This window comes from Sander vitreus, chromosome 11 (genome assembly GCF_031162955.1).
Source record: "Sander vitreus isolate 19-12246 chromosome 11, sanVit1, whole genome shotgun sequence".
NCBI lineage: Eukaryota > Metazoa > Chordata > Actinopteri > Perciformes > Percidae > Sander > Sander vitreus.
In genome coordinates this window covers 13,274,683-13,346,771 of record NC_135865.1, presented here as the reverse complement: position 1 = coordinate 13,346,771, position 72,089 = coordinate 13,274,683, and the positions used below count along the sequence as shown (strand labels likewise).

General features: G+C 40.5%; 2 protein-coding genes across 5 annotated transcripts; one reads left to right on the top strand and one right to left on the bottom strand.

Moving 5' to 3' along the window:
- The first annotated feature begins 14,256 nt into the window (after positions 1 to 14,256).
- LOC144525147 (matrix-remodeling-associated protein 5-like) lies at positions 14,257 to 35,437 on the top strand. 2 transcript variants are annotated; one of them, XM_078261692.1, is made up of 12 exons: positions 14,257 to 14,635; positions 15,265 to 15,491; positions 15,626 to 15,755; positions 20,052 to 20,293; positions 20,495 to 20,646; positions 21,477 to 25,024; positions 26,232 to 26,373; positions 28,185 to 28,320; positions 28,743 to 29,963; positions 30,064 to 30,271; positions 31,395 to 31,616; positions 31,835 to 35,437. In XM_078261692.1, the coding sequence occupies exons 2-12, from the start codon at positions 15,304 to 15,306 to the stop codon at positions 33,992 to 33,994; spliced, it is 8,349 nt and encodes a 2,782-aa protein (XP_078117818.1). In that variant the 5' UTR covers positions 14,257 to 14,635; positions 15,265 to 15,303; the 3' UTR covers positions 33,995 to 35,437. The 2 variants fall into 2 exon arrangements, with proteins under 2 accessions (XP_078117818.1, XP_078117819.1); XM_078261693.1 differs by lacking the exons at positions 14,257 to 14,635; positions 15,265 to 15,491; positions 15,626 to 15,755; positions 20,052 to 20,293; positions 20,495 to 20,646 and adding an exon at positions 21,101 to 21,203.
- A 24,665-nt stretch (positions 35,438 to 60,102) lies between these two features.
- On the bottom strand, positions 60,103 to 71,446 carry arsh (arylsulfatase H). Of its 3 annotated transcripts, none has more exons than XM_078261689.1 (11): positions 71,339 to 71,446; positions 68,466 to 68,618; positions 68,084 to 68,205; positions 67,835 to 67,957; positions 65,758 to 65,960; positions 64,332 to 64,552; positions 63,850 to 63,986; positions 63,389 to 63,526; positions 62,957 to 63,116; positions 62,248 to 62,369; positions 60,103 to 61,888 (listed from the first exon to the last, which is right to left on the bottom strand). In XM_078261689.1, the coding sequence occupies exons 1-11, from the start codon at positions 71,341 to 71,343 to the stop codon at positions 61,479 to 61,481; spliced, it is 1,794 nt and encodes a 597-aa protein (XP_078117815.1). In that variant the 5' UTR covers positions 71,344 to 71,446; the 3' UTR covers positions 60,103 to 61,478. The 3 variants fall into 3 exon arrangements, with proteins under 3 accessions (XP_078117815.1, XP_078117816.1, XP_078117817.1); XM_078261690.1 differs by having other exon boundaries at positions 71,346 to 71,440; XM_078261691.1 differs by having other exon boundaries at positions 68,482 to 68,618; positions 71,346 to 71,440.
- Between the last annotated feature and the right edge of the window lie 643 nt (positions 71,447 to 72,089).

The window sequence follows — 72,089 nt, the reverse complement described above, 5'->3', positions numbered from 1 at the left end:
ATCGCAATTTTTTACAAAAGCTCCCGCAAAATCAGGCATTTTGGGCAGCAACAGGTATTCAACACAGTGTTGCACTCTGTATACACAGAAAAGTGATAGTTGCAGAAAGAATTAAAAAAATAAGGGCTTGAGAGAGACGTTTAAACTCTGCTTACTTTCTCATTACCACATAGCTGGCCAATCGTGGCATGAAGTATGGCCGTTTTTTAAAGTTACAGAAACCATCTGACATGTACTTGATACTGGTCCTATTAGAGCCTACAGCTATGCTAGCAGCTCTGTTAGGCGGTACTTAGTCACAGCGGTGCTTTGAGCAAGATGGTAACATCAGCATGCTAACAGTGACAATGCTAACATTCTGAATTACCACCACTGAGGTGCCCTTGAGCAAGACCCTTGACCTCCAACCGCTCCAGTGGAGCTGCTCAGTGGCCAGCAGATCAGACTGTGGTTATACTGGGCAGCTTCCAGGTATGAATGTGTAACTGTGTGAATGTGATCAGGGCGTTCCTGCAAAAGAGAGGCTGCCTCTCAGTGAACCTTCCCTGAATAAATAAAGGTTAAATAAAAAAGAAAATAAAAAAAAAATGTTTAGCAGGTATGTTTTTCTTACCATATTCAAGTACAGCTGAGGCTGATGGGAATGTCATAAGTACATGCATCAGATTTTTTTTAAATGCAACAAAGGAATGAAACACAAGGAAATAAAAAAAAACACATGCACCAATTTGATACCTCATATGCAGCATAAAGAAACATGCTGCAAATACAGAAACACAACACCATTCAGAACAGTAGAAAAACACTTGAAATCCACCACCTTCACATCATTTGTCTTCATTTCCAGCCAGTGGCATCTTTTTGTCCACTTTGAGAACAGTGTTTTCAAATGTATCCCCTCAGGAGGCTATTTTCAAAAATATAATGTTACAGTTAAAATAGATTGTTCTCAATCAAAACCAAACACCCCACTGGGTCCTAGTGCGGTAAATAACTGCAGTAAGCCAAACCAACAGCACTTTGAAATATAACCTCTTCTTTATTTGTGAAGTTTCATCCAGGCAGTAGGCTTTGGGAAGTGCACGAATGCTTTCTATGCCATTGCTTTGTCATGTCTTGTTTGTATGCTGGTTCTCATTTCACAATTTTGTCTTGCTACTCTGTTGTGAGTATTGAAGTGTGTTAACAATACAGCCTGCCTGTGTTGTTGGCCTGTTGATAAGCTAAGCTATAGGTTAACAGCTTTTCCTGTGGTTTTACCATGGTTTTTAAGGTGTGTGTGTGTGTGTGTGTGTGTGTGTGTGTGTGTGTGTGTGTGTGTGTGTGTGTGTGTGTGTGTGTGTGTGTGTGTGTGTGTGCACATTTGTATGTATGTCTGGAGCCAAGGAAAGTTTCCCCAGGGCGTCAGACTCCTCATTAACCTTCTATTCATCTTTCCATTCCTCTCTTTCCTCTTTCTGCCCAGTCCAATATTCCTCAGTGCCTCCTCCTCTCCAAATGGCAACATTCACATCAAAGACGGTAATTTACTTATTCATTAAAGCTTTCTGTGTGTCTGTGCTGAAGGACATTTCTCCCATTTGAAAAAAAAGCATATGCACATATTCATGTTCATCCCTTACACCTACCTGTAGATAGCATGAGCATTTACAGAAAGATAGATAGATACATACATACATACATATTTTTATGTGCAAATATCATTGTCCTTGGGAAAAAAATCAACATTACCCTGATCTAATCTTTTAAATACTTTATAGGTCATACAGGGTTAAGAATCAGATTTTCTGTTTCTGAATCCAGCTTAAGAATCCCTTTTGATGGCCTGCCATCTTTAGAATGAAAAGCCAAATACCACATACTCACTGTGTGAAAACAATTCACATCTGTCGAATACTTTTACTTTGCATCTAGGCTTACCAATTATTTTTTCCAAAGGTATCATCTTGAAAAGTGCAAAATAAGTGCAAATGATAAAAATAATTAACATATGACTTCAGTAGAAATAAGAATGTAAGTTCTCCTCATGAGAAACGCAGCATTAAAAGTGTAAAGAACAACTTTCTGATGTTTTCACTCCATCAGTTTCCTTGTACAGAACTTCCCCTCAAGCAGAGTGGAATGTTTGCAATAGTGCCACTGTTGGGACAAGAGAGCCTATTTACTGTCTTTTCTTTCTCTCTCTCTCTCTATCTCTTTCTCTCTCTCTCTCTCTCTCTCTCTCTCTCTCTCTCTTTCTCTCTCTCTCTCGCTCTCTCTCTCTCTCTCTCTCTCTCTCTCTTTCTCTCGCTCTCTCTCTTTATCGCTCTCTCTATCTCTCTCCTTCTGTTCCTCACATGCTCCATTTATCTTTTCTTATTTGTTCTCTCTCTCTCTCTCTCTCTCTCTCTCTCTCTCTCTCTCTCTCTCTTTCTGACTCGCTGTCAGAGGGGAATGACGACCATCTGCAGCCCTTCTGCCCCCTAACATCTGGAGGCGGGCTGAGACACAACGACAAGAGCACACACACACACACACACACACACACACACACACACACACACACACACACACACACACACACACACACACACACACAGTATTTACTGTAGTAAAAGATGTGCAGCAGAAAGGAGAAAAGACAAGGAACAAGGTATTGGGTAAAGTAAAAGGGACTCAGGGATATAGGCGAGGTCTAATGGCAGTAACACATCATGCTAGTGTTGGACTGTCATCATTCAGAATACATAATATTCTCCCCAGGACAGAGAATAATGTGAGCTATTACTGTAAGGCAGAGGTAGCTGTTTTACAGTAATGAGGACTCTATGGTGCTCAGGATCTTATTTGCAGAGCTACCTGTACATCTGTCAAAGAAGCTGAACAATTATACATTTGTTTTCAATAATTACATTTTGTACTGTATATTAAATAATCTCTCCTTATTTATTTACAGTATTGGCTAATGAAACAGGGAGCATAGTAGTTAAATGTGCCAAATGGCTATTTTCCATATGGACAGATGTTACACAGTCACCCTATGATCTAAAATTAAAATGGTTGTTGTCAAAAGCAATGAGGATGCGGAGCAAAGGAGGTTTTAGGTCTTAGTTGAACACTGTGTTCTGAAGCCAAATTGTATGTTGTAGTCTTATCCGAATCATGTTCTCTGCTGCTGCAGAGATGTTAGATATTTTATTTTGCTACTGGGGTCATTACAGTTGCATCTATTTAAAATTTTGACATGTTAACCTTTAACTTTAAAGGTGATTTTCAGAAGTGTGCGTGAACTCTTTTCTGTAACAAGTTGAACCTTTGTTTCTTTTTCAGGGATGACGTCATGTTTAAAACCTTATTCACATAATCACGTGTGTCACTGAATCCTTCCAGGATACTCCAACAGTGTATATCTATTTACCAGAGCAGTTGGCTCTGCTGTTAAAGGGATACTTCACCGATTTAGCATTAAGCTCTGTATCAGCAGAAACATGGTAGTATTTTTGAATGACCGTGCTTCCCTCCCTCATGTCCCCCTGAGACGAGAGATCTCTGTATTGTGAGTCGGGAAAAATTTTTTTGCCCAGAGGCAATTGACTACAGCCAGTAGTAGGAGCTACTTCCGCATGTTTTCAACCAGCCCACAAGGGGTTGGACTGTCGTCTTTCTCCGAAGATTGCCGAGGCAAAACCAGCGTCAGCCATCTTGAATCCTCGCTTACTGGCTTCTCACCAGAAAACTTTTAGATAGATAAATAGATAGATGTATTCATCCCGAAGGAAATTTTAGAACAACAATTATGTGCATTCAAACTACCGCACACGTGTACCACCGGGATACATTGGTACAGATCGGAGAATATGCAGGACTCTTTATTACAGATGGAATACTCGACACACTACGCGAGTTTCCCCCGCCAGCTATGGAGACCAGCGGTGTTGCTCGATGCATCTGGCCGGTAAAGGGACATCATCAGCGGGGAACGTTGAATGAGTGTGCCGGTGGAAAGCTAACGCTAGCCGGCCACCTGTTCCATCAATCCTGCTTGCAAGTGTCCGCTCATTAGACAACAAACTGGACTACATCCAACTTCAACGAAACTCCCAACGCAAGTTCAGAGACTGCTGTGTTTTTGTTGTTGTGGAAACATAGCTGTATCGGAATTTCCAGCTACCAGGCCGGCTGCTCTGTTGCCGGGTAAGACTAGCTAGTCGAGGTGGGCTGTGTTAACACGGACTGCCTGGTGCAGAAACGGGGTGCTTGTATCCAGCTGCTGGTGGAATTTGTGACTGTAAAATGCTGACCAATCTACATTCCACGCAAATTTACAGCTGTGTTTATACTCAGTGTTTACAGGGTTTACAGCCCACAAGCACTAATGCTAGTATACGTGTTAGCTGAACTTTACAGAGCATATAATGTGTGTGCGGTGCACTAAATGTAGCCTGTTTTGTATGTCGTTTTTATATAATGTCGTTTTTATATATTTTAATTGTGTAACCACTTGAGCCACGGTGAAACGTTGTTTCGTGTATATGGTTGAAATGACAATAAAACACACTTAAGTTGAGTTGACTGTCTCACTGTCTGTCTGTCTGTCTGTAAACGGTAGGCGTGGCTTGGGACGCTAAAGCAGTGAAGCAAGTGCATTCTGGGATTTGGTGTCTTTCATCCACATGAGCCAAAAACACATTTTCTGGCTTTTCTCGGCCAAGAAGCCACCAATTTCTAAAGAAATTTCACATTTCTGCTACATAAGTGACCCAATTTAAAGATACATTCATCTTTCCGACGGTGAAATATCCCTTTAACTGTGTGGCTGCAAAGAAGTGTGCATAGTAACTATTCTTGTGGACAGCTACAGACTGCGTTTATTGTGTTGCCTGAGACAGCTGTTATTTTATGGATTACTAGTGTCTTACATATACAGGCTCAAATGGTGTATTTTGTATTTGAGGAACATACAGGTAATTTTATTTGATCAATCAAGTTACCAGGCTCAACTCATTGCTCCATTGCCTCTGACACAGACTGTACTATCAATCAAGCTGTCCGATGAGAAGTTTAAGAGTGAAACACAAACCACCTGCCTTTTCTATCCAGGATCTGTGTGTGAAATATAAGCTCTTGTTTTGCAAAACCAAGACTCCAGAAAGCGTTTTCTACCTTTTCATGCATGAAACCACCACCAGAACACTACCACTTTAATTCACTGTAGCTCCTTGTCTGCAAACCTGCATTAACTGATTTTTTTTGGCACCTTTCGGGGCAGCAGCAACAATGTGAACACAACAGTGACACATAATCACCTTTTAAAAAGTACTTATTTACACATCCTACAAATACAGATGAACATCATAATCTCTTTCTAGCCACTTGTTATTCACTCTATTAGCTCTGTTTTTGGTCCCCAACTATTGAGGAGAATATCTGGCTCATAAGCTGTGAACTGCTTCACTATGTTAATCAGCTTGTTAACTATGTCTGTCTGACCTTTGGTGCTGAGCGGCAGGTAGCGTACCGCTGCCTGCTGGAAACAACACTGATGACAGCGTTGAGATTGAACCAAACAGTAAAGAAAAATGCTCTGTAGAGCTCAGGGGAAAGCAGAGTCAGGCGATAACTTTCTGTGGGTTCATCAGAACGAGGGACACGTTTCACATATGGTAGTATGTTTGATCCATTGTTAGTATAAAAAATATTGGTTATAGCAGCTTTAATCCCCCACAATTGGGTCTAAACTAACTAACAAGAAGAGCATTAGACAAACCTATAATCTTTTTTATATTTGTTTGTGTATTTAGAAACAACCTCATAGAGTAGTTTACAGGCTTCAATCGTGCTAATTAAGTTACTGGTTGTAACTTACTCAAAGCATGAGTCACTTTCCTGCCTTGAACTTAGCCCAAGTGCAGCGCCCGCCAGAATGATAGATGACAAACTTATCGTCTGAACTAATTAGAAATACAAGTTCTTGAAGTGTATGAAGGATAGTATTTCCACCAGAGTGGTTTTAATCAGCTTCCTTCATCTCAGTCACACGTATAGCTAATTCAAAGGACAAGCTCTTGTAGGAGATGAAGGATCATATTTTAACCAGAACAGAATTAAGTCGACTTTGTCAGCTCCCTAATGGCAGAAACGCCCTAGCAGAATTTCAAACAAATGATTTGTTTACAAACCCTCAATGTGCAAGAGAAGAACAAAGTCAAACCACCTTGATGTGTCTCCTAAAAACTTAGTTAGATGATCTGATGATTTAGATGATCAATGGAGAAATGAAAAACATGATATTTTTAGCCATGCTAGTGCGTGGCTTGTGTCGGTTGACCGGTTCACCACTTTGGTTCACCAGTTTGGTTCACCAGTTTGGTTCACCAGTTTGGTCCACACTGAAATACTGTATCGCAACGTTACTCGATTTCCAAAAAATGTGTGCAGACACAACACTGTGCCCAGAGGATGGATCCTACTGACGTTTCCCTTAGCGCCACCATGAGGTCAACATTTGTGGTTTTGAATGAAATGTCTCAGCAACTATTTGATGGGTTGCCATGGAATTTGGTACACATATTGCCCCCCTCAGGATTGTTATATTGTAATAGCTTTGGGGACCCACTTCATGAGAGGCCAGAGACCGGCAACTACTTGTATCTGTATGTGTTATTCTTGTTATGATTCAAAGTCTGTGAATGAACTGAGCAGTTCCTAATCCTGGTTATAGTAGTTACAGTACAACAAGTGCAAATATCAACAAGTCATCAAAACCATCCAACCATATAGGTAGTTTTGAAAAAGATCCTGGTTTGAGTTAAAATCATCACATTTGTTACATTATTTCACTTACAGTTACGCACGTGACGCAATTCCGTTTGTTCCGTAAAGTTGTAAAAACCGCTTCGTTTACTTTTATTTCGAAACACAAACCCTGGTCTCCTGGGTGAAAGTAGCCATTTACATAGCATATAATTGTCTTGATGTTTGAAAAAATATGAGCACTACATGATGCAGATGGTGAGTTGTAACATTTTCAAAAGATGACAGAATGAAGACCAACCCACGGAGCAGAATACATGTTGTAACACAGCGTGGCATCACATTTGCCTCTTTACAAGTGCAGGATAAATACTGTAGTGTGATTGAAATACCAGCCGTGTATTATAGAGCAATAAACCTCGTCAGGAGACTTAGAAGTGAGCTATACATCTGTCTGACACTCAGATATTAGTTTAATTAGCGTTTCTAGCACATTTCTGAGCAAGGCTAGCCATTATATAAGATGGTCTAGAATCTTGTATGAAGGTTCAATGTAAAAGTCACAGTATTCCACTGAGATAATTACAGATTCTCTGTCTGTCTGACCTGCAGGTCAACAACTGTGTGTGCTCCGGTGCCTTTGTACATGTGAGTCCATTTCTAGGAAAAAACTGTGTCCCAAAAGGAAAAGTGTGTGTCTCAGTTCTAACTGGTGTTGTGTGTATTTGTGTGTAAATGTGAACTTATGGCAACCAGTTACTTTCATAAAACCATTTGTGACACTGAGAAACCACTCCTTTGGTAGGTGGTCTGCCTATGGTCTGGGTCCAAATTAGAGTCCCTGTCATTCTCCAGAGGACATGTTTTGTCATCCTGCAGTCCTTAGTCCTACAGTATACTTTTCCTGATTAATCTAGTATTCAATTATTATGCTATTTGTGATGTTATCTTTCTATTCCAACTGTATGTGTCTGGGATAATGGGACAGCTCTGAGATACTGTACTCATATGTAACCTAGCTGAGCCTATCCAAATCCTTTCTGTGAGCTGGTCGGCTGGCTGCCACTTTTAGCACTCTTAAGTAAACCAGCTAAATTACTGTGGCAAGCTGTGAAATGCCATTTATTTTCTGTTTAAGAGAGGTGGCAGCTCAGCCTTAAATTGTGTTTGTGTTTCAAGGCAGAATCAGTTTATTGGACAAGCTGTGACCTATAACTTATATTCTCATATTCTTACAAATATATAAGAATTTAGAGTCTGGTTAGAGAACTGTTTAAGAAGACTGCACTGAAACCAGATGACGTGGGTTTATTCCCCATGTTAGCAAACACCCACCCTGGTGTTAATATTCAGCAATGCACTGAACACTCCACTGGCTGCATTTGAAAGATTGCAGTACAGAAAACATTTCCTCCGAGCATCAATAAAGTAGAACATTTCTCCTTTTTTAGCAATTAAAAATGAGATGTTTTACTTTTATGGAGCAAAAATAATTGGACAGCGAAACAGACAACACACGTCTGCATGTTTTTATTATTATTTTAACCAGATTAGGGCCAATAATGCCATGCCAGTGCCAATCACAGTCAAAGTAACATTTCTGCATTATAGTTTTTCCCCAGATGTTTTTCCTGAATCTTAAATGTAAACTTTGTTGCTAAATAGTTCAGAGAATTTTACATTTCCAGTTTAGCTTCAGGCTATGAGTACTGTGGGAGACAAGACCAGAGAGAATCGAGGGAGCCGAGAAAGCCTCTTAAATGCCTCAAGTGTTTGAGCTAGTTAGCCCGACAGCTTACTCACACCTCCATGTGAATGGACTTTATGGACCCGAACGCTGAACTGCACCAGTTGGAGTAATTGACTGTCTAAATAGCTGCAGCTATAGAGTCACTACAAAGTATTAGATAATTAAAAATACTTACTTTTCTTGTTTAGACTGGGGGTTCCTCAACTGTTTCAAGGCAAACTGGGACAATTTGTAGTCTTACCCTGGCATCCAGATTCAATAAAAGACTAAACTATTTTAAAAATTGGCAAATACATTAAAAATGTATTGCGTATTTAAAAGACTGCTGGGGGTAATGGAGTAATCTTTGTCATTTAAGAGATGGGCAACATAATTGGTTGATGCTTTTTGTATGTCATATCATATGACATACATAAATACAAAGACAATTCTGCTCTCTATGTATGGAAATACAGCGTGGAATTAAATCCTCTTTCATAAGTAATTCATGGGCCTAATTAGAGCAAGTTAACAGAGTATTGAGTCATTTATATTGTTTGTGTCACACACAGTAAAATGGAATCATGTGTAACCCTGCTAATAAGCTGTCGTTGCAGAAACAGTAATGGAGAACAAGCAAGAGGAGCAGAGCAACAGAAAACCGGAGAAAGGGGTGAAAGAGAGGTGTGATGGAAAAGAGAAAAGGAATGTCCTACCTGAGCCTTTGGTTATTGACATTTGCTATGTGACACTTTGTGTGTGTTGGTGTTTCATGCTGATTTAAAGCCCCTGTTATGAGGCGCATATGTAAAGGACCACAGGCCACCAGATGTCATGCCTCCAGGATCACCACACATCAGCCCCCACCTCTCTTGACCACACTTCCTTATTAACTTCTTTAGACCTTGTCAACCCCCTCTGACCCCCTCTGTCTCTGCTCTTCATCAGCTCTCTCCTTCCTTTACTCGAACCCAGGGGGGAACCGACCCTCCAGGCCTGGATCCCCTTTTTAACCCGCTTGCCATTTCCATTATTCTACCAATGTCCATATCTCTCTCTTTACCCCATTTACTCTCTCCTCTTCTTAATTTTCTCTCAATCAATGAGCCCTCTATTCTCCCTGAAGTCAGAGCCTATCTCCAAGGGCATGAAGACATGACCACAAACCATAAAGACCGTAAAGAGTCTCAATTTATAACATTTGAAGGACATTCTTTGCTTATCTGCATCATAAGTGCTGTGATTGATTTTTTTTTTCCAGTATGGGTGGTCTATTGGGAAATCAAACCCTTTTATTTATACTTACACAAATTGCGAGGGCAAGTGTAACAAAAACCTGAAAACAACTGGTTGCCAGTTCTGTCCTCATGTTAAATGTCAATATAATGGCTACATGTGTAGATAATAGACCCCCAACTGAATGATGGACCATTCTTAACCTTCTACCCTCCATTTTCTCAAACCGCTCAATCTTTTTTCCTCCTCTCTCTCCTCTGGCCCGGGGGTCAAAAGCTCAGGGGCTTTCTCTGCTGTGCATGTGTGAGATTTACTCTTACATGCTCTGCACAGTATATCATTCAAGAAAACACAAGGGGGGCTTGTTGGCTGTCCGTACATCTCTTGAGGGAAAACTTTCTCTTTCAAGCTCTCAGATCAAATTCTCACTGCTGCTTCCTTTCTTAGTGATGACATGAATAACTGCCCTGTATACCATAGTAATGATTCCTGCTTCCAGTCTTACATATACTAAATCTCTGGCAGAGATTCATGCAAACTGTAGGCAATTCTGTAGGATGTATTTTTGCACTCTTTAATCTTCTAGATTGTCTCTGTAACTGCTAAGCCACCCTGCCAGCTAGCATGTACACAGCAGCTCAGGATGGTTCATTGCATTAGTTATGGGTAATAACACTATCATTTTTAATTAAGTGTTTTATGTTTCTCCAGAAAATAAATCACCTGCTGTTGTTTGTGAATGCCCTCTACACGCTTAGCTTCTACTGGAGTCAGCACTGCAAGCTATATCTTAAGTCATTTAGTCTCATATATTTAATTCTTCTTTTCTTCTAAAATAGATTATCTTAATATTGTTATCTTAATAAAATTTGTATTCAATGAAAGCATATCTTGCTACATATACTGTACACAAGATGAATGTTTGGCAATCTACATACTGCATGACTATACAGTACAGTGAGGATCAAACCTCTCGCTGTTTACTCATTACAAAATGACTTCAACTATTCCGTCTCAAAAAAATTTACTCAATATAGGGCCAGTACCCTGTATGCAACACAACATAACATAACAGATCATAACATATAGTACACATTTTTCCATATGTATCTATCCAAATCTCATCTTTTTTCCCCCTGAGAATTGTTCACCACAGATTCCCCCAAGTGACCCCCAGACCATGACCAGTGACCACAGATGTATCTCCTTGTATGGCTGCAGTGCAGTATGAAGACTGCACACTGCTTGCAAGTGTACAGACACCACTGAGAACCCAACACTCAAATGAAAACTGAATTCTCTGTGTAGTGAATTTTGACCTACTGACAGTTGTTTTACCCTCATATATGTTCTGTTTATGATCTTGCATTTTAATCATGTTTTCTTATTTTTTTATAGCCACAAAAAATATCTTAGAACTTACTAATCTAGCATAAATAACTTTATTATTTTATTTACAATTTTATCATTTTATCATCACAGAGCTGGGCAGAGGTAAGGCCAAAAGTGAGGTTCTGTTTGCTTAGCATAATTGCTACAATGACGCTTTGACCACATAACGCTCCTCTAGATAGTCATCTCAAATAACTAGTTTCCAACTGAGAGTAAAGCTAACACATTGTTAAAAAAATGTCCTTGTGACCATCCAACCATCAGCCCAGTGGATCCCTGCAGTGGTCGCCTACTCAGCTGCTAAGCTCCAGGCTCTCACTCTGCCAGAAAAGCGTTGACCTCATGGAGTGCTGGAGCCTAAAATCAATAATAGCCCAAAAGGTCCTGGGCCTGGTGCCCTCAGAAGACTTCAAGAAGATTAGCAGTCATGAAAACCATGAATCGAGCAGACCATGAACAGAGTTAGCCCGATTTCAATTATGCAATATAATCAACATTTAAAACCATTCATTGGAGCATAAGTATTGCCTGGTAATATACAATGTGTAGAGAAAGACTGTGGTAAAAGCTAATAAAGTAAACATGCTGCCAGTCACTGTTGACTTTTTAAATATTTGAATGCCATGAGCTTTCCCTAACCTGCCCAAGAGCCTAAACATGACAATAAACTTACTTCAGTTACCATCAGCTATTGCAAGAGTGGACATTTGAAAATTTTTTTCAAAATGATACACAATAATCTATTTCTTGTTATCTCTCCACTACTTTGTATTGCTCTTAGCTTTTCTGACACAATGAGAACAAATACAAAATGTTCAATAAGTTCAATAAAGCAAATATCAGAACTTGTAGACGACCATAACTTAATAGAATGCAATGATTTTTTTTTTAGCCAGGACTTTAGGGAAAGAGTTTATTCACACATCAAAGCCAGATCAAAAAGAATACATAATGCGCATGATTTGAAATTACATATCATCAAGCTGGTCTCATCTCGGCACTGAGTTGTTTACGTCCTGAAATCATGTCTCAGCACTTCATTGGTTGACCTAGATAGCTCCAAACCCCAGGGACATGTCACGATTGTTAGTTTCTGTTTGTGTTTCCTGTTTTATTTTTGTAGTCTCTGTGTCCTCCCTAGTCTTCTCTTGTTTTACTTCCTGTCTTTTGTTTTCCCGCCTGTTTGATTGTTCTGCCCCGCCCTGATTTGTTTCACCTGTTGTGTCACCGGTTTCTTGTTAGTCCTTGTTAACCTGTGTATTTAGTCTCTGTGTTGTCTTTGTCTTGTGTGGGAGCATTTTGTTTCTGTTGCTGTTCGGAGTTTTCAAGCTCTGTCGTTTTCTTTGCTGTTGTGTCTTTATATTATTTGTCTCGTTTTCCCTGTTGTTTTGTTTCCTGTCCGGATAACTTTTGTTGTAGATTTTGCCTGCTGCTTCCAGGACACACTTTGTTTTTGTTTAATAAATTATCAAGCTCTATTCACTTTGCCTGCTCTCTGCATTTGGGTCCAAGCCTCGCAGCCCCATCGTGACAGGACAAAAAGATAGAGAGCACTGATGATCAGTGTACTTTTTAAAGTCTCAGTGGGAGAGGCTGGCTGGTGGGCTTAAAGAGCCAGACTGGTACTTTACTTGTTGTGGACTATAGGTTGTACAGTAAGTCACAAGTGTAAGTGAGACCAAGTGGCAGTAAGCCATCCACCCAACTTATTGATTCATAGATTGACTGATTCATTCAGTGTTCATTTAGCTAGTCTGTCCATAAGTCAACAACATGAAGTAATGTCTTTATTCACTTTCCTTTCTCCCTTCATTCATTTGTTCACCTCCCCCAAAGTGCCATTGATATTACATTATGTCTTGATTTGTTCCTTCCTTCCAGTCAGACAGACAGACATAGATTAATTTATTATGGTCCAACACATTCCAATACAGTGATGAGTATTTGAATAAAGTGAGTTGGGATTGAGCCTAATGCTTTTCACAGCCATATCACAGCTACAGGGAATCAGTACAGCATGAGAACTCTTAAGCCCTCATACACCAACATTGCCTGCAGTGACAAGGTTTATAGGGTGCTGGAGATTGGGTCATCTGTTGAAAATCATCAGAGAGGAATTTGCTGGTGAATGTGAAGCATCAAATCACATTTTCAAATAAAGTCACGGATGTTCGCTTGTCAACTGTCAAACTGGGGGGATAAACAGTCATTCAAGATTAATTTAACAATCCATTATTCAGGCAGCTGATGTGAGAATTCAGTGGTGACCCTGACACACACACACACACACACACACACACACACACACACACACACACACACAAAGGATGGTGGTGGGGGGTTACTGTGCTTACAGGAGACAACAGCTGAGGAGCATCAGTCTATTTTTGTTCTTCCTTCATTTAAGTCTCTCAGAAGGTGTGATCATTATGGGGTGCCTGAGAACCTGAGACAATCCCTTATTTAGTTCCTCTTACCCACATTTCTGGAGACCTGACTAGAACTATATTTTATCCCAAACATTCTGCAACCTGGGATATAGCTACCATTGATGACACAGAGGGGATTTAAGGATTTAAACAATCTGGGGAAGATAATATAAAGCTATTTCTGATATTTTTTAAACTAAACATCAAGGACGTATTTTAACCTGACAGTGTGCAATATTCACTGAAATGTTAATGACATTACAGTAATGTAGGGACATACACTTTACAGAAAATATATAATGGAACAGTTACATTAATTAATACATGAGAAAAACTTAGGCCACATCATTACAAAGTTTCATTAGCTTTTTCTTTCGAAGCTAGTCAAAAGAAATTCTGTTTTTGAAAAGAAAATGTTTATTTATCTACAGTTAGTGCACTAATGAGGTGAATCTAGCTAGAAGCCATAACAATTCCCCCAATTAAATCACAAAATATATAAAGATAGAGTGAGCACATTATAATGATATGTAATGATATAATGGTGATGTAAAATGAGCTGCAGCTCTTCGGGAAGATGTCCTCTTCTATGGCCTACATGCAGAGTGTAAAGATTTGAGAAAAGCAGCTGAAGCGCAGTTACTTGTTACCTCTGTGTTCCCAGAAAGCCCCTCCTTGGACAAACCCCTCTGCCTGAGCGTCACTCAAAGTTCACTTCAGTCCTTTCCTACACTCAAATACACACTCACACACATTCACTGTCATCTATACAAACGCAGCGCCAGACGTCTTTGTGTAGTCCGCCTACCGCTTCCAGCGCTACTTTGCTTTTCAGGAGGCGCGCAAGAAGACCTGTTGGATGTTATTAAAAACATTTGGTTGACGTGCGGAGTTGACAAAAGTGTGGCTACTTTTCACGTTTTTCCTCGCTTTCTTCAGTGACATTTTACGTGACAAGGTTTTTTGGGACCTTCTTCTCAGTTCAACAATCTCGGAGTTTATTAGTGAATAAACCGGTTAATTGCATATCAAATTTCAGAACCGTGCAGCTGGATAAAAGTCAGTATTTGATGGACAAAATGAATAATTCTGTGAAATAACTCCAAAGGATTTCAAGGTATGCTCTTATCAACCATGACTATTACAGTAATCTATTAATCTTGGATGCTTCTTGCTACAGCGCGTAATTTACTTTAATTGCAGCGTCAAGTTGAAAAAGCCTCTCGCAGCTCTTGCACTACAGTTGGTTGTGCGCCTGTGTGAGATTAGAGAGAGAGAGAGAGAGAGAGAGAGAGAGAGAGAGAGAGAGAGAGAGAGAGAGAGAGTTTAATAATTCGAAGTTTATCCTTCCTTCTTCCTTTTAAATTCCTCCAGTGTTTTTATTCATTTATATGGTGATATGTCATTCAATTAACCTACTGGGCATGCACATTTGTAGAAAGCCAAAAGGTCTGTTTTGTTTCAGACAGGTGCAATGTGTCAGAGTGGATATGGGTCTGAGGATAGAGTGTGTCATGTGTTGTACAGATTGCAAATCCTCTTGAGTCAAATTTGTGTTTTTGGGCTGCATGAATAAAATTGACTTGTGTATGTGTGTGTGTGTGTGTGTGTGTGTGTGTGTGTGTGTGTGTGTGTGTGTGTGTGTGTGCGCAAGAGAGAGAGGCTCCCATCTGGATTTTGAGACACGTCACAGTGGTGCACTTTGCTGCTCTCCATAAGTCTTGACTTCCGTTTTCTCTTTGGCAGTGATAATCCCAGTGTGGCTTGTCCTCTTGCGGAGCGAAGATGTACCGGAGTGTGTGTGTGCTGGTGGCACTGCTGACTCTCCTGGTGCTGACACTTGTAGTGCCCATGGGTCTGGGCTGTCCAAGGAGCTGTAACTGCTACCAGGCCAGCGAAGTGCACTGTACTTTTCGTTCCCTGCTCACTGTACCTTCTGGCCTGCCTCTACATACACGCCGCATAAACTTAGGGTAAGGGAATAAATGGAAGCACATACACAAATAACATAACATATAGTGCTTTTATTTACCTAATATGGAACTTTAATAATTTGTTGATTTATTGACATCTCAGGTTGATGATGCTGTTTCTGTGCCACCTTTAGGTTCAACAGCATCAGCAGTATATATGACAGTTCTCTGGCTGGGCTAAAGAAGGTGGAGCTTCTGATGCTCCACAGCAATGACCTCCACCATCTCCCAGATACAGCGTTCAGAGATATGAAATCACTACAGGTAAACAATAGAAGAGCAACAACAACATGTATTGGACACATCAATATAGGACTGAAAAGAGAAGGAATTCCATTCAAAACCAAACTAGCGGACGATTATTGGGTAGGATAGTTAAAGGTGCAATATGTAATACTGACAGCTAGCGTTTAAAATAGTTACTGCAGTACAAATTCAAAATACTGGAGAGAGTCGTCTCCCCTGCCCCCTCCTCCCCAGACTTGAAGTTCACGTAGGTTGCCAGGCTGAGACTGCATCCAACAATGTTGCTAGACGGTTGTCTCACATAGCCAGACATTCCTCCATAGCACAGTGGAGTAGCTAACGTTAGTTGCAGGCTATGTTGACAGTCATCAAAGCCCGTGCTCACACGGAGCTCTGCACCCAACTGACAGACACGTTTTGGCTTAGAATTACAGTAGGACCCGCTGAAAACCCCACAACCTCACTGTTCTCTCCACACGCCAGACACACTTCCTCGGTTTAGAATTACGATAGGAACTGCTAAAAATACCACTACCTTGCCGTCCTTTTCCACCCGACTGAAATACATGCTTTATTGGCTTAGAATTATGGCAACAATCGCTAAACACACTGCAAACTCAAGGTCCTCTCTTTCCGATTAACAGTCCCCCCTCTTGGCTTCAAATAACTCACCGTTGTCGGCTACGGCCGGTGAACAGGCTACACGTTGTAAACAGCCGTGGGCCGCTTGCCTGGTCCTCTGGTAACGTTAGCAGTTAGCAGGGTTAGCATGGCGGCGTTAGCCAGGACCAGTCAGGATCACCTTACTGGCTGTGTCTCAATTGTTTTTGCGAGTAACCAACTCGGGTACTCTAGCTATATAATTCAATGTGAGTAGCTACACAAATGTTGAAATGACATCAAATGCCCGTCCCTAGTAGCTGTGATAAATTAGCCTGAAGCTAATGCTTACCTTTTCAGGAGGAAATTAGCCAACTCTGCGTCCTTTTGGGCTCTAAGCTGTCTCCATCTTTCAAATACATCTCCAATATTTACCCCGGATTTGTTTCGTCTCTGGTCACACAGCTGTTAGAAACATGCCGTTTTTTTTAGGTTGGGTAGAATCTATCTCCGTTGATCCTGTTAGTTAGTTTGCTGCTTTCATGGCTGTACTAACGTTACAGCTGTAGCGTGCTGGGTTTAAGTTTTTACAGGTATATCTGGCAACCCGGCCTGGCTGTCAAACTGGGCAGTTGATAACAACACACAGGCCAGAAATTCCGTCACGGAACGGAAATTTCAAAAGGAGAAAATACTGGCATTAGCATTGTTGTCAGAAAAGATCAACTTAGCATGTTTCCTTAATATCTGATGACGCATTGGGGTCATTTTTGGATTTATTACAGTAAATATATTACATATTGGAACATATTGAACAAAACGATTTGAGGCAACCAACATTTTGAGGCAGTGGAGATGATTCTACAGAGGCCTCTTCTCCCACTTCTTCATGGAACAACAGTAGACCTGTATCACACGCAGCTAACAGCAGCCAACATTGAGAGTGTCCTGAACTGTCCTCTGCCAAACCAAACTATTGATGGTGGATTATAAAATATTACAGCTTTTAATGGGGAAAATAAAACATTGTCTCGTCACATATTTAACCTTTGACTCTTAGGAGATAAATGTTTTTGCAGGACACAGTCGTGAAAATCAAACTTGGACCAAGTCTCCACAAAATACTTTAATCCCTCTCCAGCCTTAGGCAGGGAGGACCATACAGGAGCTTTGATGCAAAAAGCTCAGCTCTTAAACCTTCTACACTTACAGTTTACAGTCTGTATAGCTCCCTATGACAAATTAATATACTTAAACTGTGACAGAGCTGATTTCAGAACTGATTTTTAAGTAAAGCAGGGAATATCAAGGTAGCATTTGTCAAGAGTTTGGTACGATTTAGAGAGGGTGCTACATTGATAAATATTCCTAATTTTTTTAATTTATTTGATTTATGTTACATTTCTTCTGTAAAGCCACGATGCAAATTAATACAACGGTTTACATGATTCTGTTCACAATTTTTAGCACATTTGTACGGTGGCCGACAGGGGCAAACGCCCTGCAATTTAAGAAAACACATGCAAATAAACGAAACACAAGCAAATTAAGAAAACATCTTCATTAATTTGACAACACATGTGCAGCATTCAGCAAACGCTCTGCAAATGCACACAACACAACCAAATACATAAACGTGCTGCAAATAAAAAACGATGCAAAAAGAAACGCACACAAACCCCGAAAACAAATGCAACAAAAAAACACTGCATCCAGATTACATGGAAGTTCTCCAGGCTTCAAGAGGGAGCAGCTAGTGGAACAGCTTGATTTTCGACCCCATGGGGAGAGAGAGAGAGAGAGAGAGAGAGAGAGAGCTGGCGGGACACGTTCAATCTCAGAACGGTGTGCACCGTTGTGAAACGGTGTGCAACTGCTTTGAGATCATACACTGTAAATATTAAGTCTATGTTTGAGATATGTTTTCTCTTGTTAGGTGGGTGTGTCTCGGCTCAGGTCACAGATGATACTCAATCAGCAGAGACGTCTGTAAACTCGTGGTGATAAAACATTTAAAACTGCATCAGCGTTTAATGTTGACGTTTGTTTAAGCCATATTACATGAGAGGGTTTAATTTCAAGATCCGAAATTACTGAAGTAGGCTATAGGCCTCCTCAAGTGTAATATTGTGATTATACAACAACGGTTACCAACAAAATAAGTGATCAATCTGTATTCATACTGTGGAGCAATTTGCTCTTGAAATACAAAAAAAACAAAAAACACACAGGATTTATAGTCCCTCCCTGTTTAGTAAACCAGCCAATTTACCGTGGGATTTATCAAACTGAATAAATCCTGCTCGCAAATATAAACACAAAACTGCTTTGCTAACTCCAACGTGTTGTAAGTAAGACATCTGCTGAAAAAGTTATTGTATTCATTAGCATGATTGCCGTACTGTACTGTAAAACATCCAAAACACCAAAGTACGAAGACATAGCGGACCAGATGCAAGCTTTTATTTTGAAAAGTTGAAGCTCTGGGACGGCACCAGCCGGGAGGGCATGAGATGGGAGTATAGACTGTATATTAATTTAATATGTATATTAATTTAATATACAGTCTATGGACGGGGGGCATTAGACGGGAGGTCTCCAGGCTGCAGCCATACCCGACTCTAATAAAAAGGCAGAACGCTCCCTCCCCGTGGGGTCGAAAATCAAGCTGTTCCACTTAGCTGCTCCCTCTAGAAGACTGGAGAACTTCCGTTGTGTAATCTGGATGCAGCGTTTTTTTGTTGCATTTGTTTTCGGGGTTTGTGTGCTTTTCTTTTTGCATCGTTTTTTATTTGCAGCGCGTTTATGTGTTTGGTTGTGTTGTGTGTATTTGCAGAGTGTTTTCTGAATGCTGCACATGTGTTTTGTCAAATTAATGAAGCTGTTTTCTTAAGTTGCAGGGCGTTTGCCCCTGTCGGCCACTGTACAACTAATGCATACTTTATGTGCCATCATTCTTTTCACTGCTCACTGACAGGAAACACACATTTTAGCAGCAACTTAGCAACAATTGTTCCCTTCATCTCCCAGGCAGATACTGATATATTTGTCATTGTGTGATAATAGGATCCATATTTCCATGTGCTGACATCTTCACATGCTAGATCTGTCTGCAGCTGGAACTCTCCCAGCTAAATAGCCTTCCTGCAGAGCAGATTTAGCATAAGCCCCACATAAACATAATTCCACAACATGGTTTTCATGATGTAACTTCTTAAAAGGTGGGTTCTCCACACATGACTAGAATATCAATAGATCCCCTGGAGTCTTCTACTGAGGATAAAGGGCTAAATTTCATATTTGACCCCCAGTGCTAGGATAGCATTTTAGTCTTCCCTGCTTTGAATCAATAAACTCACAGCATACTGTATATTGTCTGGTTATATGCTGTGGGCTATTTCTCAGTTTTTCAGTTTTTCAGCAACTATATGAGGTTGTGTGCTGCTGGATGTATTTTCCCATATTTTAAAATTTTACACAGACTGCATTCAGTTATTCTTGCTTACAAAGAGTTTTTCACCCAACTCTTCATCGTCATTCCAATTCCCCTCACATCATTGGTCATAAATTCAATTTACAAGCATGTGGTGTCCACTGACAGGCGTATGACCAGAGCATACTTGGTTTCTTCATCAGCTTTGATGCCTATTACTGTATTTGATTGCTCTTGTAATTGCTTTCGCTCGCTCCATTTCCTCCCCCTTTTACCTACAGATATTAAAGCTGAGCTATAACAAGCTGAGAGAGATCTCTTCATCTCTGACCTTCTCTGGCCTGACCTCACTGCTGCGTCTCTACTTGGATCACAACCTCCTCCAACACATTCACCCCCGGGCGCTGCTCCAGCTGCCTAGCCTCAGGCTGCTGCGTCTGCAAGGGAACAGGCTGCATCAGCTGCACCCTCACACTCTGTGCACACTGTCCCTGCTGAATACATATTACTTCTCTACACTCAGGTGAGCTTTAAAGCACATAATGCAATAATCATTGTTGGGGAAGTTACAATATTTGATCAGAAAAAGGTAACATCCATTGGTGGTTAGACAAATACACCTCTAAAGATATAGCATTGTCTTTTTACCCTTTTTCTGAACCTTGGTGTCCCCTCTTCCCCTCTTCATCCAATCTTTTCTTTGCTCTGTTTTCCCCACCTGTAGACACCTAGACCTGTCCAACAACAGTATAACCACTCTGCCCAGAGAGACCTTAGCAACAGCACCTCTGCTGGAGACTCTTGTGCTGCAGGCTAATCCGTGGAGTTGTGACTGTAGGATGACCTGGTTTCTCACTTGGAGTCTGGCTCATCCAGGTGACTGTCGCATTGGAAATATGATTTGTTTTCACTTTTTGTTTTGTCTCCAATGAGCACCCGCGGTTTATGCTGGTCACTGGTTTTGTCTCTGAGACAGTTTAATTCAGTCAGAGATGCAAAAATGCGGTGGTTAATGCAGCATGTAGGTTGCTTGAGTGAGAAGAAATAGATATGGGGATAATGTGTGAAGGAACATGGGAAATGGATTGAGAAACAGAAGACTAATTTGTTGACTATTGCAGTCTATAAATTTTAATACAACATGTCAAATCCAGCCAGATGAAAGAATGATGGTATTATTGTACTGTACTTTCTAATACATCTTTTAGGTTTTGTTAACCTCGATATCTCTGACATCTCTTCACCTGCTTTTCATCACACATTCTTCTCTGGTTTTCTTCATTTTCTGTATCTCTTCCAGTGTGTCTTGTGGCTGTTATTGAGATGTGAGTGAGGGCTGGACCGTGAAATGTGTCCCATTGATATGCCAGACTTAACCTGCCATGACTAATCCATGATGACAGCATTGATGTGTGCAGGCAGCTGGAATATAGGTTAATGATTGCTGTGTAATAATGAAGTGATGCATTTTTCTGATTTATGAGTAGATAAAGTAACCATACCAAATTAGTAAGAGATATAAAGGATAATAGATGCCAAAGAAGAGCTGGCATGACTAATATATCACACCACTAATATGTGCAGATAGCTGAAATGTGCACAAATATGTTTGTATAGTTGCTATGCTGTTATCCACAGTTGATAAGCCAGAGGTGCTAAGGCAGCCTTTTATGACATAATTTTCTCTGCCTCTCATTTTCAATTAGGCTTAATGAAATGTCCCAGCGGCCCTCAGTGTCCAATCTGCTCCTCGCCCAATTCCCTTCATGGTCAGGGCTTGCTTGACCAGACTGCCCTATCATGCAGCTTGCCTGTCATCCCCTCCCCAGGAAGAGATGCATCTTTGGAGACAGAACCCAGTGAAATCCAATCAAGTAAATCCTTTAGAGAGCCTTTAGGCACTGCCTCTCTGAGTCTGTCTGACCAACAGGGGGGCAGTGTCGATCTGGGTTGCAACATTACTTACTCTTCTGAGTTCCAGGATATTGCTCCTCCTCCAGATCTCTCCCTTTCCTCCTCTTCTCCTCTGCCCCTTGCTCTGTCACTCTCCCTGGAGTGCCCTGTGGAGAGGCAGAGCTATGAGAAACTTTGGAGGATCCTAGCTTACTACAGTGAAACTGCAGTTCACCTGGAGAGGGAGATCATGCTGAGTAAAGCCCCGGCATTGGCATACCGCTACAGACAGGCAGCAGAGACAGACGGATACTATCACACTGGAGTCAAAGCTTCTGTTAAAGCTAGACCACAATGGTTGCTACAGCCAGCCATTAGCCTACAGCTAAACAGAGCGCAGTCTAACGGATACAGAGTTCAACTTATATACTCAACAAGAGTTTCTGCTCATCCGGACCCTGCTTCTCATCCCTCAACATCCTCCCCTGCCTCCCACCCATGGGTGCTAATTTCAACTAATCATACCACCACAGCACTGGCGACAATAGCAGGAAGTAAGGTGGAGCTATCATGCCCTCTTTTAAGTTCTGGTAACCCCAGAGTACAGTGGATTCTCCCAGATGGATCCAAGCTCATCTCCCCTTCAAGCAGCCTAAATGGTAGGCTCCGGGCATCAGCCTTTGGTTTACTTCTACACAAGGTACAACTCTCAGATGAAGGGATCTACTACTGCATAGCCCGGGCAGGCAGGGATGTAAATGTTCTCCCGCTGCGCCTGGCAGTCGAGGAGTCCTCTGTTCCACTTTCAGGAGAGCAGGTGGGACCTCCTGTCACCGGAAACATTGGGGAGCCCGTCAGTCTCTACTGCAAGGCATCAGGTTCACCAGTGCCTCATATAAGTTGGTTGTTACCAGATGGAAACATAGTACAGCAGGGATTAGCTGTATCAGGTGGGCTCACAATACAATCAAATGGGAGTCTCTCTCTGCCTAATCCTTCTCTGAGGGATGCTGGTTATTACCGCTGCATTGCCATCAACCAGTACGGCAGTGACTCTCTGTCCATGCAGTTGGAGTTAAACTCAAAACATCCCCCTCCACTTAGGACTTCATTTCCTAGAGGGCCACAGTCAGCCGCTGGCCGGTCAACCAAGATACGAGCTCCATTACTATTGGAAGAAGGATCGGGTAATGAAGAGGAAGAAGAGAGAAGTTTTGTTGGCAATAGGAAGCGTCCAAGACCTCTCCAACCTCCCCCAAACAGACGTTATCCAATCCAAAAACCCAGAAGACGTGGACCTATAAGAGAAGGCTCCCTAAGAAGAGGAGGAGGACCTGTATCATCCACTGACCAGAGAAGAAACCGCTTTGAGAACAGACATAGAGTTACAACAAACAAACAAAGGATAGACCCTCAGAAATGGGCTGACCTCCTGGCTAAGATACGACAAAAGACTGTTCACACTAATAACAGCCAGACCAACGCAGTGGGGAAGCCCACAGCTGAACCAGTAGGAGGAGTCAAAGGTAGAGACACAGGAGGACATGAGGGAGATGATGATACAAAGAGAGGTGGAGCTGAGCGAGCAGGGGTGGAAGCAGAAACTGAAGGGTCATCTGTTGATGACACTGATCTACAAGAGGAAGGCCTACAGCCCATTCACGCTGTTCACACAGAAATGCAAACACACACAAAGATGAAAACAGACATTGAAGCAGACACAGAGATAAAGACAGAGACGTCCACAGAAACTCAGACAGATATAGAGAACGAGACAGAGACACATATACAGACAGAGAAAGCATCTCCACAGATAGAGACAGTGACAAACCCAGAGACACAGAAAATACCAGTCACATCTAGGCCAATCTCTGGAACAAATGAAATTGTCCTAGAACCAGGGGAAAGAGATGAGCCAGAAGCAAACACCAACTCATCTAGAACCATGCCTCAGAACACTCGGCAGGGACTCTTCCCTAATTTAGTTCCAAACTCCCAGCCTCAAAGCCCTTGGAACTCTCGCAGGAGGATCGGACAGCGAAGACGAATCATCAACAGGCCCAGGGGACGACCTTTGACCCCACCTCAACCTCTCCCTGATCCTATGAACCCAAGATTACAAATTGTGACACCTGACACTACCACAGATCAAATTAATATGTTGTTCCTGTCGTCAACAACCACATCTCCAGCTACTTTGTTGATACGGACTGACCGTATTACTTCTTCGAGTGATGTCACAATGAATCTTCTTTCTCCTGCTGTTTCTAACGCTCATGGTATCTCTTCTTCAAAATCTGCCCCCCCCTCATTGAGTCCCTCTTCCTCCTCTCTCACCTCATTATCCCCCTCTCACACAAAGATACATATAGACATAGTGACTCAGTCAGCCACTATCCCAGAGACTGCAGAGTCCACTCTCTTCAAATCACCGACATCAGCACCCACTCACTCAGATACTGTGATCGCACAGACACATGTGCCACACACTGACGCCAGGACACATACACATAGCATACAGACACACACGAAAACACATACAGCCTTAGGCAAACACAATGATAGACCCCCAAGCAAACACAGTGAAGAGCTGGAGAGTAATTTGTCAGGTGTACCATATGTGTCCCACTCCTCCATTTCTCTTTTGCCCACTCCTTCCTCGATTGTTTCCTCCACAGTCCCCAGTGTGGCTACAACTACTACTGTAAAAATCACAACAACTCCTTCCACTACTCTCAAGAGCATATGTTCTAGTCCTGCTGGAAGCATGAGTATGTATACTACTAGAGCTAGTGAGGACACACTTCCCACAACAACTACAAGTACTCCTATGAATACAAGTCCCATCATGACTACTGCAACTACCATTATTATCCCAACATCTAGCACTACCAGAAGTACAACTACTCTCACCTCTACTACTACAACAACTCCTATTCTTAAATCTACTACTCCCACTATTACTTATTCAACTAGCTCTTCTCCTACTACTACTACTACCACTACTAGTAATACAATCTCATTAAAATCTATTCCCACAACTCCTAACCCCACTACTACTACTACTACTACTATGGCTACTAAAACTACTACTCCTACTAGTAGTACTAGAATTGCCATCTCAGCCAAAACGTCTACATCTTCTACTACTACCACAACAATGACATCAACAAGTACCACAACATCATCCAGAGAGAGGCCGAGTATTGTCCAAGTTGATCCCAGAGGGAGGCCTGTTTCTGGGGGTGCAAACCAGAGTCGATCTACTGACTGGAAGAACCCTGGAACTAATTCTATTCCTGATTCACACAGCAGAAGGCCACACTGGCCCCCCTCCCCTTTGCTCCCTGCTGCCCCTGGGGTGAGTTCAAATTGATTCAAATAACATAGTATTGCTATTTTGTGGAGTCTTTTACCCAACATTCTTTACAACAAGAATAAGAGCCAAGCTAGCCACGTTTTGTTCTTTATTTGTTAATTTAATTGCTAATTTATGTAAGGTTTTCCTATTTTCAGTCATTCATTCAATTAGTCATTTCTTAAAGTGCCCTCTTAAATGTAGTTTGCAGTCCATATATATTAAGCTATTTTTGTTGTTGTCAGCAAAGTGAAACTCAAATTAACATTTCTTTTCTAAGTGAGTGCTAGCCCAGAAAACACACACACACACACACACACACACACACACACACACACACACACACACACTGCACTCGACTGTACAAGCCCTTGGGCAAAAGCTTAGCAGAAATGCACAAAAGATCTGAAAAAAGTCTAATCTGTATCCACATGACCTGCTTTGAAACCTCAGGGATGTTTATGACAATTCTTTAATTTCACGGATTTTCCCGAGCTCTGCCAGATTCCCTGTCAGATCTAAAGAAGATATGAAAAACACATGTTCCATAATCACTAACATTATGTGTTTTGAGACCCTAATCCCAAGGGATTTAAGATAATCAATTGTTAATTAATTTCCAGAGCTCTGTTGGCAAACCTCTGCAGACCAAACCACTGGGTCCACAAGCAATGATTCTAAATCTGGGATTACAGTAATGCTATACTGAATTTGTGAACCTGAACAATGCTTAAAAATCAACAACAAACAAACTGTTTACAATTTTTTTTACTAAATAGTTTACATATTAATGTCAGCTTGTAGCTTGTAGCTTTTGGTACAGATGTTAAATGGTATTTATCCTTACCTCCACAACTAAGTTTTGATTCATCTATCGTTTTGGTTAGGTGTTGTTCCTAGAAAATCTTTAAACAGATAGCACTTGGCCAAATTATCTGTTGATAACATTGTGGTATTACTGTAATGTAGATTTTTGCTATTACAGTAAACAATTTAAATTTTTGTATCCATTGCTGTACTGAAGTTGTTGTTCACTTGCAAGTCCTCCAACCACATGCTATTTAGTTGAAAAATTACTGTAAAACTCCGAGACCAACGTAACGAAAGTTGAGAATCTTTCATTAGTGGAGCCATGCTTTTCATGATAGTTATAATCATCAGTGGTTCAATACGTTGCCGTTATAATCTCTTTACTAAAACTTTTTCATAGGCACCAGTTGTGAGATCCAGACCGAGGATTGCAGACCCACACATCAGGACAGTGTCGTTCCCAGCAGAGAGCACTGCCAGGCTGGCTTGTGAGGCTCAAGGAGAGCCGAAGCCCACCATCACATGGACCAAGGTCGCCACAGGTACACACAGTGCAGCAGATATACACATTTATTTCAGCATACACCCACATATTCAAAAACACCCCTAAATGCATGAATAGATAAATCAGGGTTCAGTTTTATCTGCACTTTACATTTACATTCAAAATCCACTTGGAGGCCAGCCAAATATGATTCATGGACTGATGTAAAAACTCAGCAAAGTTTTTCAGATGCCCTCTGAAACAGGCTTCAGGCCTATACTTTTATTTATACTTTAATACATTTTTATTAAGTTGGGAAACTTAGAAATGCTTATTTTTTCTCCAGAAGTCAATTATATATGTGAATATACATATAATTCAAACTCTGTATGTATGCGTATGTGTGTGTGTGTGTGTGTGTGTGTGTGTGTGTGTGTGTGTGTGTGTGTGTGTGTGTGTGTGTGTGTGTGTGTGTGTGCATCTGTCTTTGAAATATCTCATGAACTGTTTATCCAATCAACTTCACACTTGATTTCCTGGGTACCCTATGAACTTGGGGTTTGGAATTTGGAGCAGTTTGGACAGCATTGGATATTGGATATTAATAAACTGCAAATTAAACTAAACGACCAAACAATGAAGCTTGAGTTAAAAATGTTGAGAATAAAAAGGGCTGCCATAACGCTGGCTCTTCCGTGTCTACCCTTCACAATAAAAGCCCAGCTTAAATTCACTCAGAGCATTTTGTTAAAAGGAAACTCAGTAAAAAGGCATTCTTGCTGAAACTAGATATCAAACAAAAGCCAGACACTATCAATATCCCTGCAAATCAAATCAATACTTAACATTAAACATTATTTAAACATTAAACACTGACTGTCTACATGCAATATCGTAAAAAAAGAAAGAAAAAGACAACACTAAAATGTAGTTAAATAAAAACTCTCTTTATTTGCATTGCCTTTCACTTTTTCTTTCCCGCCTCTCTCTCAAGCAGCACACACACACACACACTCACATTCTGGAGCTGTCTGACTCCGTCTTTGTGAGTCAGTCTCTCTACTCGGTCCAGCTCTGGTGGTTGATTAACGCAGAGTTTTGCTGATTGGCTTTCATAATGGGCCCGGATTGGGTGGCGGATGGCGCAGCACCATGAGTCCATGAGGCAAATGTCCCTGATTACTCCACATTGAAGTGAAGTGTGACATTTTGTTAGTAAAATCTGAATCTGCATCGTTCTCTGTCAGGTAAATGTAAGTACAATGTTTTCCTCTCAGTTAGAAGTACACAGTAGGGCAGTAATAGACTATACAGTGTGGTTGCATATTAAGTGCTTTGGGTTCCTTCTGTAAGTAATTTTGGGCTACAAGGGTTCTGGAGAATGTGACAAGTAGCAATAGCACATGCCAAGCAATCGGCCCATTCCAAATAGGCACATTTTGAACGGGCACTGTACTAGTTTAAAAAAAACAACTACAGACTGTATCTTTGAATCAGAATAAGCAAAGGTTTTTACATCCTAAGGTCATAGATTTGAGAGGGAAAATCAGTCTCAGTTTTAGTGTGCACTATAACTAGATGAATATGAACACATTTTACACTGATGAAATAACCCATTAACACTCAGCATTACGTACTGGCATGCACACAAAAGGTTCTCTTACTTGCCATGTGGGAAAGACATATTGCAAGAAAGTAATGGAACATTTTGTGCACTGCATCACTGGTGCTTACTTCACACTGTGCCACTCGTCATGTGCCCGGTCCTCCTTTTCTCTGTCTCTTACTCACTCTCTAACTTTCTTTCCAAATTTGTCTCTGTTTTCCTACTCTGTCTCCTCACTGCTGCTCTCTCTCATTGTGTCTCAGGAGCAGTGATGTCAATCCAATCCAGGGCTCAGCGTTTTGAGGTCTTGCCAAATGGCACCCTTGTTATCCAGAATGTTCAGCTGCAGGACAGGGGCACATACATTTGCAGTGCACACAGCTTTCTGGGTCGCGACAGGTGAGACTACTGGTACCAGTTAGGAATATTAATAATGAAATGTACACCATTCAGTTATAATGACCATGGGACAAAATATTTTCAACATTAATTGCAAAGGCCTAAGGCAAATTGCAATTTAATTATTAAGTACTATATATGCTGTGTTGGTATTTTACCCACTTTTCAGGTGAAAATACAGTTACAGACAAACTTGATTTAACATCTTTAAGCAGCCTAAAGTCAAATGCAAATCTCTCTTTATGAAGTCTGTATCTGTGTGATCAGGAGTCCTGTTTTAATTGTGTATGCATGCCTTGGTGGTGGGTGTTTCCTAAATGTGTCATATGCTATTTATAATTTGTTTCATTTGAAATGTATATCGTAAATTTGTTTATGTGTTTCTATATTGAGCATGTGTGTGCTTTATTGTTCTATGATAGATTGCTAACCACCCTGGAAGTGTGGACCCGCCCCCCTCGGATGCAGCTGGCCAGCTACAGAGAAGCTACCATTCATCAGGGTGGAGATGTGCACTTGGAGTGCCTGGCGGATGGCGTTCCCAGCCCTCTGCTCTCTTGGGTTCTGCCTGACCGTTCTGTCTTGACCTCCGATGCTCCCTCAATCAGACACATTACTATGGACACAAATGGAACCCTTCATATGTCAGTAACATTACCTAGTGACAGAGGAGTGTATCGCTGCGTGGCCTCCAACTCAGCAGGTGCTGCCAGTGCCTCTGTGCGTGTACACGTGTCCTCGTTGCCCCCGGTGATACAGCAACCTAGAGAGGAACACCTGCTCTTGTCTCCTGGGAGGCCTGTTAATGCTCACTGCTCTGCCCGAGGTGCTCCGCCACCAAGTCTGCGCTGGCGAATCCCAGATGGGACTCTAGTTCGGCCATCCCAGTTTCTCCATGGCAACCTTTTTGTCTTGCCCAATGGGACACTGCATATTCGAGGAGTTGGACCTAAGGATTTAGGGAATTACGAGTGCACAGCAAGTAATGCTGTTGGAGCTGATAAGAGAACAGTCAGGGTAGAAATTAAAGGGGGAGCAGAAGGAGCGAGGCGACAGGGAGGAGCAAAAAATGAAGAAGCAAAAGAAGTTGCTACTGAAAAAACTCCGTCTTCACTTCATAAAGACAGAAGTTTGTCCATTCCCAGGCACCCCTCAAATCCATTCAAATCCACTAGACTCTCCCCTTCATCACCATTTGATAGAGCCAGGACCTTGCCGCTGCCCCCTAGTTCTTCTCGCTCATCATCTTACCCTCACCAACCCAATTCCACTTTTTCACCTCCTAAAATCAATAAATCAGTCACTGCCTCTCCCACACACTTGACCAACATCAACAAAACAAAACTCTCCTCTCTCTTCCCACCCTCCACAGTGCCTACAAATAATACCAAAGTCTCTCCGGGCATTTTAAACAACACAAGAGTTACTTCTCCTTCCCCCTCTGATAAAAGCAGAGCCTCAGCTGCTTTGCATCCCCTGCCCGTCTCCCCTTTTAATAAAGCCCGTATTGTCTCTGTGTCACCCTCCATCACTACTGTCCAATATGGGGGGGGTTTGCAGCTCCACTGCTCTGTAACTGGCAACCCATCACCCATCATCATTTGGAGGACCCCACACAGGAAACTGGTGGACATGCACTTTAGGTACGGGGGTTGTGGGTTTGTGTGAAGGTTGCATTATCTCACTCTTTATGTGTATTGTTTTTGTGATTTGTGTATATGTTTGTCCACATTTGAATTTCAGTTTTGACCGACGTCTGAAGGTGCACCCTAATGGCACCCTGTCAGTTCAGGCAGTAACAGAGAAGGATGCCGGAGACTACCTCTGTATCGCACGCAACAAGGTCTCAGATGATTATCGCCTCCTGCGTGTCTCTGTAGCTACCAAGCCTGCCAAGATCGAGCCCAAGCAGCCACTCAATCAGATGGTGTCATTTGGCACACCACTGAAGGTGAGCTAAATGTAAAAAGCAGAATCATAGTTCACCTCTGCCTTGCTCCCAGTAACGATGTTTACTCAGTAAACAAATAACAGCAATTCATTTTATATCACACACCCCACACTGTTGAAATCAACCCGGCCTAAACCTAAAACATTCCATCTCCCACACCTCCACTGTTGAGCTTTCAGGGCCTTTTTTGTTGTGGCAATGATGTGTGTTGGGTGTCTTCTATTGCTGGGATTGGTGCAAAAAGTTTCTACAGCTTCAAGCTGTGTCTTTGTTTTGTTTTTTATCAAAAAGGGCTTGATATTTTTTGACTAAAAAGAAAGGAACGACCTGTCAAGTCATAGCCTGTTATGAATCATCAACAGCGGCCTTCAGGGGAAAGTATTTCATGCATGAATATTTAACAGCTCAGTGAAAAACAATGTCAGGCAGGGGGAAATGCAAGAAAGAGGACACCGTATTGTGGGATTTTGTTGGCCTTCATTTTTAATTTCATTTAAACATTATTAGCAGTGATTCTACTGTGAGTGTTATGTTTAAGGGACTACAGTGGCACTCATAAGTTTATGAACCAATGCCAAAGTAGTAAAGTACTAAAAAGAGGAATAAAAAAATCATCTTTTGGAAATTGATCTGAGGATCGAAAATCGAAATGAGGAAAAATCCAACCTTTAAGGACACCAATTTTCTTTGTGAATGAATAATGTATCGTACATAAATAAATGTTCTTCCTTAAAATACAGGGGGCATAAGTAAGTACACCCCTATGTTAAATTCCCATAGAGGCAGGCAGATTTTTATTTTTAAAGGCCAGTTATTTCATGGATCCAGGATACTATGCATCCTGATAAAGTTCCCTTGGCCTTTGGAATTAAAATAGCCCCACATCATCACATACCCTTCACCATAAAATCATCTCTCAATGCAAATCAAACCAGCTATTAGGCTAACTGAAATAAAACCAAGGTTCATAAACGTATGAGTGCCACTGTAAATACAGCCTTAACAAAGCCTATATGTAAAGTACAGTATGCATCACTCACCAGCTCTCAGAAGTTCAGTTTTCATCAAAATAAAAGCCACCAACACTTTTAAATGATAGCAATGATAATCCTGTTGCCTTCAGGTGGACTGCCTGGCATCAGGACTGCCTGACCCAGCTGTCCGTTGGAGCCTACCAGATGGAACCATGGTGAACAGCGTGTTGCAGGGGGAAGACAGAGGAGGGCGAACACGGAGGTTAACTGTGTTTGACAATGGGACATTACTGGTTCCAGCAGTGGGTATGGGAGAAGAGGGAGAGTACACGTGTTATGCTGAGAATCAAGGAGGTCAAGACACTATGAAGGTAAGGCAAATATTTTCTCCTGCAGAAGAATATTCATTTACTTGTATTAATAAAGTTTTTCATTTATACTTGAAAATCAAATTAAAATGTTGTTATATTACTCTATTAATTAATTAATTATGCTTTCATTTTTTCATTCACAATACACATAGAATAAATGAAAACACAAATTAATTTGGTCGTAACTTAAATCCTTCATTAAAATGTAATCTTTTAAGGTCAAAGTAAAGGTCATGATGACATCTCCACCAACCTTCACTGATAACAGAAGCCACCACGTCATCAAAGTACATCATGGAGCAACCGCCACAATTCGCTGCCAGGCTGCAGGAGTTCCCGCCCCGACGGTGACATGGCTTTCCCCGTCACGACGTGTCATTCCACAAAGTTTGGGATCTGGTTTTTATTTTGAGCGGGTTGTGGTGGTTTCAGATGGAACTCTGGAGGTTCGTCTGGCTCAAAAGATCGACACAGGAAACTATACATGCCGAGCAAGCAACCCAGTCGGGGAGAGGAGCATGGTGGTGGGCCTGGAGGTGGAGGCTCCCACCCATGGATTGAGTGGCCATGTGGGAGGAAGAGGTTGGAGTACTAGCAATGGGCCTGGCAGTGATCATAACAGTCGATCAGGGGACAGCATTAATAATGCAGGGATAAACCAATATGGATTTACCAATAGAGACACAAGCAAGCTTGGTAGCAATAACAGCAGTAATAATGGCTATAGTGATCATAATGGCAGGATAAGAAACATTGTACCAAACGTTGGCGCTAACATAGCAACCAGTAGCTTTAATCCTGCCATTCGGAGTGATAGTCGAGATGGACTGAACAGGCCTTTTAGTAGAATTACAACACAACTTGGTAGCAGTGCAATCGGTGTCGGGGCGAGCGTGGCTAGGAATATAGGCATTAAAGCAGGTAACATTGGAATAAATCTAAATGGACCTGGCATTATGAGTAATAGTAACAGTCCCAGCACAGTTAGAAAAGATGGTGTAGAAAGGAATCCTGGGACTAACAATAATGAAGTCATTGTACGAAAGACTGGTAATGATGCTAACACCAGTAGAGACAATGGCAAGACAAGTGGTACTTCCAGAAATGTTGGAGTTTTTAGCAGCAGTGTGTCTAATAATGGAGCTGGTGCTGGCACACTCAGAGGAAATGCATTTAGTAGTAGTAGTAGTGGTAGTAGTAGTAGTAGTAGAAGTAGTACTGGTATAGCTGCTAGTAACACAGGTACTAAAAACTCTACTAACACAGTTGTGGGTGTGGTAACTACAGTGAAGCAGCAGGCGGTGAAAGGCCAAACTGTTGTTTTGCCATGCCCCTCCCAAGGCTCCCCTCCCCCTCGTCTGGCCTGGCTTCTGCCTGGCAATAGTGTGTTGCCAGCTCCTTACTACGGCAGCCGACTTACTGTGCACCGAAACGGCTCCTTGGAGCTGCGAGGAGTGCGGGCCAGTGATGGCGGGACCTTGGTATGTGTGGTTAGAGGTGAGAGAGGACAGACAAGGATACAGGTGGAGCTAGAGGTCTCTGAGTCACAGGAGGAGGCCAGATCTCCACAAAGGGGAATGCCTGTGCAGAAAAGTGCTGGTTTAATAGAGGTCCCTCACTCAGGAGCTTCATTGGATTCAGCTCAATCCTTAAGCTCAAGGCCAGTGTTGCCTGAGACGCTACATCCAAGAATACCAGTTACTCAAAAGCCCCTAAACAGAGCCCAGTCTTTACCCTCTGCACCTCGTCCAATTGGTCCTCCACCCCACTCAACTAGCCGCATCTCAGAGCCAGCAGTGAGCACTAGAACAGCTCCCTTAGTGAGCATCATTAACGGAGAGACCCTTCGCCTGCTTTGCCCTGCTTCTCACACCCATGGCTCTCTCTCATGGACCATGCCCAGCGGCAAGGTACTGTCCCAGGGTGAGAGTGGGGACTCAGGCCGATATCTAGTCCAAGAGGATGGAACACTAACAGTACAACAGGCCTCCGTGTTCGACCGTGGCACCTACACCTGCAGATCCACCACTGAAGACTTCTCCTCAGTTTCAGTCGTCACGGTTCCCGTCATTGTCATCGCCTACCCCCCACGCATCACAACAGGCCCCTCCCCTGCGACCTACACACGATCCGGGGTTGCGGTGGAGCTGCCGTGCCTGACGATAGCAACACCCCGGGCAACAATCACCTGGGAAACACCAGACCTGACACAGCTGAGGGTGATGGGTCAGGCTCGTATCTACGGCAACCGCTACCTTAGCCCCCAGGGTTCCTTGGTGATACAACACCCGACAAGTAGGGATACCGGATTTTACAGATGCACCGCCAAAAATGTAATAGGAGTGGACACCAAAGCGACTTACCTGCATGTTATATAACTGAGTGAAGCAAACGCACAAACAGACACATGCATATGCACACACACACACACACACACACACACACACACACACACACACACACACACACACACACACACACACATGCAGCTGTTAACACTGTATGTGTTCCACATGCCCAAAGGAACTGCAAGGCTCTGTGCAGGAGATACTGTTGAATCTCAGAAAAGACACTACTAATATACAGGTATATGTCTCATGCATGTATTTTAATGTATGAGTTGTTTTTTCAATACTGTATTTTTTTTACATCAGGACTTACGAGATTCTCTGCAGATACAGTGTCAGGCATTTTTCTCTGCATAGACAAATAGATTGTTTGAGGGTTGTTTTATGTAGCTGGCAGTACACCATTAACCTGTTGTGCTGAATTGTCTGTCTCAGCGGCCTAAACCCCATTTTGAAGTAATGATCAAAGACGTCAATTAAATATAAATAATATAAATAAATATATGGTTTCTGGTTTCCCCGCCTTGTGTTAAAATGTAGTTCTGGGCAATATGGACAAAACTGTATATCTCACTGTAAAAATGTCTTCTATCTCTGCGTATGTAAAATAATTATTTCATTACTTTATGCATTCATACACTAACACAACACACAACACATAATCACACAAGGCTGTTTGTCAACAACTGTCTACAGGCACATTAATATTCAATGTGATGACATAATTTAATCCTGTTTGATCTTGGTTTATATTTATAATATAAAATAAATGTTGCAAAGTGGAACTTCATTCCCCGAAATACTTCCTGTACCTTATTACTGTAACTATTGACATACTTTTTGAATTTTTTTATTTATTTATAAGCTACATATTAGCAAAAGGGTTGGAGTTTGTTGTTGTAATGAATATATAGCAAATAGTAACTTAAACTGGCAGCCTTATTAATTCCATTATACTGCCTACACATTACATTGAATGTGTAACAGACATGAGGATAAAGGGCCTCCAGTTTCAGGACTTTTTGAACTTTTAACTCTTGTCGGGACTTATTTGTGGGTTTCAAATCTTGACAAATATTGTTGTACCACCGAGTGCTACATTCTCATAGCATTACTAGGGCATAATGAAAAACTGTTCAAAGCATTCATGTAAACACAATACTCAGCTCTTTGAAGAGTCATCTTCTGATTATTTTAATATTAAAGATTGTATAAATGTATGTGTGGTTCAAGAGCCTGCCCTAAGCTTGTGCACAAAGCCAGCAGCTCATAGTTTTCATGTTCCCTCTCTTCTTTGATGTTTTCATTTTGTCCTAAATTATTTGTCTTGTAAAGACTCTGTAGAAAGACGCCAGCGTTTTGTTACAAAGGGAGAAATTATAAAATATTAAGTATGTTTAGTATGTTTAGTCACAATGAATGTGTGCTATATTTTTAACAGCTTCATTTTATAAATAAAAAATGGAAAAAGAACTGAAAGTGTTTACTCCATGAAATGTCAAGCCGAAACTAAAGCAGTTTTGTTTAGAAATATGGTACAGGCACAGAGTGTGTGCTGGTGTGGGTAGAGTCAGAGTAAGAAAACATAGTTTAAGTGCAAGAGTGAGGAAGGAAACCTATTTATTATGAGAACAGAAACCCCTTATCCCCCAGCTCAGCTGTCAAACCAGGAAATGGGATCTTAACTGCAGATGAGACACATGTTGATGACATCATATTGCTCTCCCTGGGAAATGCAATAAAACTCACAGCAGCCTGCCGAGCAACTCCATGCACCACCCTGCGCTCACACCTGCCAAGTGCTGTTATAGTGTATATTCTGATTCCACTAAATACTAATACTAATTAGACATTACTGTATATGTATGAGCAGTGTATGAGCAGTGCACTGTGATGGTCATTAGTATAGTTTTAGTCATTAGTATGAAAGAAAACTAGAGACCATCTTGCAATGGGCTCACACCATCCACGATGCTGGAGCGTAAAGTGGGGTGGCCCCTTCTCTACTTTCTATCCCCTTATTCTTGGCGTCATTGCTCGGACCATACCCATCTTCAGACTCGGCCTTCATTTTGATATCAGCTACGCACCTGGAAAGTTTTGTGACTGCATCTATCACGGTTGTGACGTTATCACAGTGACACAATCTGTTCGCAGACAGACAAACAAAAATATTAACAGCTGGCAGAGTAGTCAAATTGGCTTCCCTTGGTAGTTTCCGCTACAGTCCGGTAAGTGTCAAGCAAAATATCGGCGCGGAACAGTGAATTCCAAATGAGCTGAAATAGCTGGTAAAAAATGCTGCATCGAGGATTTATTACTTAATGTTTTCTGAGCTGTCAGCAGAGACGTCACACCATGCAAACTGTAAACTTTTAGACTTTTCCCAACTGTGAACTGCTTCTATAGCATATTTTATTTTATATTATTCCTTTTGACATACTACTTTCCAACATAGTATAGGTACCATGATTTTTTTTAAATAATTTTTTTGATGACTTATTTCAACATAATATACCATGACTTCTTTCGACATGCTATACTAAAACTTTTTTTTATCAATTTTTTTCAACATACTATGCTATGACTTTTTATGACTTTATTCGACATGCTATGACTTTTCATGACTTTTTTATAGACATACTTTCTTTTCACTTTTTCAACAAACTATACTATTACTTTTTTAACCCTTTTTTTGACATACTATACTGTGACTTGTTATCACTTTTTTTCGACATACTATACTATGACTCTTTTCGACATATTATTCTAAGACTTTTTCTGACTTTTTCAACATACTATACTATGACTTTTTCATGACTTTTTTCGACATACTATACTTTGACTTCTTTATGACTTTTTCAACATACTATGACTTTAATGACTTTTTTCGACATACTACAACTTTTTTTTGTCTTTTTTCGACATACTATACTATGACATTTTACTATTACTATTACTATACTAAATATGAGTGAGTCTTAAGTGTAAGTGTCATTGTATAGTATGTCGCAAAAAGTCATAAAAATGTATAGTATATTATATCGAAAAACATCAAGGATATTAACAAACAACCTTCTGCTTTTCAATGTTTTAGGCATATTTATCTGTTTCACATTGTACATTGGACCTCAAAAATCACTGCAACACATGAGGTTTGAACACAGAATCTGCGGTCTTCTAAGCATTTTCCTATCATCCTGAGGTATCTGACCCAGCTCTTATTGCTTAAATGACACATTGGCTGACTGTGGCCGTGGCAGCAAGTTAAAGAAAAAGTTTTAGAACGATGTTCGCTCTCCTCTGCACTGTAGCTGTGACATCACCCACACTGAGCAGCCCGTAAAAACGCAGAAAAAGCCTAAAGAAGCACTAAACTTAAACAGTGATAACATAAAAAACTGTAATAGATATCATGATGTTGAATCAGCAATGTTAAAAAACAAACAAACAAAAAAATACAGAGTTTATTTATGTGAAGTTGCTCACAGATCAAAGGCAGTGCTGATTAAAATCATTGCAATGCACCACCCATTAATTTTGGCAGTTTAGTTTGGTTTGAGTATATAGTGGGAAAAAACATTAGAGTTCTGTTTAGTGCTCAATGAGGCCAATTGTTTTCTGCACAGGCTTTTCATGTTTTGAATTATCTTTTTTATAGTGTTGGAGCATTTCCATCCATTGTGGCACACCGATTTTATGGTTCCATGTCTGTGATCCCTTTCAGCAAATACATTATTGCTAATCCTCTTTTGTGCATATTGCAAACTTACAAGCATATAACTAACTAATAAAGAGCATCACATGGACATTTTAGTTGGCATCTATTTCACTTTTACTTCAGTCATTGGCATGAAGAGATTGCAGAATGGCTTAAATGGCTGAATTGGATTGGTTGCAAATATGTAGCAATGACCGACTAAAGCTCATAAATCAAACCTTTTCATTTACACTAATGATCTACAATACAGCAATAGTGCATCAGTTCTGTTACTGTTAGGATTAATGGTAATGACATTGTTTATAGTGAAACGTTTTATAATACATTGGAACATTGGAAAAGCAAAATAATACAATAAAGTACTCCAGCAACACTCTTCAGAGACATATTGATAAATCACTACAGTACTCTACCTGGAAACTCAGCTGTGTACTTTGTAATACAAAACACACATTGCTGCTACATCTGCTCACATTATGCACATCAATGGTGTCATCACAGTTTAGTCATGCCAGCTAAATCTGGCATATCAACAAGACACGTCACAGTCCACCCAGCTTTCATGTTTGTATCAGAGTGAAAAGACAGAACAGCTAGTCGTCTGGTTTAGTGTGCGCTGATTCTTCTGCGTATTTAAACAAAAAACAGGCAGTGCAAAGTTTTTTTTTTGTTTTACTGGGTAAAACTGTTTTATAGTAGGCCTTTTAAAAAAACAAAACAGGGACTTGTTTGTACTTTGCAGTATACCACATGCATTCAGGTGAAGGATTTATTTTAAAATGTACTCTGCTACTGATTATCTGCTAAAGTTATCATCAGTAATGTAATCATTGTATTACTCAAGTTCACTGAGCCCGAAAATGACAGTATGGGTCAATAATGCAAGCAGCACATAACAACCCATAATTATGTAATTTTGTTAGGTGGCAACCTCTCGTGGCTGTAGTAATTATCACGATCACAATTTTTTTTTTTAACAATTTCGTTGTTGATTTTTTGCACTCATAGGTTGTACATTACAACTTTTGTTTAAAAGAGAACGCCAAATTTCACATAAGGAGGCAGTGGTGGATGGGTGAAACCATAAGCAAATTGTTATTTTGAAATTAACAGAGTTTTACGAGCCTTAGTTTGTGACGCAATGATTTCCGTGACGTCAAATTACGTCGTCATTTGAGTAGTTTTACGCCACATTAAAATACATACATTTAAAGCCAATCCCTGATGATTTACTAACCCCTAACAATTTTTTTCGGGCAACCTGAACTAGTTCCTTTCCGTTTTGTGTCCGTTGCGTTAAATAGAATGGTCACATGATTATGGTCGCATGATTAAACAAGTATGTGTCGTTTTGGGAGTCTTTGACCACCGTGCGGCAGTAAATAAAACCGTTCTAAGAGTCGTTTTGAAATTCTTTGGAAATCTACCTATAATGTTGTTTAGGTGTGAGATGTGTTGTGTAATTTATACCATGAAAGTATTCCACCGCCCACTGAGAGGCCTCAGACAGTTTCATTACTGTCATATCTTTAATGTTGCTTTAAAACAATAATACACTTTGGGGTGAAAAATACATTTTGCTTTGATGCCTCATTAGGTTCGCCCATCATGAATGTGTTTTTCCAATGTATTTTTTTTTTCAATTTTGCTTCTCTAATGGAAATATTAATGATATGAAAACATGAAAAGGGTGTGAAGTCTTTCATTTCACAGTAATAATGACTTTATAACTGGAAATAATTGGAAAATTATTCCTGCATGGAAGAGCACTTGGAAAAAGCACCGCTTTGCACATGACAACTTTACCCTATGGTTTCAGATACATGAATTTGTTTTAATTCTTAAATTACATAAAATGTAATACATCACCTCTAACTAATGTAATGTTAAAAGGGCAGATTGTTCAAACACATTTCATTCTATCTACACCTACAATCTGTTATTTCCTTTGTGTAAAAAGTGCCTGTCTGCCCATAATAACACATTTAAATATAGGTTTACCCTTATACTAGGTCATTTTTTCTTGCATTTATCAAGACAGCGGGATGACTCTTTCCCTCAGATGCATATTACCAAAGATCAACCTGCAGTAATGAGCAGATGGAAAAAGAGAAATTAAGCTGGAGTGTGTGGGAGGAGGTATACTGTAGCAATTATTTGGATCTCGACATCTATGTCGTAACCAAGGCTTCAGTCAGCTGTTGTCATATAGATTTCATAGACATGACTTAATGGGAACACAGATGATGACAAGAGACAAGATGCAACATGAGCCACATGTGCACACACACATTAAGTACACAGACTAATAAATGTGGGCCTACTCAAGTTATACACACAGACACACACACACACACACACACACACACACACACACACACACACACACACACACACACACACACACACACACACACACACACACACACCAGCTGTTCAAATGTGTTTTAAAGAAGAAAAGGCAAAGAAAGACTCAACACAAACCATCTCTGTCAGCAGCATGCATTCAAAACACATCTCATCTCACATACCTCACGCAGGGATATCACCTCTCACAACAGGCTGTGTTTACACTAGCGCTTCAACCCATTAGCAGCTCATGTGAGTGTTAAAAAAAGACTTTCATCAAGCAAAAAATAAAACGCTCCTCATCCACTGGAAAAACAAAAAAGTCCATACTACAAAGATGTGGCTTAGTGACCTTACAAACACACTGCATTTAGAAAAAATAAGGCACACTCTTACTGACAAGTGTTCATATTTTGACAAGGTTTGGTCACCTCTCACTCATTATCTTACACCTCTGAATTCAAATGAGCATTCTTATCTTTACACCAACAGAGAAGAGAACTGATGGAAGGGTAGGGGGGTTAAGGATATAGTTAAGGAAATAGAGATGATATGTTAGGAGAGGGTGTTTTATTCACTTTCTTTTTCTTTTTTAATGTATTTTGTATGTTCAAAGAAAACGAGAAAGAGCATATTACGATCTAATTGCGTATGTTTATGCATACATAGTAGAAAATTGAAGTGAGAAAAGATGGGCTGTGTCTTCATTGCATACTTGACCTATACCTTTTGTTGCAACGTTGACTTTAAAAAAATGCTTCGTAATAAAGCAGAAAACTATGATTGAGAATGTTATGATAGTGACTTTGTTGCAATGTTTCTGATTTATCTGAAATAATAATTCATCCAGCCCGGCCCATAAACGGTCTACAACAACAGCTTAGCAAGAACAGAGGTCACTTATCCTGAGTGTTGTTCAGTTCAACCCCATTTAATTCACATAAAGGTAAAATAGTGGTTGAATACATTTTAAAAACTCACTGAAGAATGTTAAATGTTTAATAAGCTTGTCTCTCTTATATATGCTATCTTGATTCTGCTATTATAAAACAGGGACATCTGTATTGATTCAATGTCCCAGTTTCTCTATCGGTTCTCTTATCTTTCAGAGTGAATTATTTGGTCAGTCAAGTATGCAAGATGTTGCAAATTGAAACCATACTACTAGAATTTTATGGTAAAGAGTGACCACTAGCTTGCTATATAAGGAAGTTAAAACTACCTCCACTGGCCGCTACTTGTGCATTGATTTATCAGTATTAATAATCCAATAACGTAAATTGTAGTGATATATTATTTGCAGAAAAAGTACTTTCACTTTGGGTACCTTAACTACATTTTGATTATACACTTAAGTACGATTTTAAATGAATGAGTTTTACTTGTAGTAGTTGTACTTTGTATCATGGTATTGATACTTTTACCTAAGTAAAAGATCTGAGCACTTCTCTTACCACAAACAAACCAATCAAAACCAGAGCTAAACTCAGTTCAGTATCACTGAGTTCAACACGGCTCATGTCAGCATTAATCTGAATTCAATTGAGAGTCAGTGACCTCAGCGTCATGTTATTACACCAGGGGAGACAAACAGTTATAGTATCCATCATGAAATACTGCTGAGAGTAGACTTTGGGTGTGTTACAGCACACACAGCAGATCGGCTGTGTGTTGTGTGGTTTTATACTGTATGTGTTTGTGTCCATTTACTACATATGTGATGCAGTGCGTCCATGTGTTAGTTAATGCAAAAATATGTGTGCGTGTGTGAGTGTCCGCCTGGTAGGGTGTGACGGTCAGCTGTTAATGATGCTGTCATGTCAGGGAGTCTCCTTTCTCAGGAGAAAAGGCTGATTCATGGGCTAACTGGCTGCCTGGCCTACTTTTACTGGGACTGGAAACTGGATCACTGCAGAACACACACACACACACACACACACACACACACACACACACACACACACACACACACACACACACACACACACACACACACACACACACACACACCCATGCAGCGGCCCAGTTACTGTACAATACTTTGGACTTGCAAACCTTGCTCAGATGCAAATAACAAAAGTCACAGTTAAACCATGGATGACAGATGAATATTCTTTATGGAGAGTCACACAGCTGGATTGAACAAAGCTTAAGCTGTAGGTTTTGTCAGCACCCCAGTAGAGAACATGCTGTGTTTGTTTGACTTTATTGAGATACACACAGTTTCAAATGAGTCTTTTCAGCTGTTACATCTTTGATCTCAGTCTGTCAGTGTTTTGACCAAGACATCCCAAGGTAGCGACAGCTCAGCTTCACTCAATCACCAAACTTAAAATGGCTTGCCTAATTTATTATTTTTTTAATAATTATTGCTTTATTGCTTTGCTTACGCATCCCCAAAGAGCTCAGCAAGATAGTGGATAATGATGCATCTGCTCAACAGAGGGCTGCAGACTGTTTTCATTCCTCAAAGCTAATTCTGTGATACGAGCACAAGTGTTATGTTTTGACCCCAAAGAACAACTCAGAATTGCCTGTCTAACTTTAAAGTCTGCTAAAATCTACAGTCTACAAAAATAAAAATATTTTCCTCCAAAGGAAACAAGGGAAACTCAGGGAACATTTCTTTTATTTTTTTATTAAAAAAACTTGTATTAAACCGTGTATCACACCCTCCCACTTGCATTGTGTTTTAATGCATTATTGCACAATACATAACTCATGGACACATTTGTGATATAATTAACTGTTTAAAGTGTGTTTGAACTTAAGTCCTAAAGCTGAACTTTTCAAGACTTATTATTGTAAAATGTAGGCAATGTATGCTCTCAGCATGCAACATGGAAAACAAAACACCGTATTCTCCATTTTTGGAGTTATGCATGGTTACTGGTAGGATATAATGACTTCATATGGCTATACAACCTCCACTACTGAGGAACAGAGGTTTAGCTAGAGTGTTCTTCTGGATACATTCAAGTACAAACTGTGTGTGAAAAACTACCTATAACATTGTTATATACTATATGCGGTGTGTTTGCTGAATTTTAAACCATATAAGCTATGTTGTATTATTATTAATTAATTCACTACAATAGGCCAAAACAACATATTGTAAAGTTAGATAAACACATTCAAAACACAGATCTAATAAAGAAAATGCAGGTCCAACTCAAGAAGCATTTTTTGGCTGTTAAGCATCCATTTTTCTGTTAAATGACGATGAAGACAATCTGGTAACCAGGTGTGAATCAATGAGGGAAATTACTGTTGAGTCATGTCATGTCCTGTGAAAGACCTCAACAAAGTTCCACTGCAATAAACAACCAAATAAGGCAGATAGGAAGTTTTGGATTTATGGAGGGAAGGGTGCCTGGGAATATTGCAGAAGGGAGTGTTTCTATCAGTGTCACACTGGGACCTGGGCCCATTAAAACAAACTAATATGCTTATGTTGTGGGAGAACCCTCAAAAACAAGCCTGCAAAGCAATTCTCTGTTGATTCATGGCAACAGAACCACTAATGAAAGTGTCATATTCTGAAAATGTGTCTAACACTAATACATCAGCCAGCCAGTCAGCCACACACACACACACACACACACACACACACACACACACACACACACACACACACACACACACACACACACACACACACACACACACACACACACACATGTGCACGCAATGCATACAAAGCACTCTCCCTTCACCAAAAACCCTACACCAGCAAATAGAGCCACACAACTACTCATGCACACTGACACACACTCATCAGGTGGCAGAGATAATGAGACTCTCTCTACTATGCAGCAGGTGAACCTGCCTTAGGTAATCTGGGATGGAAAAGATTAGTGGAGGATAACAGGGTCCAAAAAAGGGAGTAAAGGATCACATGAATAAACAAACAAGTATGAAGAAGTCACAAACAAACAAAGCAATAAATAGTCAGATGAAAGTTTGCTGTACAAGGAATGAACAGCTGATTTATGGCACTCTTAGGAGGGTGGTAAGAGGATTGTTGTAATGTTGGAACAATCTGAATGGAAAGATGGTGGATGCGGACAGATAGTTGTTTGATAAATAGACATTGCCATGAGCTGATGTATGTGCTTGTCTCTCTACAGCAAAGAACAGAAAGATAGGGTGACATATTCTATATTGTTAAGTAAATATCTGATCAATCAATGTTTGAATGAATGAAAAACAAACTTAGGGAGAAAGAGTAAAGGGAGAATGCCTAAGGCAAATAAAGAGTGTAAAACCTAAGTTAAAACAGCTTCTTTAAGTGGCAAACTAACTACATTGATTTATGAGAGTGTTTGTTTGTTCATGAATGGCATTGCTGACAAAGAGAGTCAGACTATGTTATCCCATTGAACGGAGAAAGAGAAAAATGTGAGAATGTGGACTACGAGACATAAAGGACAGAAAAGAAGAAGCAAAGGGCAGAGGCAGAAAATATAGTGCTGAGAACTGAAGGTAGGTGAAGACGAAGTGACAGAGAGGCGGTGGAGCAGGAAGAGATAGAGGGAGGAAGGAGGGGATGGAGAGACATCTGTTTTGTGTCAGGGACAGGTTACAGGCTGATAGCAGGGCTTCGAGAGAGAAGGAATGAATGAGAGAGACAAGAGGGGAAAAAGGGACAGACTGAAAAGGGAAAAGAGTGCAAGAAATGTGGAAAACATTACAGAGATAGAATTGCCTAATTGGAAGAGACAGACATTATCATAAGCTGCAGAACTGAGGGAATGCCTTATACTCTCATACGTGTGTGTGTGTGTGTGTGTGTGTGTGTGTGTGTGTGTGTGTGTGTGTGTGTGTGTGTGTGTGTGTGTGTGTGCACATGCGTGTGTATGGGTGTGTCTGTGTTGTAAGTGTAGGTGTTAGTGTATTTGGGTGTTTTCATGTGTGCAAGCTTATTCTAGATATTGTTGTATCTCATTAGGAAGGATATTTCAGCACCCAATTTGTTATATGTGCATGTTTGTGTGTGTGTGTGTGTGTGTGTGTGTGTGTGTGTGTGTGTGTGTGTGTGTGTGTTTGTGTTGTATGTGCGTGTGTGCGTGCGTGTGTGCATGCGTGTGTGCGTGCGTGCGTGCGTGCGTATGTGTGTGTTGTGTGAGGCTGAGATGGAAAGAGCCAGAGATAAAAACAGACAGATAAGAGAAAGACTAAGACAAGAATATCTAGGCAGAGAAGAAACCATAATAAAAGATGAAAGAGAAAGCTCGATGTGGAAGTAATAAAAAACACCATGACACAGAGAGAGCTGGTTAGTATCAGGAAGCCATAATAATAGTCTCAGGGAGCAGAAGGCTTGTTTCAGAGATTGTGTTTGCGGTTTACTGTCCCATTTCCCTGCAGATACCTTTTGTCTCTAGATTTGTGCTTTGCACTTAGAAGAAACACCTGACTACTGAAAATTGGAAAAAAATACATTGAGCTGTCCTGAAATCGTGAACGTCTTGACAATTTAAAAAAAAGGGTAAAATATGTTTTTTTTTCTTTTAAGGGCTCATGTAACCATTTGTCCTTCATGTTCAGGACGCTCACTCAGAAAGCTTTACCTTTTAAAAAAGATGGCCTCTTTATATACCCCTGCTGATATAACATGTCAAACGCTTACCCTATAATCCCTTCTATAAATTAACAGTATAAGGTTTTATGGAAACACAACTGTACCAATTTCAGCTGTGAAAATTAGGTTTCTTAAAACACAATAAGGGCTGAGCGACTCTGGCAAAAGCCCAGACACAGTAATTATGCTCTTCTCCTCTGAGAGACTAGAAAGGAGGTTTCGCTAATGTAATCTCAATTTTATCTTCTTTGGGGGTGGGAGGAAATAAAAGGGAGAGAAACAGAAGGAAGGAATAGGAAAAAGAAGAGAAAGCGCATCGACTAGAGCAAATGGAAAGACAGGGACTGCCATTTCAGACTCACAATAAAGGCAGGATAATATCAGTCCCCAGTTATGGTGATGTCTTCTTATTCCCTTGTTTCTGTCGCAGCATGCATTTATAATAAAGTCACTGAAGCGATTTTGCACAATGACTTATAGAGAGCATCAGATATACTAAATGTAGCCGCATCCCCTTGTGTCTGTTCTAGCTTAAATGTTACAATACTTTACATCAGTAGCACTGAACTGACAGTCTCTTCTGCAGTGACATGCAGAACAGTAGTAACTTTGTACAGTATCTTATAGCACATACACCATAGTAAAGACATCTTGTAACTATTGGAGTCTAAAGCCAGAGTATGATTTGCAGTGCACAGTATGCTGATGAAGAAGCTGAGGAACAATTAAGATTATCTTTGACAACAATATTAATTAGTTCTTAAATTAAGAAGGGTGAAGTAAAAACTATTGAAAATGGCCTCTCTTGTGAGTAACATTTTCAGGACTTAAAAATGTGTTGGTGTTGTGTTGGTTATTGTGTTTGTGTATGTGTTTGAGCATGTATATGACTGCATGAGAATCTGTGTATGGGTGAAAATGTTATGAAGAGCAGGATCATCACATATCCATGTCCCATAATCTGCGTGATCTTTGTTTTGATTATCTTAACATCATAAGATAACATATTTTAACAAGTGTGTTATGTATATATTATTATATGATATAAAACCAAACCAAAACAATCTGCTCTACATATGAGATCCTTTCCCGATTGTGTGCAAAGGAATCCATTTAATCTCTGACACAAAAACACACACGCCACCAAAACAGAATACATTTAAGTTCAGTTCATAGACACTTTTAGCAAGCCCTGACTCGTTTCTGACCGGGTCTCGTGGCTTTTTCTTCACAAAGTCACACTGAAGTCTTGCAGGGATCTGACGGAACAGATAGGCTCCTATTTAAATCAATACATCTTCCTACACAGACCTTGTAACAGCTCACGTTTCCCTTAAGCTATACACACAGAAGCATATTTTTGTGCTTCAAGTCTATTTCCATTTTATGGGCAAAGGTACAATGATTGTGCATTGGGCTCTGAGCACTGCCAATATTCATGGGCGGATTATGCGTCAATGGGCCCCTAGGCACAGATGTGCAAAAGGCCCGACCATTTTTTTTACATGGTGGAAGACAAAGACTTTGTGATGTTTTTGGCTCATTTTTGTTGTTTTGCATCTCTTTTTAGTCGTGACACATTTTGTCTCTTTGTGGTCATTTTGTGTCTCTTTGTAGCTGTGTTGTAGATGTTTTTTGTCTCTTTGTGGTTGTTTTATGTCTCTCTGTGGTCATTGTGTGTCTCTTTGTACTCTTTTATGTCTCTTTGTGGTCATTCTATGTCTCTTAGTAGTTGTTTAGTGTCTCATTGTTGTACTTTATGTCTCTTTGTGGTTGTTTTGCCCGTTTTTGTGGTTATTTTGTGTGTCTTTGCAGTTGCTTTTGTCTTTTTGTAGTCATTTTATGACTGTTATGTTTTTTTGCGGGCATTTCGCATCCCTCCATAATCTGTATTTGTCTCTTCAAGTGACATTTTGCAGGTGAAGGCCATGGTGGCCCCTGGGTCTGTGCCAATGTCTGTACAAAATCCATTCAATACTACATTTTTAAGATTATATCAGTGTGGGCCAAAGTGGGGTACCCACAGACTAACATTGCCATCCCTAGAGCCACTACAGTAGCATAAAAACATTTAGAAAATTACAAAAAGCACTAGATTAGATTGACATTGTTGTCCACATTAGCGTGCATCTAAATATTGCCCACTGCACTGGTGAAGTCAAAGACATGATCACATCAGTGTGTCTGTGCGCATAGTTGTGTGTATGCGTTTTTGTTCATGCATTAATTTGTGAATGTGTGTATGTGGCATTATAGGCTTAGTAAGTGTAAGGATGTATACAAGCATGCTTTATTATTTGTGTGCATGTCATTGTGATTGTGTGCATAGGGAGATTAATCTGGGCACATCTACATTTGCCATAGAACCTGTGTGTGTGTGTGTGTGTGTGTGTGTGTGTGTGTGTGCAGTGTCTGTGTGTGTGTGTGTGCGTGTGTGTGTGCGTGCGTGTGCGTGTGTGTGTGTGTGTGTGTGTGAGAGGTGTGTTCAATTCAATCAGAGTTTTAACAGGATATGTTTTTGAGTCAGAAAACCTGAGGGGTTCTGACTCAACTCACTTCTGGTGGGTGGTGTTTGTGTGATGTTTATGCAAGTGTGTACAATCTGTGTGATATCGTGTGTGAAAGAGCCACATGTTTGTGTGCAACATGTGAATACGTGAAAGGGCAAGAGATGGTGTTGATGATTATGGTGTTGAAATGAATATGCTAAATTATTTGAGAATGTCTCATCATTCTCACTGCATACATACCGTGTACTGTACTGTAAGCCCCAACCCAAATCTTAGTTATATAAATGAAACCTTCAATTCAGATGATTTTATACAAATCTGATACAAACCATATGTACTCCGAAATGTTCATCTTATAATTATGATCTACTGCCAAACTGTAATCATGAGCTAAATCTTTCCATAAATTCAAACTAAATAACTTACCCTAACCTAAACTAAAAGAAATTTGTATTATGCTACAAATAAGATTGTCATGTCATGTCAAGATGCTTTGTGCTTTTTGTAGAGTAAAATTGCCTCTGTTAGAGCATCACACGCATATAGACAAGAGAGATTAAGGACAGATGAGAAAGAGAAGAGGAAAGAGAGAAGTATCAGATCAGAAGATCACTGAACAAATGGCAGAGAGAAAGCAAGAAAGACAGAAAGTTAAAGAGAGGAGAGGGGTAAGCAAAGGGGTAGAAGACAGTCTGACTAAAAAGACAAAGAAGGAGGAGGAGAGGAAATATCCCCCAAAGCTCTCGGCTCATATTTAGACAGACGAGACAGAGGAGTCAGTCTGCCGGTGCCAACTACCAAACTGATTCAGATTCACTGGCTGCTGCCGACTTCAATATGCTGTGCAGGTCAAGCGTTCCTAAACATTTCAAGTTGAGGAAATTCAAAATGTATACCCTTGCCTGAGGATCTACTGTGACTTAGAATCCACCCTTAACCATGGTTCCTAACATCGCACTTCATGTGTTTTTTGTAGTAGAAATCTTGGTCTTGAAATATAGCAGATTAAACCACTAGTATCCCAACAGTGTGGCCTTCTTTGGGACAAGTATATTTGCATATTTTGATGCATCCATTGTAATAAGGAGATACTAATATGCCTACAGTGAGAAATTAGACAAATAGAGTTATGTCACACCTCCAAGTTGCATAACAGCTGTAAGTCAGTGTGATTGTGTACTCAGGTGATAAAAAGAAACTAAACCACTGTGATACTCTATTGAGTAGTGATGGGACTTCGTATGGGGTGAAAAACAAAAATAAAGGAGGTATATAGTATATATGTATGTATATGCATGTACAGTATATGATCTTGAAAAGTTATCATCTTGATCTTTTCTAAATTAACAAGTAAGTTAAAAATGGTATTTAAAGGGATATTTCACCGTTGGAATGATGAATGTATCTTTAAATTGGGTCACTTATGTAGTAGAAATGTGAATTTCTTCTAGAAATTGGTGGCTTCTAGGCCAAGAAAAGCCAGAAAATGTGTTTTTGGTCCATATGGATGAAAGACACATGAAATCCCAGAATGCACTTGCTTTGCTGCTTTAGCGTCTACTACCAAGCCATGCCTACCGTTTACAGACAGACAGTGAGACAGTCAACTCAACTTAAGTGTGTTTTATTGTCATTTCAACCATATACACGAAACAACGTTTCACCGTGGCTCAAGTGGTTACACAATTAAAAATAAATAAAAACGGCATTATATAAAAACGACATACAAAACAGGCTACATTTAGTGCACACACATATGCTCCGTAAAGTTCAGCTAACACATATCTACTAGCATTAGCGTGTAGTGGAGTATAAACACAGCTGTAAATTTGCGTGGAATGTAGAATGGTCGGCATTTAACAGTCACAAACTCCACCAGCAGTTAGCAGTTAGTTGGATACAAGCACCCCATTTCTACACCAGGCAGTCCATGTTAACACAGCCCACCTCCACTAGCTAGTCTTACCTGGCGACAGAGCAGCCGGCCTGGTAGCTGAATAGTCATAATAAAGTCGTAATAAAGAGTCCTGCATATTCTCTGATCTGTACCAATGTATCCCGGTGGTACACGTGTGCGGTAGTTTGAATGCACATAATTGTTGTTCTAAAATTTCCTTTGGGATGAATACATCTATCTATCTATCTATCTATCTATCTATCTATCTATCTATCTATCTATCTATCTATCTATCTATCTATCTATCTTCTGCTGCTGAGAAGGGAGTAAGCGAGGATTCAAGATGGCTGACGCTCGTTTTGGCTTGGGAATTTTCGGAGAAAGACGACAGTCCAACCCCCTGTGGGCGGGTTAAAAACATGCGGAAGTAGCTCCTACTACTGGCTGTAGTCCATTGCCTCTGGGCAAAAATGCCTCCGATGACGGAAAACACGATTTTTGCGTCATCAGAGGCTTTTTTCCAGACCCACAATACAGAGATCTCTCATTTCAGGGGGACATGAGGGAGAGAAGCCATTCAAAAATACTACTGTGTTCCTACTGATACAAAGCTTAATGCTAAATCGGTGAAGTATCCCTTTAAACTAATAACCTCATTGTTATAAACAGTAACAAAGTTGGACCATGATTGGCTTGAAATGAGGAACACCTGACTAATGAAGACTTTTAAGGTCTGTCAGTTCAAATGCTGTTCATGTTTTGTAGCAGCTACTTAGAGATAAGAGCCAATCAAGTCTGGGTATACTTAATGCACACTGTTTTGACTAGAGAGACAAAAGTCAAGAGTTTCTCTCAAAGATACTGTTATCTGACTTCATGTCAACAAAACTGCATTGCAAAATACGTATGTTTATACTCTTCAGATTCCTATAGATTTAAGTGATTTTGCATTACATAACTTTGAATGGCAATCCAACATTGAATCTAAACTTTTCTGGCCACACCCCAGTGATGCAATGAGACCAGTGTTTTTCAGCTGGCACTGCCAAAAACACCTGTGTTGCCATCACTAGGGCAGTGGGGTCAGAGGTCAGTGTCTGAGCCCACTGAAAGCAATGCAGCAGCAGTTTTCTGCCCAATGTGAGTCAGTGATGAATTGCATTAAAATTTTTAAAAACAGTTATTGTAAGTGTGCGTTGTTAGACATACAGTATGTGAAATATTTATTCGCACTCACAGCTGATATCATTTCCTGCTCACTTAGCTTAGGTACAGAATATTCTTGACATAGCATTTGCTGTAGCATTCGCATAGGGAGAGAAATATTTTACAATGGGAAAAACAACTGATCACATGGTTTCTATGTGTCTTCCCCGTTTTTTTCCAGAGCATTGGAAAACACAGGGGTGGTCTTTGTGTCCAAATAACAGATTTCTGGAAATGCAATACCTTTACATTTAACTCTGAAAAGTGTTTTATGGTATGTTTGGAGTTGATTGTTGCTTTGTCCTTGCCAGACGCTTTCTAAAAATGTATTCTATTTTTATGTTGTCACAACAGCTAAATGAGTGAGCACCATTGCCACACTCCACCCTGATGAAGTTTAGCTGGTTTGAATGAGGATGGCAGATCACAGTGACACCGCATTATGTGCCCAGCTATTGGGTTTAAACTTCTCCATGCTGTCGTCAAGGGTATCATTACTACAAGACTTTGTTGTAACTTTAAAGGTGCTCTAAGCAATGTCATGCGTTTTTTAGGCTACAACATTTTTTCGTCACATACAGCAAACATGTCCTCACTATCCGCGAGCTGCCTGTCCTCTGAACCCACTGTAAAAAACAGCGGTCTCTGTAGACAGCCCAGGCTCCACAAACGGCAACAAAAATAAACTGCGCCAACCTGCACCACCAAACGTTCCAGCCAATAACCGACAAGAAGGATTTGGGGGTGGGGGTTGGGGGGTTAGTGTGCGGAAGGGAGGGAGAGGGGACGGGATGAGGAGGAGGGAGGGGCGAGCTAGCCTCGTTTTGTTTGAAAATACTTCGAACGTCAACAAGAGGTGCCGTCACCCAACATCACTTAGAGCACCTTTAACATAGATGAAGTTAGTTGCTCTGATAATATTATCTGTTAATTTAAGAAAAAAATCATTTATTTAATTACCCTGGGCAGTTTTACATACTGTAATGGCAAGAGGACAGGTCCAAGAGTGGGAGACACTGAAGTAAAGCTAAATACATGAATGACACCTGAAACACAAGGCACAAGGAAAGTGATGGATATTATTGAACTGTTTCTTGGCCCATTGTCATCCAACATTTAAAAACCTCAGGAGAGACCTCTTGAGAGTTGAGAGTTGTTCAGTGAAGCTCCCTGCTGTTATTGCTGCAAGTTGCAGGGAACTCTACATAGTGGATTATTTTCCCTTTATTTAGCTACACGCCCTCTCTGTAGTCGATTGTACGTACCCTGTCCTCCTGTTGCTGTAAATACTACCTCACCAAGTACTCCGCAACTGAAAAAAGTCCCCAACAATTACACTATTGACTACTATTTGAGAAACATTTGCTGCCCAGCTGTTTTAGGAAACTACTGAGCCTTACATAAAGTAGTGTATAGTCATGACCAGTTTTGAAAGATTTACGTCTTCAGTAGGAATCAGTGGGCTTGGTGCTGAGAGAGTAGAGAAGTCAGTCATTTGCAAACATTGTTGTCCTATGACCTATGTCAGGACCTATGTCCTGCATGAGATCAATGTTGAATCGATTTTGACGTTCAGTTTGGAGGACCCCCCCCCCACACACACACACACACACACACACACACACACACACACACACACACACACACACTGGAGGCACATTTCAACATGTCATTACTAGTAAGAAACAGGTGTGCTTCAAGTCCAAATTATCCAAGAGAAAAAAAGGGATGACCTACATATGTTTGACGATTGCAAAAGCATGACCTCACTCCCACCACTCCCTCCATCTCTCTATTATTCCCTCTTTTTCCTCAGTCTCCCATTCCCATTCTCTCTCCCTTGCTTCATCGTTTCCCCCGCTCTGCCCTTCGTCCCCTTTATCTGTTCTCACCCAGTCCTGGCTGCCTCGCCCTCGCTCATTACCACCATTTTCCTCCCAACGGAGTGACTCAGCATTTTCGTCTCCCTAACTTGTTTCTCACTCAGTCCATCACTCTCTCTCTCTCTCTCATGGTCTCTGGCATAACCATAATGAAGTACAAAATTGCTAAAGCATGTTGTGCAAAGTTTATAGTATAGATATAAAAACTTAGAATGTAAGAAACAAACAAAAACCAGAAAAAAGAATATTAATGATAAGATGAGATCTAGTTTTCACTCAGGCTCCGACGTGCTCTTATGTGTTTTTGCGGCTCCTATGGCTATGTAAGTTTTCACCCAAGTAAGTATCAACTTTTATTAAATCTTGACTCTGGTCATTTAGTATTTTACTTTGCTAACACACTTGGTTCATATGTCTCCACACAAGCTGCAGTGTAGCAGGAAATGTTGCTTTATCTTTACATCCAGTTCCTGACATTTAGCTCTGATCTTTGTCTTCTCTTATTCACAGTCGAAACCCAGATCTGAATATTTTCAGGTGATGCCTTCATCTCTTTTTTTTCTCAACTCCGATCCCTGACTTTGCAACCATCTCTCTCTTTCTGTCTGTACGTCTCCTTTGTAACACACAGATAAATCATGTTTCTCAGTCTCTTCTTTCAATCCCTGCAGACTCCTTCATCTGGATAAAAAACAGTATGTTTGCTACAAACTGGATCCCTCATGTTTTCTGCATCTTTCCAGAACATCAAAGAACTGTGTATGTGCAGTGGACTCCATTTTCTCATTGGATTTCAGCTTCTCTCTCTCTCGCTCTCTGTTTTCCCCTCAACGTCTTTTCTCTCTGTGAGTGTTTACCCGCTCTCAGGCTCTTATCATTTCTGTCCCGTCTTCGCTTCATCATCCCTTTCTCTTTTCAGAGCCAAAGGCCCTCTCTCCATCCCGAGCTGTCTCTCTTCATCTCTCTCCTCCCTCCTCACATCAATATCCCTCAATCTCTCCTTCTCCCCATAAACAGAGTGACCCTTCAGTCTGCTGTCGCCTCTCTGCCTCCAGACTCTTCGCCATCTCTCTCACTCTCCCTCTCCTGTGGGTAAACATGACCCATACTTCGATCATCCTCTTGTCATTTTGTCATTATTTGCCCCCTGAACCCCTCTTCATCTCCCTTCATGTCCATTCTCCTCTCTGCCTCTCTCTCTCTCTCTCTCTCTCTCTCTCTCTCTCTCTCTCATCCCTCGGTTCATCTTCCTCTCCTCTTCTAATCTCTCTAGTGATGACAAAATCTTCTATCAGTTTTCTGCCATCTCTCAAGAATGCCTCATCCTCTTCGCACTCCTTCAATCTTTCGTGTCATAACTATTTCTCCTTCAAGATGTTCCTCTCCAAACATCCATCCCTACTAGGATCTAAAGTTCTCAAAACAGAAAAGTGATAGTTGATGTATCAAGTAGCATAAATAAAAAAAAATTAAGTAAATGTAATTAGTTACATTACACCACTGACCCAAAACCATGAAAAACAGGCCTGGAAGGTATGTCGACCAGGATTGTATATATACTTTTGGCCGTACTGTATAGTGTATTTTCCTATTGTATTTGTTTACTCTGAGACTTCTGCATCTCTTTAACACAGCCTTACTTCTTGCTTATTTATACACATTGTTTTTGTTTTGTGGGACAGGATCACTAAAGTTTTTCTCTCCCTTTGGAGAGAGAAACTTTCTCAGCCTATTTCTCCAAAAGCATCCTCTTCTCCTTGCCTCCATTGTACTTTCTTATTCAGACTTTTTATTCTCCATCCCTGGAGTCAGACCCTTAAGGTTTTGATCAGCATCTTGCAATTATTTTCTCTTACTCATCCATACTTAAGCCTGTCTCCTCTTATTTTCTTCCCCAATCATTCCGGTATGGAGTGCTTCTCTCAGTTCCACCACCTGTTCATCTCTCCGTCAATATCCCTCTCATACAGCATGAAACAGTATGACAAGAATAACTTTGCTCCCTTCCTTCCATCCTCACTCCTTCTCTCTCTCTCTCTCTCTCTCTCTCTCTCTCTCTCTCCCATGAGAATAAAAAGGCAGAGTTTTTCTTCAATTTGTCATCACCCAGTCTGTATCATGTTGGTCACACCTCAAGCACTTCTCCTATTGCTATGCCTCCATTATCTGTCTTCTATTGCCACTATCATTCGTTCCATCACACATTACCCCTCCCTCCTTCACTGACCATCGCACCATGTTTCCATTATTCATTCCTGCTCTACGTTCGATCCCTCTGCTCCTCACCAGCCTGGACCCTGTCATGATGAGTTATAGAGGGAATATCTGCTCCTATATCTGGTTTGAATGTTTCAAACTGGTTTCAGGTGTATTTACAGTACATGTTGTTGGCACAAAAGGTCTACATTTTTAACATTTTGTCAGGAATTGGGTGTGTTTTAATTTCCTGTTGTATTAATTTCTTTATTTAAATCTGTCGGAAGGCAACTTCCCCCTCTTGAGGAGAATTGGTTTACCTTCTTAAATACAACCTCCTATAGATTCTTAGATTAGATTCCTTTGAAATGGTAATCTGTTGGCCTTTTTCCTCCTGCAGCTACTTTCAGTTCCTCCTCTTTGTTTAATTTCTGTGAACAAAATGTACTCTGTCTTCAAACATGTGCACCCTGTGTGTTAAATGAGTTTCCTTAATTAGTAGAGTAGAGTATTACTGTATGTATTTTCCTGGGGTGAAATTCCCCAGGTGGCATAGTTAGTCAGTCATTTTCTTCTTCTCCCTTGATTTCTCTGCCACATCACGAGTTCAAACATGGAAAGCCACATGGATTTTGCTTTCACTATTCAAACAACAAAAAGCAGTGATGATTATGGCTTTTCATATTTTGTTTGGAATTTAATGTTCTAACTCTTGTGCCTTACGTGCCTAAAAATTACAACATGATCACACACAGTGATCTTGAGAGTTCCGCGCACCATGTGGTTTTTGTTTGCCTATTTCACGTCAGACTAAACTGAGTGCTTTAACAAAGAAAGTCTGGAACAATAAAATGAAAACCCTGAAATCTGTTGCATCTTACTTAGTGGTAAAGTAACCACTAAGTAAGATGCGAAAAGTGAAAATATGCAGGCCATATATGTAGTTTTCAGGAAGCTTATTATACATGGTGACTAACATCACTGGGACATCTGCTGTGTGAGTTGAAATGGACGCAGTATACGTGTGTGTGTGTGTGTGTGTGTGTGTGTGTGTGTGTATGTAGGTCGAGGTATCAGATATGGGAGTGGGTCTCACTTTGAAAACCTCTCCTTAATTACACACACCGCTTGGACGCGTCCTACTAACTAGGAGTAATTTAGCATCTTGCTGCAGTTCTTTTTTTCCCCCCTAAGTCAAAGTGTGCCTCAGCATCACAGCGCCTGAAAGCTGTTGCTCTTGAGGGCTAAACTGAATAACAGATGATAGTGTTGCAGCCAAATTCTGTCATTTTAAGAAGACAGGAAGAGAGATTAAGCGCAATCGCTGTATGTGTATGTATAATAGGCTACAATTGTCCCATTAGCCTAGTTATTTAGCTATCTGTTCCCCATCAAACCCCACCTCACTAAACACTTCCTGTCAGCCAAAATGGGCTAAATGTTAAAGCTTGCGGGAGGTAGTGTGTTGGATTGTGACTGTGCATGTGCACAAGTGTATTTGTGTGTCTGTGAGTGCAGTAATTACTATAGTAACCAAAGTGTTTTGTTTGTCACTATTAGGTATGTCTACATTATTGAGAAAATGTGTGAGGAGAGTGTACATATGCTTGTTTACATTTTGTGGTTTGATTATCTGTGCACAGGAGTGTGTGAATGTGTGTATGTGCCGACATGCTAGTCCAAATGCCCTGTTCCCTGCCTAAGGCTCTTTCCCCTGTGAGGGGTAATTTTGGCCATATGGTACACAGCATGATACAAACTTACACCACAGACACTGTACCACACCAAACACAGAAATGCACAAAAACACAACACAGTCTGGTGCAGTAGAACTCACCCGCAAGTCTTGGGGATCAGAGTAAGATCTACATTTAGGTACAAGAGCAGAGTACAGACATGCAGAGAGAAAGGCTTAGAGTCAGAGTTAGTGTATGGGTGCGTCCTTGTGTGTGTGTGTGTGTGTGTGTGCATAGTAAAAGTTCCCCAGCAGAGACATTTCATCCCCTGGAGCCTATCTCACACTGTAACAATTTGGCCTATTGCTGCTGGCAATATGCTCACATACTGTATAATCTCACAAAATCATACGTACATGCACAAAAATCTGCCTCTGCTGCACTGATGTTCATGATATAAATAAGCATACAGTACAACATACATATTTACACATCAAGACAGATACTTCTCTCTCACACACACACACACACACACACACACACACACACACACACACACACACACACACACAAATCCAATCGGCACTAATAGCGGTATAAACAACTTCTCTAAAAGCCTAATTCATTGACAAACACATTGACACTCTCTCCATCACACACATTTTCCGTGCTTTCTAATGTAATAGTGATGCAATGGTCCTTTGCCACAGCAATCTGTTATGGTACAGTCGGTGAGACCAAGAACATATATATATATATGGGCAAATAGATAGTCAACACTGATTGATGGAGCAATATTGGTCTGGTTGGTAAGAAAAGTTTGATAATTAAGTAGTGTACTGTAAGTTGTATATTATGTTCTGCAGAAACCTTGTATCTGTGAAATGTGCATCCCCTCAATGCATTAACTTTTTAATATTATGCTGTAATTTTCATTTAGTTCCCCAGTCATGTGGCCCCGGGCCTTTCAGCCCACTGCACACAACGTTAGCTTTAATTTTGAGGAAATAATAAAAGGCATAAGATGGCAAAGAGTGCACGCTGTTTTGGGCATAGATTGTAATGGTATTTGATAGCTTTACCACAGAGGTCAGTTGTGGTTTAAACAAAACCTCAGCCGAACAGAACAGTAAGGCTGGCCATGGAGACTCTGCCTTCATTTTCATGCATATAAATAGATTATCTTTTTCTTTCCTTCCCACACTTCCACAGCCAACACACAGCTACTGTGTTTGGACTAGTGTAATTGCCCACTATTTCTTGAAGAACAGTTTTTCCATTTGCCTAGCACGTCTGTGCAGCATCTCCAAGCATAGCGTGGTTAGGTGCTTGTATTTGCAGCATATAGTTTAGGTCTCTGTGCAGGTCCAGTGGTACCACCCCTGGCAACCTCACTGTGACGACAAGAGTCACCTCACCCCACAGTTTTTTGCCAAGAATTAAACAGATTGTTTTTGTTACTTTTGGTTTATGAATCATGCAAACAATATATAACGTGTTGATAACAATGTCTGAGCTTTAAAGGTGTTTGTATGAGTATTTTTGAACTTTGGACTGAGCCATAGCTGTTTCCCCCTTCTACAATTTTTTATGCTAAGCTAGGCTAACTGCCTCCCAGCTTCAGCCTCACACTTAAAGCACAGACATGAGAGTGGTATCAATCTTCTCAGAAAGAAAGCAAATAAGCATAATTCCCAAAATGTTCAACTATTCTTATAGTGGTTTATCATTAAGCTGGAGTGCATACTCGAGGTAAAAATGCACAAAAGTGAAGCATCAGTTCAGAAGCGTTCAAAAAAGGTTACAATACTTGTTTGCTGCCATTCAAAAGCAGTACATTTGACTAATAGAATAATTGTGGTGTGGGTGTGTGTGTGTGTGTGTGTGTGTGTGTGTATTTGACATTTCAATCACGTCAATATTAGAATGTTTTTTTTATCATTCTTTCACTGTCACTAAAAACTAATTGCCTAGATGTTAAAATGATTTTCCACAACAAAAGATATTCTGCCACAGTTGACGGACACTATTCATTTTAAAAACATTCTCTGCTCTATAATGACCTCAATTCTAAACATCACCCAAACTATAGGCACACACAACTAAATCAAAACAATGCAACAACAGCCCCTTAGCTATTACAGTTTGTGTAACATGCATATTAATACAAGAGAGCTATTTCCAGTGTTTAAGTTGCCATGCAATAATCACATCTTTTCAAGTTGTGCTTCTGTGTCAAACAGGGGGTTATAAAAAAAAATGCTTTATGGCTTCTCCTGAAACACTGACCTTACAGAAAGCCACTGAACTGTTCAAAACAACATGATATACTGTGTGCATGTAGGTACACGAGCATGTGTGTGCATTTGCAACTGTGCACACATGCGTGTTTCTATGTGGTTACATGTGCACATGGTTACGTGTGTGTGTGTGTGACATGATGTACAGCCAGCAACATTCTATTCCACCAGCCATCATTAACTTTGACGTACAGCCAAATGTCAACATGTATGGTCGACTGCATGACTTACTGTTACAGATATGGAGTGGCTACCATAATGAACTTGCTAAGTGTTTGATGTAGGGGGCACTGCTGAAAGGGAGAGAAGTAAATACTATGATCGTGATGGCAACGATTAGTTATGATGATGATGATGAAAATCCCCTCCTTACTTGCAGATGTGGGTGGAATTCCTGGAGGGAGAGGAGGAAGACGGGAGGACAGCAAGGAGCAGGAGATGAAGAAAGCTGTTTGTGGAGATGGAGGACAGGAAGGAGAACAATTGTAGACTAGACTTTGATGTTTTGACAGCCAACCACTGCTGGAGGGAGACGAGTGTGAGAGCAGCATGATGATGATGATGTTAATCAACAATGATGACACTGTTGATGGAGAAGTTCACACAGATTTTTATTACTGAAGATCTGTGGAGCCACATGGTGTCCTTTTGTACAAACTAGGCCAGCCTGGGGGACAACATCCACCCTGCCTTAATGTCTTTGAGCAATGCTGTTCTGCAGCTGACCTTGTGCTTGGACATTAATGAAGGGGAGTGAGAGGAAAATTCTCTTTCCGAGATCAACATGTATCATATGAAGGGAACCAACATGAAGGGAAGGAAATGATGAGGGAGAATATTAAGAATTAAGAAAAACAGGGATAGAAGGAAACAGGTGCAGGAGGGATGGATCATTTTTCTTGAGGGATTTCATTTGTAACCTCCAGCCAAGTGCTACTGATGCAATATTATACTTTTACAGCATAATCAAAATGTTACGTGCTTTATTCATATATTACACTTATGTGTACCAACATGATTTATCCTTTCATTTGTTGTGCTATGAAAATACATAATACTGCTATTTAGGCATAATTCATACCACAGTACAAGAGCCCACAGTGACTGAGCTGAAATTCTCTCTCTCTCTCTCCCTCTCTCTCTCTCTAGATAGCTATCATCCAAACATGGTCTGACTCTGCCCTCTAATGGCACAGTCTAAACTACTACCTGTTTTCAGTCCTGCTTAACCAAAACGTTAGACTGACTGTTGAGCTATGAAAGAAAAACTCACAAGCATTACGACAGGTCTGATAACCTCACTACCAGTCTGGGTGTAAGCAGAGTGACTGAAACACTAACAAAGGGCTCATAGAATTCAGGGGGAAATAACTAAGATTAAATTATGTATTCAATGTGACAGAAATGCAGTTATTTTGAATAGCCATTTTATTGTCACAGATACTTAAAGCACTGATTTTATGTTACTTAGTTATTGTAAGAATTAAGGGCACCAACTGAACAGATCCTTCACTTAATAAATGATACACATGAAATAAAACACTTCCCCTTCATGTAAGCGAAGATGCATCTTTTTTGGCACTTTTGCATTCATGTGTATGTAATAATGCACTTACTCCATGTACAGTGCAGTCAATGCATTGTTTAATTTTCATTTAATTTTGATCAGTTTCAGTACTTTCCATCGATTTTGGGTGACTTCATTATAATATAAGTTTAGTCAATTTTGACTAAATTTGGTGTGTTTATTTTAATTTCACTACACGATTTGGACGGCGTTTGGTGTTTTACGCCCCCAACGTCATCTTCCAGGCAGCGCTGCCTGGAAGGCACTAGGATTAGGTGCCTTGTAGTCGATGTTGGGGGCTTAAAACACCATCGAGCGATATGGACTTTTGTCTACATTTCAAACTTAGTTACAATTAATTGCATTGTTCAAATCAATTTAAATTTTAGATTAAACAAAGCATTGCCTGACACATTACTATAACTACATTACATTTTACACCAGGTCTATAGGTCAAACTATCACATCTTTGAAATGCTCTGAAACCTTTGAATGGTGAAAGCTCCTGAATGCACCCTGAGCTATTGAAAAAAAGTGATGACTCTGCTGTAGAGTCCAGAGGAGCTTTACCAAACACAAGCTGTTTTTGTAACAACTTTTTAGGACCATCTGGTGGTCTTTTTCCTTAAATATGCATTGTGTCCTCCTTGCAGCCGCAGAATGGAAAAGTCCCACAGCAGGGCTGAAGCAGGGGTCTCCACAGAATCTTGTCCCATGTCATCTGGCTTTGAACGCTGTGCGCATCTGCGTTGGGGTGCGAATAAGTATCATCAGATGCCTGCTTGTTTGTGAGGGTATTTCGATGTCTCTCCACGGCTTTGGCGGTCTGCTCGAGGATTTCAGCGTATCGCGGCTCGGTATCAGGTGTCAGTGGGCGGGACTCCGAGGGATCGTGGAAAAGGTCGTACAGCAGCGGGGGGCTGTGGTGCGTCACATGTTCTCCATGACATAGACAGACCTTAGTGTCATAGCATCCACCGGCTCCCGGGGGAGAAAAGTTGGGAGTGAAAAAGTGCACCTTGAAGACGGAGTCACCTGGATGGAAACACCAACCAGGAGAAGATGTGAACATGCACATGTTTATGGTTTATACTGTGACAGGTTAAAGCGCACTTTTAACACATTTTGGTGCCTCTGCTTGTCAAATAATTTGCCAAGAATCAGATTCAGGGTTCAATAAAAACTGGAACTGATATGCAGAAAGGAATTGGAAGAGCTAAATCTAAACAATACCCGTCCCTCATCAGATTTCTCAGGTACATTCATGTTAAAACAAGCATGTCCAAGCTTTTGCCATTCACAAAATGTCACAAAACATCAGACCTTTATAATGGTCAAAAACATGTGTCTGCTAGATGATTGACTGCATGCTCTGTCTACATATGTGGACTTACTTCCAGGTGGGTGCCAGCGTACTGCATTCAGGTAGATTCCACAGTAATGGAACATAAATTCATGCTCTGATCGCTCTACCTTCCCCTCCAACAGTGGCATGAGGTTATAGCCATCTGATTGTCTGGGAGAGAGGTATTATTAAGAGAAACAGAGAGGGAAGAGGGGAAAGTTGAGATACAATTGTACTATAAAAATCAAGGGAGAGACCATTACCACAACGCCTTTTATTCAATAATTAACTATCTCACGTTGTAATGATCATATTATAACTAGTATATTCCGAAAAGTAATTATCTTGGCAACAGAATAGAACAAGCTTGTTATGTCAGGATCAATAGTAAGTAAATAAGTTAGGATAAAAAATTAAATAGTACATATGTCACCTACACACTGCTTGCAAAATTAGCTAAATCAGTTTCTACACAGCAGCCTTCTCCGATACAAAAGCCATAGTTGTTTACAGATAATAAAGGTACTTTTGTCTTCACACTGTAATCATCTGACTACAAAACGCCTTAATTATTATGCTCCGGTTTAGAGTAATTGTATGGTCCTTTCTCACCTCTTTTTGTAACTGTAAACAATGGTTTGGTGCACTATTGTATTCAACAAATACAGAAGCTTTTCAACCTTTCAAAGAAGAAAACTCTGGAGAAACAAATAAGACTTGAGTACACACAACACACAGACAGCACCCGTAATCTTTACCTGTCTGGTTGTGTGTCCGTGGCCAAATATTTCAGTGTTGGATACAGGTCCATGAGGCTAGTGGGTTCGTCCACTACTCTTCCAGCTGCCAGTCTGCCAGGCCAGCGGAAAATACCAGGCACCCTGATCCCCCCCTCCCAGCCTCCCATGGCTTTCCCACCTATAGGTGAGTGATTAAGAGAAATTGCACAACGCAAATATCTAGTTTTTTTTGTTGTAGTAAATGCAGTAAGAAATATATGCTTGTGGTATAATGTTCCTTTAACCAATATAGAACATACAGATTTTTCATCAACTTCCTATGCTGTAACTATTAATGCATGTTTTGAGAGATCAAATACCAGATTAATACATGGATGACAGCATCAAAGATGGCAGTTAAAGTGACTGTCATTAAAAAAAAAAAAAAAAACTGTGTAAGATGATGTCTACCTTTATAAATGCCGTTCCAGCCTCCTTTCTGGCCGATGATGGAATCAGCATCCTCTAGGTGTCCACCATGGTCTGATGTAAAGTACATCAGAGTATTGTTGGCTAGGCCAAGGGAGTCTACCGTCTCTGTGATTTTACCTAGAAAGCATATTAACATAGCATTAGAGATGGTTGGATATGGAGAGTTCCATAAACAGATAGAGACAGTAGGATTACTCTGACTTTCCTGAAGGCTAAAAGGACAAGTCTGTCTTATTTTTCGTAGTTTTGTAATTTCCAGCGGTTAGCATAACTTTGACACACGCATAGATGAGTACTATAGGTAGAACCCAGTGATGATGGGATGTTTGCACCTTCATGAAATGTTGCACTGGGTAGTTGATGGCCAATCAGACCAGTTTACCAGCGTCAAACTAAAGGGCCAGTATAAAATGTTTAACAATGCATGCCAATATATTTACCGATCATCCAGTCAACTTCTTCTAGGTTATCACCGTAGCGACCATGGCGACTTTTGCCAGCAAAGGCGGGGGTTTCAAAAAGTGGTGTGTGGACATGGGCCAATGAGAAGAATAGGAGGAATGGATTATCAACATTCCTGAAGAGAAGAGGAGATACGTTGTTTTTTTTTTTGTCAAGTATGATGAAGGATAAAGCGACACTCTATTCTTATTGTCAATAAATCCCACAAACAGTGTTGCCTGTGTAGCCAATCCCTGATATACTGTAGCTTATTCCCAAGTGCCATACACCAGATTGAGAACCTCTGAACGAACACACACATCAATGAGCCACATAGGGACTCGTTTCCTCATAAACACGGGCACTTTATTCCAAATCAATCCCACATACCTTGTCCTGGTGTGGTACATACTCAGGGGATTATGGTGGTGATGCCATTTTCTGTTTCAGAAGAAATGTTAAGAAAAGAAACAACACATACCTCTTTATAAAGTTTTGTGCTTCTCCCAGCAACCTTAGGGGCAGTGTCTCCACCGTCATTGGCTGTTCGATTACTTCTTGGTTCCTCATAATGATGCAGTTCCAAGTTGGCAGGAGTTTAAAGGGCATATACCACACAGCGGTTGCTAGGATACTGAGAAAAGAAAGTGCTACAAATAGCCACAGGCTGACTTCAAAGAGGCCACACACACGGACACACACCTGAAAACACATAACACACACAGTGCGTTTAGAAACAAAGCGTACACACAAAATAAAACCACTGCCATTGGACACGTCAATGAAGTTACTTAATGTACAATATGTAATTTTCTGCTGCTAGGGGTCTCTCAATCAAAACAATGGATGTAAACACAGACTTTTAATGGCGTTGTGAAGTTGCATATAAAAGTACATAATATGTCTTTAAAACCCTAAATAAACAATTAAAAATATCAATAAAGAATACATAAGGTATATAAAAAAATATGCATAAGAGAGTGAAATATCCTTACGTATAAACACAGTGAGGGAAGGGGAAAAATATAGCCACCTTACAATATAATGAATCACCACAAACTAAAACCTAAAAAATTACTGTTGAATTAACATCTCTCTGATAATGTCTCAACCAATATTTAACATTATCATCTCCACAATTGTCGAATTTATTGCAGGGCTGTTGGACTGTATTGCATTGGACATGTAATATTGCGCTACCATGACACTTCATATTACTGTCTGGGAGTGCAATTCCAAGATTTTGCCACTAGATGACATCACCAACCATTACCAAAGAAGTTACCCATTTTTGCGAGTAAAACACAGAGTACACTGTGTCCTTTGTTCACACATACTGTACAGTATTTAAATTTAGATCTGAATAGTTTTATAGGCTTCCGTCTTCCTGCTGGAACCTCTAACTTGAGTTCTCTATTTGGACTGGTTAATTCTTCCTCTTTTCAAGCTTTTTTTGTTTGCTCTACCTTTGGCACAGCTGGTTTCCATTCATCCTACCAGGTACCTGCCATTGCCAAGTCTTCACTGAGTTTCGACATTACTTGCTTTTCCCTAAAGCAGGTTTCTGGCTGATGTGACTGTGAATTTCACAATTGCTGCTTTTGTTCCAATCTTTTTTCTTTTTTTTTTAACCCTGTGGCTCATGTCTCAGTGATTACACATTAGTTATTTTGCTTTGGGGCGTACGGCACAACAACTCTGTTTTCCAATTTCTTCCTCTTCATCTGCTAACCCAAATGTATCTCTCAATTTTCTTTGTTTTCATTTTGGTTTCTAGCTGTAGCTTTCTAGACATCTTTTTCTCATATTACTGTATGTGCCTCTATATGTCTTTTTCAGATGTACCTTTGTGTGATAATTTCTAAGGAGAGAAAGCTAAACTGACCAACTGACAAAATCACCCTTACCAGTGTAAAAAGTCCAACTCCAAGCAACATGGTCAGATTTCGTAGTGCGTGCTGGAGGTCTGCCAGGATTTCACTCCCCTGTCCAGGCACACAGTCATTGAACAGGGTGAATGGTAGACCGTAGAAATAGCTGAATCCATGCTGGTTCGGATGGTGGCAGTGGTCCCCTCTGTGTTCACAGTTCACACCCAAGTGCCACTTACCTGCAGAGACACAGAAAGAAAAAGAGAGCTAGATAGAGAACCAGACATAAAACAACGAAAAGGAAAAAGAAGATACAGGAATGTGAACACACACCAGCCTTTCACTTTGCTTAATTGTTTAATTTCAACATCCTCCATACGTGGACATCTTTCTCTTGCATAAAACAGTGTATATGCCAAATGCAAAACCATATGGTGCTTAAGTGTGAAAATGTTGATGCAACTACTACACTCAAGTTGCCTCCTTATGAGAGAGATAATAAGTTTTGGGTGGTACCGCAGAGTGAAGATAGCCCTATAAACATGAAAGTCTGTCACTGAGTGAGTGAATAAGTGATAAGGTTGCAACCTTGGTCAGAGTTATTGACGATGTGTGTGTTGGTGCTTCCCCATTGGCTGTTGCTCTTTCGAAATGAATAGGCGCAGACAGCCCTGTCCTCAGGGGGCGCTTACAGCCGTTCTGTTTATTGACCAATCATTCCCAATCTACTGTATTACCCGCTAATATAGATGGAATACTCTGCTGGTGTCAGATCATCTTTGAGGGATGTTAGAAGTGTGAATGAATTTAAAGTCACGTAACATCTTTACATTGGATCACACTAGACAGATGGCCTTCTTACACACATGCAGAGTTTACAAATTTAAATTAATGATTGAACAAATGTGATATTATAATGATGGGTACCAAGCTGTGGGGCTAAATTATTAAAGACGGTAGTATTGATAATAGTATTGACACTATTGGTGTATGAATGTGTGTGTGGTGGGGGGAATGATAAGGTAGAAATGCGCTATATACTGTAAATGCAGACCATTTATCATTGATAAGCTCCGACGTTCAATCTGCACTGTCTGCAGTCCGTCATCCAGTGCCGCTGTTATACTCAAACACAGAGCTCCAATAACTTGCGACGCAGTTGGGAAGATAGAACAACGCGGTGAAATTAGTTTTAAGTTGGGTACTCAACAGACATTCATTATGGATTGCTAATGTGTAAGTTGTTTATTATAAATAAATATTTTTCAATATCTTCCATGTCATGTGACCCAGTGACTCCAAAACTAATGTAAACTTGTATTACTACAATAGACTTACACTCACGTTACGATTCTATTCTCTTACAGACAAGCTAAAACAAAAGCTGTCTGCATGTAGTCTAACTGTTTAGCTTAGTTTGCCACGTATCTTAAAATTTGACAAATTTTTGTAAACTTCGCTGCTGGCTAAAACAAACCAGCCCCTCCTCTCTCTACCAGTGGTACTTACATCATTTTAGCAGAGGGACAAGGACATAGGACAGGAGAAAGGACTGATACTGATTGATGTCTATGTTCTTTATTCTTTCCAACTTCACTCAGTATGGTGATTTCAGGAATAATATTTATTTTATGGACATTTTGTTTCCAGTGAGATTGTGTTGTTGTTGTTGTAAACTTTTACTGTTTTTGCTCGAGAAACAACACTTAGTTATCTTTAAAATATAAATAAATTCAAATCCTGTTCTGAATTTATTATCTTAAAAGTAATATATATATATATATATATATATATATATATATATATATATATAACATAACTGTACACAGTCCAGCCACATACTAGGTTTTGACCTAGTCTTGTTCTTATACTTTCTAAAACACACACAAAGTAAAAGGAGGAGTCGAGCACAGACACACACTCTATATTCTATACACCTAGCTGGGTGTAAACACGCAAGTGCCATCCTGTACAGCTGACCAAGCTTCAAGTACCTACATGATGGCGCACATCTGACCGGCTGAAGTGTCCATAACTCTGTTACCTGGGGGAGGGTCAGGAGACACTTCACAATGACAACCAAAGAATAAATGATCACATTAGGTTACCTCACCCACTAAGCTGGTGGTGTATCCTTGTTGCTGTAGCCTTTTAGCAAAGGTGGTCTCACTGGGTGGCAGCCCCCCTGAACCTCCAAGGAACAGCAGTACCTGCACACAGCCTGTGCTACCCAGTCCTAGTTAACAGACACACACATGAGCAAAAATAAAACAATATGGAACATACCGTCAAACATTGCTGTACAAATATGACCAGAAGGCTAACTTATGCACTGACAAATAAGTTTAAGAGTATCTGTTACCTGAGCGGAGTGCGTAGCGCCCCGTCATAAATGCAGCCCGGCTCGGGGTGCAGAGAGGAGCAGCAGCAATGTGCTGAGTCAACTTTACCCCTTCAGAAGCAAGTCTGTCTATGTTAGGAGTTCTACAGGGACAGAACAGGTGTAAATACATAGGTATAATTAATAGGTGGAACAGAGACATATGCATGTGGAGTTGTGCAACTGTATCTCAATGCTTGTGTGCTTAATACATTTGTAAATTTGTAAACTGGTGGTATGTAGGCTGTATTGCTATTGAGGCACAGTGCGAGCAGAGCAAAAAGAGAATAGAAGCAGACAATGGGTGAGAAAACAAGGAAGAAACACACAGAAACAGCACCGTAACACATTTGTTACAACTGACCTAATGGTGTCATTACCGTAGCATCCTATATCACCGATGCCCAGGTCGTCCACCATCATCAGAACAAAGTTGGGCTTCCTGTCTACCTTCTTCCCTGTGACATCTCTCCCTGCTGCCAGCAGCAGAGAGAGAAGATGTGCCAACAGGTGGGACCTTAGGGTGAAAAATTAAAAGTGCCTATTAGTCGACTGATCCATCCTCAGAAAATTAATCAGCAACAATTATCAGAATCCTTTAATCATTCAAAATATAAGCATTCTCTAGCCTCAGCTTCTAAAATGTGTGCTAATTTCCTCTGTTTTATAGCAGTGTTAACTGAATATATTCGGGTTGGCTTTTGGACTGTTGGTCAGACAAAACATTTCACTTTGGACTAAATTGTGAGGATCCGCTTTGGGTACCCTTTTTCCCTGACCCTCACCTGACTCCTGAGAAATTTGCCCCTGTACCCCAGCCCTCTCAATTGCTTTCTAAATTTTGCTAACTTATTTAGGAAATCCAAACCTGATTTTAACAAAGACAGCCTAACTGGTTGTTGAGTTGCACTAAAGTGCAATGAGATTGGTTTAGAAGTAAGCTAGAGAACACATCAACATTTATAACACAGTCAAATGAGGGAGAATGACACACAATGTGGCTGTGGTTAAGTCAGCTCCATAGACTGAATAATGGACGTAGCATTAGTGACATCACCCATTGGTTTGTGGACTACTGTTGTGAAGCCTTGAGTTTGGCAATTTGGCCATTGCCATCTTGTTTTGTTTTTTTAAAGTGGATGTGAAGATCTTTGAAAGAGAGGGTGGAGCTGGGGAGGATGACGTGACCAATCCCAATGGCGCTACGCTAAGCTAAAGGCTAAAGACAACTTTCTAAGTTCAAAGTTTCTAATTTTCAACCCTTCTGAAGCGAGTCTTCGTTTTATAGACAAGTAAACGCAGACCTCTGGGTAGTGACACCATTCATCTGAATGTACAACAGTACAGAAAATCGGCAGACTTTCCCTTAAGGGAATGCTGGAAAGACGTTTTAAGGCGACCAAAATGTTACAATTAACTTTGATGTAAAAAAAAAAAAAAAAAAAAATCACACAATGAGAGGGTCAACATTTGACAAAAATATGGACAACACCCAAAACAAGTTCACAGCTCACAGTGCCATGGATACACATGAGGTAACTGCTAATGAGACACTGGCTTGGCCGTGTCATCCTCCCCAGCTCCACCCTCTCATCCGAAAGGTTGGGCGAAGCCACGCCCCAAAAGGATGCCCTGCTTTGTCTATTTTTAAATAATTGGGACCATAATTTACTAAATGAACATCATGCTGTATTAGGGAAGATTTGAAACTTGCAATTGAGACCATAAATTAATTATGAAAATGTTTACTGAGGTAATAAATCAAGTGAGAAGTAGGGTCATTTTCTCGTAGACTTCTATGCAAGCCAGCTTCTTTTTGCGGTTGTGGAGTCACCCTCTACTGGAAATTAGATAGAATGCAGGTTTAAGGCACTTCCGCATTGGCTTCACTTTTCAGACTCTGACAGCCGCGTTCTATTTACCTCGCAACTCGGTTTTAACCATAGACAGTATATAAGAATGGACCAACAGATGCCGTTGCTCTGGACGGAGACCAGTGAAGGCCATTAGAAGCACTTTTCCAGTGATGGCTGAGCGTTACTGCGCAGCCTCCAACTGAGAGAGACAACGTAAATGTGACGTAAACAACGTGTCTGAAAGTTGTAAGTCTTCTGGTAGCTGTGCCAAGAGAAATCTCAATCATTCCGAATATTGCAGAGACGGAGAGCGTAGGTATATGTGAGGAGATAACATAGGCACAGGCTAATTATTGCTAACTAAAATGCTAGTTAACATTAGTAATTACACTTAAACAGCTAATGTGAGACGAAACTGCCTGCGCGTTTCTCCTGTACTATACGGTAATTCCTCTACGTCTGATACGAGGCATAACGTGAGGTACAAGGTAATGGAGCCTTTTATACATTGTCGTGTTTCTTTATAAATAAACAATGGACAAATAGAGTCTTTAAACGCTTCAGATGTAAAGTTATTCGCGCCAAAATGAATGGCAGTCAATGGAATGCTAACGAGAGGTGATGATGGCTTATTAGCATTAAAATGGCGCCATAGAAGGTTCGCGGTCCGGGGTCCGAGGAGACGCTTACCCCCTTGGTTTTAACGAGGTCAAAGTCGTAAACACGTCCCCTGACCTCGCAGTAGCCCGAGTTCAAAATCCAACATGGCTGCCCCTTGTATCAACAGTTGTGAAAAGCTGCAAAAAAAGTGCTTATAACATAAAGTTATAAGCACTTTTCTTATTTGTGTCACTAAATCAGTCGTTCACACAGGCATGTTCAACTTCTATCTGTGGACATGTTGTTACGCTGTTTGCATGCACAAAAAACGGCGTAATGCGTTGTTATCAACTGGTATTGCTAACAATAGCTAACCGGGCTAGAGCTAATGAAAACAATGAAAATCCGACTTTTAAGTAGAACGCATTCAACTCGGGTATGACGTCATTCCCAGCTCCGGCTTCCGAGTTCCAAGGTAAATAGAACGCGGCATAACGTTACAACATGGGCATTTGCCTCTTCCAGCAGGAATTGATCTCCCAGGAATGATTGATCTCCCCTGTCCTGTGTCGTGCTGGCTGATGTCATCTGATTGCAGTGAATGCGACGCACAACACCTTGCACTTTTTAAGTAGGCTAAACGAAAATAAACGTTTGCAAGTGTATAACTATAAGCGGTAACTAGCAAAGGTGCTAAGTGTGAACACAGTCTGCAGCCTGCCAGATATACGTAACTTATTTTTAGTTAATTCAGCCATGTAAACCTGCCATGTGGACTCACCTCATACCTGCACAATGCACTGATTCATTCACCTAACGTTACAAGCATGTGTGCATAAGAGTTAAAGAATGTGACACACTCCCCTCTCTGCTGAAGCCCTGGAGAGAGGACGCGCCTCCTTGTCTGACTCTACAGTATTGACAGGCTTATGAGCGCACAACCACATTTGCCGTAATGTATGTAGTAAATGCGAACAAAGAAATAATTATATATTTTAGAGCAGTGACTCCCACTGATTGTCCTCAAATGGTTAAAATGATAAGAAAGAAAGAAAAAAGAAAAGAAAATCAACACAACACAAAATAATGTTTTTTTTCTTCTCTTTTGTCCCCCTTTTCTTGAGAATGAATGCATGCTTTGACCTCTGCAGGTACTTAATCAGGTGAACTTCACAACTCATGTCCACACAAAGGCCATAACCTGTAATTGGAGGTCACAAAAAGAAGTGACTTTGGGAACCACTGTTTTAGAATTTCAGTAAACTGAACCTCATAAGTCTTCCTCAGTCATAGTTGGCATCCTCTGTTTTAGTTTCCTAATGCTGATGGAAACATTCACTCTATAGCTATCCTGCTATTGTATTATATCCCATCCATACTTATACAGCATGTTTTTCACAGGGGTGGAAAGTAACAAAGTTTATATGTTTATAAGTTTTATATATATATTATGGTACCTTACTCAGGATGTCTATTTTGTGCCGCTTTACTTCTTCTCCACTTTTTAAGGAACAATTACTCCACTAACTTTA

Coding starts and splice junctions, on each gene's coding strand:
- LOC144525147 (XM_078261692.1), top strand. CDS start 15,304: ATGTACCGGAGTGTGTGTGTGCTGGTGGCACTGCTGACTCTCCTGGTG. Junction 20,647..21,476: donor TTGGAGTCTGGCTCATCCAG/GTGACTGTCGCA, acceptor ATTTTCAATTAG/GCTTAATGAAATGTCCCAGC. Junction 25,025..26,231: donor TGCTCCCTGCTGCCCCTGGG/GTGAGTTCAAAT, acceptor ACTTTTTCATAG/GCACCAGTTGTGAGATCCAG.
- arsh (XM_078261689.1), bottom strand. Junction 63,117..63,388: donor CTGGAACGGCATTTATAAAG/GTAGACATCATC, acceptor ACTCACCTATAG/GTGGGAAAGCCATGGGAGGC. Junction 62,370..62,956: donor ACGGACACACAACCAGACAG/GTAAAGATTACG, acceptor CCTCTCTCCCAG/ACAATCAGATGGCTATAACC.